Below are 72,089 nucleotides of genomic sequence, written 5' to 3' on the forward strand. Positions count from 1 at the left end.
CCTAATAACATTATGAGAAATGAATATAGATAAGAAATGAGTGGTATGGGACATCTTTGAGTCTCTGAAAGACCCGCAGGATCACAGATAACCAAAGCACCTTATTTTTCCATTGACCAAAAGGCCCTATTATCAGTAATCCCCAGGAGCAAGTCTACAACACAGCTCAAAAAAAAAAACAACAACAAACAGCATACACAAGAAAATCCAACGCCTTGAGCAGCCCTCAGAAGGTCCCTCAAACAGAAGAATTCACACCAACAGAAAATAAGGAAATAATCTAGAAGGGATTTTTAAAATACAGCTGATCCTTGAACAACATGGGTTTGAACTGCGTGAGTCCACTTACGCTGGGACTTTTTCAATAGTAAATACTGCAGTACTACACGGTCCACAGTTGCTTGAATCCAGAGATTACACATGGATTAAGCCCCATAGTTGTTCAAGGGTCAACTATAAGTATACAGAGAATACTCAGAGATAATTAGGAAGCAATGCCTTTGAAATAAAAATAGATTACTTTCCTATTATGAAGATGCTGAAATGGAATTGCTGAAAACTAGTCTTTGGAAATCTTGGGAAGTAAAAACTTACAGTCACAAAAATTGCATGCAGAGCTAGTGTATTTAAACTAGAATTTAAGTCACCTAGGACAGAGCAGAAGATATAGGAGTTGAAACTCCTCCAGATGGGGTCAGAACTCAAATTCCCAGACTCCCTTGAAGCTTGGATTCAGTTATATGTATTTGATGCCACTAATCAGACATACCTATCTGAGACTTTGATTTGAAAGTGAGCCAAGAAAGGAATTAATCTGTTTATGCAACTTCCACTTTTTCCGGCATGAGTAGTAAGAAGGTAATTGGTATTTTTGTGGTGGAAGTCAAAGGAGGAGTGGTTTTCAAGCAGCTGCAAGTTGGTCTTCCTGGTGCAGAAGGGTTCTTGGAGGCGCAGGAAGGGCTGTTCTTACCTCCATGTACACTGGGGAAGCAGAGAAATGGCAGTTTGCTCATCAGGCAAATTCTCTGACGTAGTTTTGGAAAATTTTTTTCTGCTTAGAATCATGATTAAAAATGGTGAATCAGGGCTTCCCTGGTGGCGCAGTGGTTGAGAATCTGCCTGCTAATGCAGGGGACACGGGTTCGAGCCCTGGTCTGGAAAGATCCCACATGTCGCAGAGCAACTAGGCCCATGAGCCACAACTACTGAGCCTGCGTGTCTGGAGCCTGTGCTCCGCAACAAGAGAGGCCGTGATAGTGAGAGGCCCGCGCACTGTGATGAAGAGTGGCCCCCACTTGCCACAACTAGAGAAAGCCCTCACACAGAAACAAAGACCCAACACAGCAAAAAGATAAATTAATTAATAAACTCCTACCCCCAACATCTTCTTTAAAAACAAAAAAAAATATTGAGCCAAAATTTTGGCAAACTTCATTAATATCTAAATAAATGTTGTCGGCATATAATAATAATAATAATTTTCATGTTTAAAATGGAATTAAATTAAATATCCTAGAAATCTATGCTTTTAATTAGCTTAGCAGAATATTATTAAGTTGTTTGAGTCTCAAGGTCAAGCCAACAATATTTAACCCGGAACAAAAGCTCTCAAAGACTTTTGACCTAATTTACTCTGCAGGAAGTCCCTCACTTAGGGACAAACTATGTCCTAAAAAGCATTTTAGATCAGACATATAGAATAGATATAGATATAGACATATAGGATATATATGACCTAAAAACTATTTTAAGATAGCAGTTACTTTCTTATTTTTAACACACAGAAGAATAATACAACCAAGAGTAAGAGAAAAAAGCTACTTGAGAAAAAACTCAGGATATGTGTAATGGTAAGTTACATGATCAAGAAATATGTTGAGATGATGGTCTGAATCATTGGGCCAAAACAAAATGTGTTCCTTAAATAAGGATACTCAGACCTTTAGAAGAGATAAAATGTAGTTTTATCTTTTCTGATGATTATAAAAACATCATTATAAACTTGAAATAGTTGATTGAAAATGTATTTTTTAAAAGTAAAAATTACCCTAACTTCCAATACACAGAAATAATCCCTGTTAACAGAAATAGCCTCTGATTTATAAGTGCCAATCATCCTTCTATATATACATAAAGATATATGTTAAAGAATTAAATCACAGTATTCATGCCACATTTAATTGTTATTAAATCTTTCCAATTACTGATGGTGAACAAAGGCATTCTGACCTCTTCCTAAAAATCAAGTGAAATTTAATAAAAAATGAAAAATAAAAAAATAAGGAAACAAGGAGAGATGCAAACAATAAAATTGCATAATTGTATACATAAAATAAGATGGAAAAAAGAAAACCATTTGGATCAGTTAACATAATTGAACTGAATAGTTTGACTTTTCCTTTCAAAATACAAAGACTTTCAATTTGCTTCAAATGAAGAAAATCCAGCTATTTACGACTGATAAGAAGCATTCCTAAAGCAAAGTGTCAAGAAAGATTAAAACTATAGGTATGGTCAAGAATATTTCAAACAAATGTTAACAAGAAATAGAAATAGCTAGTTTACTATTTCATTAAGCAGAGTTAAATCAAAAAAGCATTTAAGGGTGGCGCAGTGGTTGAGAGTCCGCCTGCCGATGCAGGGGACACGGGTTCGTGCCCCGGTCTGGGAAGATCCCACATGCCGCAGAGCGGCTGGGCCCGTGAGCCATGGCCACTGAGCCTGCGCGTCCAGAGCCTGTGCTCTCCAACGGGAGAGGCCACAACAGGGAGAGGCCCGCGTACCGCAAAAAAAAAAAGAAAAAAAATTTAAAAAGCATTTAATTGGAAAAAAGAATGATATTTTAATGATAAATGATATATACAATAAGGCATAACAACCATAAGCCTTTGTGCCCCAAGAAAAGGAATAAGAAATGCTTCTAGAATTACAAAGAGAAGCTGACAAAATAATTACTGAGTATATTTTAATACACCTCTTTTAGACTTTAAGAAACATCAACAACAAAAAATAAACTATAACATATGAAATCCAAATATACAATAACAGAGCTTAAAGTAATAGATATAATAAACTCTACAACTAAAACACAGGATGCACATATGTCCCTAGAACAATGAGCTGGTAAATTCAGGAAAAGCACAGAGGAGAAAACAAAACCAACAAACAGGAATACACAATTGGAATTAATATAGGAGACAATACTGAATAATATGCAATGATAGACCTATCAATACATATCAATAAAATGAAAAAAAATGAAAAAGAGTGTTTGTAGTTTAAAAGGATTAGAGAGGAACTTAAGGTTTCCAGTTCCTCATAAGGATGCCACCCCCATCTTAACAACAAGTGAAAAAGCTGAACAGACTGAAAAACCAACAACTCCTCCTGGATGTATGAGAAAGGAGGACACAGGGAAAACTGCTGCTCCCACACTGGAGAGACAGAGAGCCAGACAGAGGCGGTCACACTTTACCAGAGAGCAGAGGCCCACGAGGAGAAATGCCTCAGGAACTGGTAGCAGGAAACCTGAATTGTAATTGGTGAGCTGCTGGAGACTCAGTGGCGACATCTCAGAGAGTTAAGAACTCCAGGGGGACCCAGTCATAAGGGGGCCTGCACAATAGTGTGAGATTTGCCTCTCACAGTAAAATCAGAGAAAAATCCCCTTGGGCTTCCAGGAGAGGGAGAGGGAAAGGAACCATCTTGAAATACTCCAGAGCATTCTTTTCTTAACAAAGCCTGTCTTTAGGGAAAACTAATTAACCAGAGCCTATCCTGCTGGGGTATTATCAGAGCCTGACTGACCCAGGAAAGGAAAATACTCAACTGCAGTGCACTCCAGACAATCTGTCCCACCTGAGGGGACAGGAAAAAACCAGAAACATCTGTAAAGTTCACAGTCCAGAGGCAAAGGCTCAATAAAAAACTGAGACATAATCACAGGCCTATAGAGTGCTTCCCTTTTCCCCACACCTCACCACCACATTACTAAAGGCCTATTTACAGTAGGTCCTTTTACTTGGTACATCACATCCTGCTAAGTGTTCTAATGGATAAAACATACAGCATGCAAAAACAGAGACACAATGTAAACAGCGAGAAGGAAATCCTAAGAACCAAGAAGAAATGCTAAAGATAAAAATAATAAAAAACAAAGAAATAAACAAAAACCACTGTGTAATAGTACTGAAGAATGCCTTTGATGAGTTTATTAGTAGACTGGGCATGTCTGAGGGAAGAATCTCTGAGCTAGAGGATGTATCAATAGACTCCTCAAAAACTGAAAAACAAACAAAAAAACAAAGACTAAAAAAACAGAACAGAATATCCAAGTACTATGGGGCAACTACAAAAGGTGTAACATATGTGTAAAGGGAACACCAAAAGGAGAAGAGAGAAAAGACAGAAGAATTATTTGATGTAATAATGACTGAGAACTTCTTCATATTAATGTCAGACACCAAACCACAGATCCAGGAAGCTCAGAGAACACCAAGCTGGATAAACGTAAAACAAAAATACAAACTATGTTGTGTTAGTTTCTGCTGTATAACAAAGTGAATCAGCTATATGTATACATATATCCCCTCCCTCTTGCATCTCCCTCCCACCCTCCCTGTCCCACCCCTCTAGGTGGTCACAAAGAACCAAGCTGATCTCCCTGTGCTATGCAGCTGCTTCCCACATTGTAAAGCAACTATACTCCAATAAAGAGGTTAAAAAATAATAAAATAAAATAAATGCACTCCAAGAAATACCAATAAAAATAAAAACACAAACAAAACTACACCTAGGTATATCAGTTTCAAGTTACATAAAAATCATAGATAAAGAACAAATCCTGAAAGAAGACACAGGGGAAAAAGGTAATTTTCTGCCAATAATTGGGATCAAATTCTTTCATAGTTATACCCTGGTTGATTATTAGTGCAATGGTTCAATGATCTTAAAATGGTCAGAAACCTCCTATTCTTCAAAGTCATAATTTTCTTAAGTACTAGTTCCTCTATATCTACCATTCTTAAGGTTTTGGTGACAGAAAATAAAATTTCTTAAAACTAGTTGTTAGTTGTCATCATGAGAAGGGCTACTTTAATATCAAACCTTTTTTTCTAGCTGTAGGAGAAATCACGTGATGTAGAGCCTGCTAGTTTAAGGCACGAGCCATAAATTTGCAAGATTTTATTAGGAGCAGGAGCCATACATAAGCCTTCAGTGGGCCATTCCACCACTCTATTAAGCCAACTGCTTTTTGATGATGTGACACATGGTTAGACCAGTAAGTTCCATGGGCAGAAGCCTACTGTTGCAATATGTACGTGGAGTAATATGTGTGCCTTCATCAGAGGCATTTTTGTTCAGGATGAAATGACATTCTGCCAGTCCACAAATCAAGGTTCTGGGAGAAGTTTGTCAGCATAAAAGGTCAATGCAAACCTAAAAAATGCATCTAATTCCATAAGGGAAAAGTGCTTATTCTTTTAATGGAAAGAGTCTAACACAAGCAATGGCCAGCCAGCTATCATATCCCAGAACTGCTCCATATGGGGGTGCAGCATTGGCCTCTGTAACTGTCAGTTTGGGTACTCAACAAATGGCAGTAGTCAGATCAAGATTTGGTGAGGAAAATATCATATGGTTGAGCCCATACATAGCCTCCATTCTGCCATCATGGTCATTTTGTTCATGGACCCATTGTGCAAGTACTGGGGGATTTGGAGAGAAAAGTGACTAATAACAAGAGGTCAAGTCATTTTGTGATCCTGATTATTAAGAACCTCCTACACTGTGGATAATTCTGGTGAGCATTTAAATAGGCTACAGAGATATTTACTCAATTTTCCCATTATAAGAGTTGTAACCATATATATATATTTCCCCCACATATCCTGGTTGCTAATTTCCCAATATTCTTTGTTCCAGGACAATTAGTCAATTAGCTAACTAAGCAGTTAGCCAAAAAATTAGCCAGTACTCCTAAGTCAACATAGATACATGCTTCAAGTTATCTTTCCTTGCATAAAAAGTGGACAATCAGATGTACCCCTAAAGACTCTATTTTCCTGGAGGATTTTACTTTACCACACTCTTTCGGGGCCACTCCCCTAAGGAATTACAAATGCAGAAGCTATCACTTCTACCTGACAGTGATTTACCATGCAGATCCATCCATAAAACAGGCCCATTATTCTTTCTTCTCTGTTAACTGGTAACAGAGAACTTCCTGTGAAGCTATAGGTGTGTGTGAAAAAGAGACAGTGAAGGGACAGATACAGCAGGAGTCTGAACCAACATTTATGCACTTTACTATTATATTCTACACCTGCTGAGGAAAACTCTTACATGAACTACTTCCATTGTATAATGGAATGCCGTTATGCATGTTGTTTTATGTTGCAGTAAGTCAGATAATACCCAGTTCATGATGGGAAGTCCAGGCCACCTGGTTACTTGCTGTCCATGATCAGGTGTTCTGTCTATACCCAAGCCCAGCAGCAACCTGGAAGCTACTTTGCAAGTGGAGAATGGCTGTTGGCCAAAGAAAGCATAGCTTTACTTTAAAACCCTAAAGGCATGCTATGTTACTTTCTTACAGGACTTTCCAATGACTTTATACAGCATCTTTTTTGCCTCAGATATCTCCAATAAAATCACATCCGTTAGGTTATAAGGAGTAAGTTGTAGGGTAGCTCGCACTACAGCCTAGAACTGCTGCAGAGCCCTGTTGATAACCAGGCTGTACTCAAGACTAGCAGCATTACTAGATGCGTAGTAAGTTGGTTGATTAACATGTCCAAATATATGTTGCCTCCCAAATCCAAAGAGATCTGTGAAGTGGCATGCCTTACTATTCATACTAGGTGCTACAAGGTACAGAACAATTCGGCCACTTTAGACACTGTCCATATAAAGGATATATTGATATGGTCCAAAACACTGCATCCCAAAAACTTCCCCAATGTGGCAGACTTCTGATATTTTCCAAGGATTACTGCTCTGGCATGATCACACCTCCGGCATAGATAAGTCTTATCAGGGTATCTTAGGTATTTGCTACTTTCTTCTTGCTGGATCCAATTGTCATACTGTCTTCTGTTGGTTACCCGATGATCAAGGACCCTCTGAACTGTATTACAAAATCAAGAGAGAACATAAAATTTGACAACATCCTGGGGCAAGTCAGTTTACATTGTCTCTGCCATGTAAATGCAAACTGCTTCTGATTTTGTTAAGTGATGGGGCTTGACAAGAGATCATTTGCCAGGTCAGTAACTGCATATCAGTTTCCACTGACTGTGTTACTTTGTTCCAATAAAGGCACCATATTTGGAATTTCAGCTGTGGCTCCCGTGGTTACCTGATTATATGTGTGATGATCTAGTCTGGTTTTTCATGGACTATCTGAATTTTGAGTTAAATTTTCAGCTAATAGGCAAATACTTGAGTTAAATGTAGATAGGATCTGGTAGGAATCACTACTTGTATATCTCTCAAGTCTTGGACAATGGGACCAGTCTCTGTTATTTCCACAGGGAAGCAGTACTGATTTCAATATACAATTTTGGCAAGGGTTGCTGGAGACAGCTGAGGGGCTTCTATTTGGTCCTTCCTGCTCTAATAGCCCTTACCCTATGGGTCAAGGAACGACTGTCATGATTCTGACAGATATTAAATATATGTATACATTCTGGGACTGGGACAATAACACTAGGACAGGTCTGTAGTCTGTCTAGACCTACTGTGAGATGGAATAGGGCCAAAACTCCATCCATCACTTGATCTGTACAAGTCCCTACTGTGTCCAGTAGTTCATAGGTACGTTTTGGGTCTCTGAGAATCAACAAAATTTAAAGCCAGTATCTAATAAGCCCTAGATATTTGAGAGTTTTTCTTTCACCTAGCACTCACTCACTTAGGTTCATAGCTGAGGTCTCTCTGGGGAAAACCTGGAGAAAGATTCACAGTATACATCTGTAGCCACTTTGCTGAGTCCTTTCCTCAAGAATATCTGGCCTGGGGCTTCCCTGGTGGCGCAGTGGTTGAGAGTCCGCCTGCCGATGCAGGGGACGCGGGTTCGTGCCCCAGTCTGGGAAGATCCCACATGCCACGGAGCGGCTGGGCCCGTGAGCCATGGCGGCTGAGCCTGCGCGTCCGGAGCCTGTGCTCCGCAACGGGAGAGGCCACAACAGTGAGAGGCCCACGTACCGCAAATAAATAAATAAATAAATAAATAATAAAAGAATATCTGGCCTACCTTTCAGTCAAAGCTGCATGGATCTGTGAAATGGCATAGTTCTGGAAAAAAGTTAGGAGACTACAGAATATAAGCCTCCTACAGTGAGATAGGTTTCTGTCCAGTAGCCCTAGAAGTTCTTCTGCATAAGTATCTTCTAAGGTTACCAATATTTTATTTCTATAGAATACATAGTATACATTCTTCCTTGTGCACTGTGATCAGTTAGCCTAGGCCACAGGTTTCTGTGACTCAAAACACTGTATCTCTATGGCTTATTGACGTAATGGGGCCCACATACTATGATGATTATACTGACATATAAAATCTAACACTCTCAGAATCATTTATTCCCACTGAAATCAAGAAACTTAATTCCAGTAGTGCAAATCTAACTTTCATAGAAGCTAATCACCACAACTCTCCTCAAGGTTGCTGGTGTCCTCCTAACCTATGTGTTTTTTAATACTTTGACAAAAGTAGGGTCCTCCAGGCTCTCGCAGGGTTACGGTTGAGGAAGGTGGATGCTGAACAAGCTGCACATCTAGATCCACAGCAACCTTTACGTGTTTCTGAGGTTTGGACTGTTTCCTCTACAGAAGCTATGCCAAGAATGTTCTTGAACTGTTTGATTCCACTTATGTGGCTGGGCAGAAGGAGAAAAGGGGAATTATTTAACAGGTACAGAGTTTCAGTTTTGCAAGATGAGAGTTCTGGGGAGCTGATTCACAGCAATGCACATATACTTAACACTACGGAACAGTGCACTTAAACATGGTTAAGATGGTAAATTTTATATTATGTGCTTTTCATCCTAAGAAAGAAAGAAATTTAGTTTTGGATAATGTAACCTGATTATCATTCCCAGGTCATTTGAAAATGCAATAGAAACCAAATCCAGTGTGAGTACCTTCCTAGCAATTAAGTTGGCCTGATCAAGCCTTAAATTTCTACCTCCTCGGTTTAATACTGCCATACATGTTGCCCAGACTCTCTCTGATAAAGATCAATGATGTCTTTTAATTTTTTTCTTCTAAATTTTGGCTTTTCCTAAAGAAGATCTCCTACTCTCCCAGTGTAGGCTACCTTGGAATCTAACTCTTACACTCGTCCTAGAGGCAATGGGTAGATGAAAGTGAGCCAGGGAGAGAACTGCCCTCACCTTGACAGAAAACTGTCCCAGAGAGAGTGATTGGAAAGTTTTATGCTGAGGAAGCTTGGTTCCCTTAGATGGCAGAGATGCCCTGCCTCTGTCAACGAGGAATTTGAAGGTTCCAGAAGAATCTGAAGGTTCCAAGTTCTCAACATTACCCATGTCTGCTGAAAAGTTCCCATATCTGAGGCATGTTCCTTCCCCACTAGTGCCTTTACTTCACCTTTTAAAAACTTAGCATTCAACTGTTACTACCATTCTGTAATTCTTATTGTCAGATAGACCATGGGCATGATCCTGAGGCATCAGGATCTTCCCTGCACCTACAGCAGATGCCAGATAACTTCAGATCTGTAAGGAGACCTGATAATCTCCATATTTCTTCTCAAATGTATATTCATAGCTTTCAATGTCTACAGTCACCCTACTTACATCTCTAGAGACATAAGAAAAATCCAGTTGACTCCTCAATTTTTATCATTACTAGTGTTGCCATAGAAGCTGAGTGTTACAGCCACTTGATCTCCTAATTCCTGCTACTTAATATGTGGTATCATTCAGTTGTGTTAGCATCACCTGGGAGCTTGTTAGAACTGCAGCCTTTAAGACACCATCCCAGGCCTATTGTATCAGCAACAGATTTTAACAACAAATTGCAGTGGTTTGTATGTACATTAAAATTTCAGAAGCACTGTCCTAATTCCTTGCCTTCCTCAGGCACTACCACTGGTGACGGTTTGAGTAATTGTGACACCACTGCATGTCGTAGATTTATCTGTGACTCATTTTCCCCTCGCAAGAAAGTTCTCTCTGCATTTTTCAATTTTATAGGCAACCCAATCTCAGATACAATTTTGACAGTTTATTTTCTGGGGCCACTTCTGGTAGCAACTACTTTATTAATCAGGGTCCTGGCAGAAAACAGATAACAAAAAATTATAATTTAAGGATGGTTATAAAAGGACTATTCACAAAATGTAGGTCATGACAGAATAATATATTATGAAGTCGTCAAAGCACACACACATGCACATACCAGAGAGTTCCTTCCTGTAGGAGTTTAGCCCTGTTTAACATTACTCTTAACGTGTGATTTTCATATATCTATTTATTTCATTTATCTATGCTCCTGCCTTGTTTCTATAATTGAGGTAAGGAAACAGAAAATGCATAAAATCAAGACAAATTAAATTCAAAGGAGAAAAACAAAGACTTGTAACATGAAGTCGGAAATGAGAAAAATGAGACCATTAGAAAAAATGTATGCCATATACTTGGGACCAAATTATGACTATAAACTTCTAGCAATGAACAGAGAAATGTGCACAAGGCTATGTCTTCAGGAATAACAGCTTCTCCTACATAAACACCAGAAATAAATATCTCTTATTCAAAGAGAGAACACTATGTAACCTAGTGGTCATGACTCTTTGTAACGACTTTATAAAAACTGCAAGTATCTGAAGTTTGTAGATTGAAAGGTTAAATCAACATTGAAACTTTAAAGGCCCTGTTTAGCATGTAATATTTTTTCCCAGTGTCAAATAGTTATCAAGTCAAAAAACTAACAACAAAAAAAGGTAAATACAGATCCATAATCCCTTATCTTAAATTCTTCGAGGAACATGTGTTTTGCATGTATTTTCAACGTTTTCCAATTTTAGAAGTCCATTACAGGGCACAGAGCATACATGAGAAGGCATTCCCAGTGGGCATCTAAAGCAGCAGCCCATCATCAAACACAGTAACACATCAGTGAAATATATGAATAGTCACATGAAGTGAGAGAAGTAAGGACTATAAATATCCTCACTTCAGGCCAAGGTAACTTTTATCACTAAACATCAAAGAACTTAGTGTTTTGTTCGGTTTTGAAATTTTGGATTTTAGAATTGTAGTTAAGACAGTATGGCGGGGGTGCAGGGAAGATGGCGGAAGAGTAAGACGCGGAGATCACTTTCCTCCCCACAGATACACCAGAAATACATCTACACGTGGAACAACTCCTACAGAACACCTACTGAACGCTGGCAGAAGACCTCAGACCTCCCAAAAGGCAAGAAACTCCCCCCACGTACCTGGGTAGGGCAAAAGAAAAAAGAACAGAGACAAAAGGATAGGGACGGCACCTGCACCAGTGGGAGGGAGCTGTGAAGGAGGAAACGTTTCCACACACTAGGAAACCCCTTCACGGGCGGAGACTGCGGGTGGCAGAGAGGGGAGCTTCGAGGCCGCGAAGGAGTGCACAGCAACGGGTGCGGAGGGCAAAGCAGGGAGATTCCCGCACAGAGGATGAGGGCCGACCAGCACTCACCAGGCCGAGAGGCTTGTCTGCTCACCCGCCGGGGCGGGCGAGGCTGTGAGCTGAGGCTCGGGCTTCGGTCGGAGCGCCGGAAGAGGACTGGGGTTGGCGGCGTGAACACAGCCTGCAGGGGGTTAGTGCGCCATGGCTAGCCGGGAGGGAGTCCGGGGAAACGTCTGGACCTGCCGAAGAGGCAAGAGGCTTTTTCTTCCCTCTTTGTTTCCTGGTGTGCGAGAGGGTATTAACAGCGCTGCTTAAAGGAGCTCCAGAGACGGGTGCGAGCCACGGCTAAAAGCGCGGACCCCAGAGACGGGCGGGAGACACTAAGGCTGCTGCTGCCGCCACCAAGAAGCCTGTGTGCGAGCACAGGTCACTATCCACACCCCCGTTCCCGGAGCCTGTGCAGCCCGCACTGCCAGGGTCCCGGGATCCAGGGACAACTCCCCCAGGAGAACGCACGGTGTGCCTCAGGCTGGTACAACGTCACACTGGCCTCTGCCACCGCAGGCCCGCCCCGCACGCCGTGCCCCTCCCTCCCCCCCGGCCTGAGTGCGCCAGAGCCCCCGAATCAGCGGCTCCTTTAACGCCGTCCTGTCTGAGCAAAAAACAGACGCCCTCCAGCGACCTACACGCAGAGGCGGGGCCAAATCCAAAGCTGAGCCCCTGGGAGCTGTGAGAACAAAGAAGAGAAAGGGAAATCTCCCAGCAGCCTCAGAAGCAGCGGATTAAGCTCCACAATCAACTTGATGGACCCTGCATCTGTGGAACATATGAATAGACAACGAATCATCCCAAATTGAGGAGGTGGGCTTTGAGAGCAAGATCTATGATTTTTTCCCCTTTTCCTCTTTTAGTAAATGTGTATGCTTCTCTGTGAGAGCTTGTCTGTATAGCTTTGCTTCCACCATTTCTCCTAGGGTTCTATCCGTCCATTGTTTTTTTTTTTAATTTTTTTCTTAATAATTAATTTTAATAACTTTATTATAATTTTCTTTCTTTCTTTTTCTTTCTTTCTCTCCTTCCTTCCTTCCCTCCTTTAGACAATGAATCATCCCAAATTGAGGAGGTGGACTTTGAGAGAAAGATTTATGATTTTTTCCCCTTTACCTCTTTTTGTGAGGGTGTATGTGTATGCTTCTATGTAAGATTTTGTCTGTATAGCTTTGCTTCCACCATTTGTCCTAAGGTTCTATCCATCCCTTTTTTTTTTAAATAATTATTTTTTAATTCAATAACTTTATTATACTTTATTTTACTTTACTGTATCTTCTTTCTTTCTGTCTTTTTTCCTTCCTTCCCTCCTTCCTTCCTCCCTCCCTCCCTTTCTTTCCTTCTTGCCTTCTTTCCTTCCTTTCTTCTTTCTTTCTTTCTTCCTACTTCTACTAATTCTCTCTACTTTTTCTCCCTTTTACTCTGAGCCCTGTGGATGAAAGGCTCTTGATGCTCCAGCCAAGAGTCAGGGCTCTGCCTCTGAGGTGGGAGAGCCAACTTCAGGACACTGGTCAACAAGAGACCTCCCAGCTCCACATAATATCAAATGGCAAAAATCTCCCAGAGACCTCCATCTTAACACCAGCACCCAGCTTCACTCAACGACCAGCAAGCTACAGTGCTGGACAACCTATGCAAAACAACTAGCAAAACAGGAACACAACCCCACCTATTAGCAGAGAGGCTGCCTAAAATCATAATAAGTCCATAGACACCCCAAAACACACCACCAGACGTGGACCTGCCCACTAGAGAGACAAGATCCAGCCTCATCCACCACAAAACAGGCACTAGTCCCCCCCAGCAGGAAGCCTACACAACCCACTGAACCAACCTTAGCCACTGGAGACAGACATCAAAAACAACGGGAACTACGAACCTGCAGCCTGCAAAAAGAAGACCCCAAACACAGTAAGATAAGCAAAATGAGAAGACAGAAAAACACACAGCAGATGAAGGAGCAAGATAAAAATGCACCAGACCTAACAAATGAAGAGGAAATCGGCAGTCTACCTAAAAAAAAAAATTCAGAATAATGATAGTAAAGATGATCCTAAATCTTGGAAATAGAATGGACAAAATGCAAGAAACATTTAACAAGGACCTAGAAGAAATAAAGATGAAACAAGCAACAATGAACAACACAATAAATGAAATTAAAAATACTCTAGATGGGATCAATAGCAGAATAACTGAGGCAGAAGAACAGATAAGTGACCTGGAAGATAAAGTAGTGGAAATAACTACTGCAGAGCAGAATAAAGAAAAAAGAATGAAAAGAACTGAGGACAGTCTCAGAGACCTCTGGGACAACATTAAACGCACCAACATTCGAATTATAGGGGTTCCAGAAGAAGAAGAGAAAAAGAAAGGGACTGAGAAAATATTTGAAGAGATTATAGTTGAAAACTTCCCTAATATGGGAAAGGAAATAGTTAATCAAGTTCAGGAAGCACAGAGAGTCCCATACAGGATAAATCCAAGGAGAAATATGCCAAGACACATATTAATCAAACTGTCAAAAATTAAATACAAAGAAAGCATATTAAAAGCAGCAAGGGAAAAACAACAAATAACACACAAGGGAATCCCCATAAGGTTAACAGCTGATCTCTCAGCAGAAACTCTACAAGCCAGAAGGGAGTGGCAGGACATACTGAAAGTGATGAAGGAGAAAAACCTGCAACCAAGATTACTCTACCCAGCAAGGATCTCATTCAGATTTGATGGAGAAATTAAAACCTTTACAGACAAGCAAAAGCTGAGAGAGTTCAGCACCACCAAACCAGCTTTACAACAAATTCTAAAGGAACTTCTCTAGACAAGAAACACAAGAGAAGGAAAACACCTATAATAACGAACCCAAAACAATTTAGAAAATGGGAATAGGAACATACATATTGATAATTACCTTAAATGTAAATGGACTAAATGCTCCCACCAAAAGACACAGATTGGCTGAATGGATACAAAAACAAGACCCATATATATGCTGTCTACAAGAGACCCAATTCAGACCTAGAGACACATATAGACTGAAAGTAAGGGGATGGAAAAAGATATTCCATGCAAATGGAAACCAAAAGAAAGCTGGAGTAGCAATCCTCATATCAGACAAAGTAGACTTTAAAATAAAGACTATTAGAAGAGACAAAGAAGGACACTACATAATGATCAAGGGATCGATCCAAGAAGAAGATATAACAATTATAAATATTTATGCACCCAACATAAGAGCACCTCAATACAGCCATAAACGGGGAAATCGACAGTAACACATTTATAGTAGGGGACTTTAACACCCCACTTTCACCCATGGACAGATCATCCAAAATGAACATAAATAAGGAAACACAAGCTTTAAATGATACATTAAACAAGATGGACTTAATTGATATTTATAGAACACTCCATCCAAAAACAACAGGATACACATTTTTCTCAAGTGCTCATGGATCATTCTCCAGGATAGATCATATCTTGGGTCACAAATCAAGCTTTGGTAAATTTAAGAAAATTGAAATGGTATCAAGTATCTTTTCCGACCACAACGCCATGAGACTAGATATCATTTACAGGAAAAGATCTGTAAAAAATACAAACACATGGAGGCTAAACAATAAAGTAGTTAATAACGAAGTGATCACTGAAGAAATCAAAGAGGAAATTAAAAAATACCTAGAAACAAATGACAGTGGAGACACAACGACCCAAAACCTATGGGATGCAGCAAAAGCAGTTCTAAGAAGGAAGTTTATAGCAATACAAGCCCACCTTAAGAAGCAGGAAACATCTCGAATAAACAACCTAACTTTGCACCTCAAGCAATTAGAGAAAGAAGAACAAAAAAACCCCAAAGTTAGCAAAAGGAAAGAAATCATAAAAATCAGATCAGAAATAAATGAAAAAGAAATGAAGGAAACAACAGCAAAGATCAATAAAACTAAAAGCTGGTTCTTTGAGAAGATAAACAAAATAGATAAACCATTAGCCAAACTCATCAAGAAAAAAAGGGAGAAGACTCAAATCAACAGAATTAGAAATGAAAAAGGAGAAGTAACAACTGACACTGCAGAAATAAAAAAGATCATGAGAGATTACTACAAGCAACTCTATGCCAATAAAATGGACAATCTGGAAGAAATGGACAAATTCTTAGAAATGCACAACCTGCCAAGACTGAATCAGGAAGAAATAGAAAATATGAACAGACCAATCACAAGCACTGAATTTGAAACTGTGATTAAAAATCTTCAAGCAAACAAAAGCCCAGGACCAGATGGCTTCACAGGTGAATTCTATCAAACGTTTAGAGAAGAGCTAACACCTATCCTTCTCAAACTCTTCCAAAATATAGCAGAGGGAGGAACACTCCCAAATTCCTTCTACGAGGCCACCATCACCTTGATACCAAAACCAGACAAGGATGTCACAAAGAAAGAAGACTACAGGCCAATATCACTGATGAACATAGATGCCAAAATCCTCAACAAAATACTAGCAAACAGAATCCAACAGCACATTAAAAGGATCATACACCATGATCAAGTGGGGCTTATTCCCGGAATGCAAGGATTCTTCAATATACGCAAATCTATCAATGTGATACACCATATTAACAAATTGAAGGAGAAAAAACATATGATCATCTCAACAGATGCAGAGAAAGCTTCTGACAAAATTCAACACCCATTTATGATAAAAACCCTGCAGAAAGTAGGCATAGAGGGAACTTTCCTCAACATAATAAAGGCCATATATGACAAGCCCACAGCCAACATCATCCTCAATGGTGAAAAACTGAAAGCATTTCCACGAAGATCAGGAACAACACAAGGTTACCCACTCTCACCACTCTTATTCAACATAGTTTTGGAAGTCTTAGCCACAGCAATCAGAGAAGAAAGGGAAATAAAAGGAATCCAAATCGGGAGAGAAGAAGTAAAGCTGTCACTGCAGATGACATGATACTATACATAGAGAATCCTAAAGATGCTACCAGAAAACTACTACAGCTAATCAATGAATTTGGTAAAGTAGCAGGATAAAAAATTAATGCACAGAAATCTCTGGCATTCCTATACACTAATGATGAAAAATCTGAAAGTGAAATCAAGAAAACACTCCCATTTACCACTGCAACAAAAAGAATAAAATATCTAGGAATAAACCTACCTAAGGAGACAAAAGACCTGTATGCAGAAAATTATAAGACACTGATGAAGGAAATTAAAGATGATATAAATAGATGGAGAGATATACCATGTTCTTGGATTGAAAGAATCAACATTGTGAAAATGACTCTACTACCCAAAGCAATCTATAGATTCAATGCAATCCCTGTCAAACTACCACTGGAATTTTTCACAGAAATAGAACAAAAAATTTCACAATTTGTATGGAAACACAAAAGACCCCGAATAGCCAAAGCAATCTTGAGAACGAAAAATGGAGCTGGAGGAATCAGGCTCCCTGACTTCAGGCTATACTACAAAGCTACACTAATCAAGACAGTATGGTACTGGCACAAAAACAGAAAGATAGATCAATGAAACAGGATAGAAAGCCCAGAGATAAACCCACGCACATATGGACACCTTATCTTTGATAAAGGAGGCAGGAATGTACAGTGGAGAAAGGACAGCCTCTTCAATAAGTGGTGCTGGGAAAACTGGACAGGTACATGTAAAAGTATGAGATTAGATCACTCCCTAACACCATACACAAAAATAAGCTCAAAATGGATTAAAGACCTAAATGTAAGGCCAGAAACTATCAAATTCTTAGAGGAAAACATAGGCAGAACACTCTATGACATAAATCACAGCAAGATCCTTTTTGACCTACCTCCTAGAGAAATGGAAATAAAAAGAAAAAATAAACAAATGGGACCTAATGAAACGTAAAAGCTTTTGCACAGCAAAGGAAACCATAAACAAGACCAAAAGACAACCCTCAGAATGGGAGAAAATATCTGCAAATGAAGCAACTGACAAAGGATGATTAATTTATAAATCCAAAATTTATAAGCAGCTCATGCAGCTCAATAACAAAAAAACAAACAACCCAATCCAAAAATGGGCAGAAGACCTAAACAGACATTTCTCCAAAGAAGATATACAGACTGCCAACAAACACATGAAAGAATGCTCAACATCATTAATCATTAGAGAAATGCAAATCAAAACTACAATGAGATATCACCTCACACCAGTCAGAATGGCCATCCTCAAAAAATCTAGAAACAATAAATGCTGGAGAGGGTGTGGAGAAAAGGGAACACTCTTGCACTGCTGGTGGGAATGTGAATTGGTTTAGCCACTATGGAGAACAGTATGGAGGTTCCTTAAAAAACTACAAATAGAAATACCATATGACCCAGCAATCCCACTACTGGACATATACCCTGAGAAAACCAAAATTCAAAAAGAGTCATGTACCAAAATGTTCATTGCAGCTGTATTTACAATAGCCCAGAGATGGAAACAACCTAAGTGTCCATCATCGGATGAATGGATAAAGAAGATGTGGCACATATATACAATGGGATATTACTCAGCCATAAAAAGAAACGAAATTGAGCTATTTGTAATGAGGTGGATAGACCTAGAGTCTGTCATACAGAGTGAAGTAAGTCAGAAGGAGAAAGACAAATACCATATGCTAACACATATATATGGAATTTAAGGAAAAAAAATGTCATGAAGAACCTAGGGGTAAGGCAGGAATAAAGACACAGACCTACTGGAGAATGGACTTGAGGATATGGGGAGGGGGAAGGGTGAGCTGTGACAGTGCGAGAGAGAGGCATGGACATATATACACTACCAAACGTAAGGTAGATAGCTAGTGGGAAGCAGCCGCATAGCACAGGGATATCGGCTTGGTGCTTTGTGACCCCCTGGAGGGGTGGGATAGGGAGGGTGGGAAGGAGGGAGACGCAAGAGGGAAGAGATATGAGAACTAATGTATATGTATAACTGATTCACTTTGTTATAAAGCAGAAACTAACACACCATTGTAAAGCAATTATATCCCAATAAAGATGTTAAAAAAAAAGACAGTATGGCTCTACATCACTCTATTTATTAACCAAAAATAGATCATATTTACTAATATATTATTTGAGGAGAGCAGTATGAAAAATAACTCCTGGTGCGTAGAATATTTCCTTACATTGTGGAAATAAGGCAGTCATCTTTATAGTAACCAACAGAAAAACCCTCCCTAGGTGACCTGTCAAAACTCAAAATCTGGAAGAGCTGACTACAGGAAATGTTTATTGCCAGTATCCTATCCCTGTGGATTGTGTGAAGGTATAGGAAGAGATGAATTCTCTTTGATTTTATTTTTTAATTTCTTTTGGCTGTAACAGTTTATTGGTACTAGCTATCTACTTTACATTTGGTAGTATATATAAGTCCAATATATAAGTCCATGCCACTCTCTCACTTCGTCCCAGCTTACCCTTCCCCCTCCTTCTGTCTTCAAGCCCATTCTCTATGTCTGCATCTTTATTCCTGTCCTGCCCCTAGGTTCTTCATAACCTTTTTTTTTTTTTTTAGATTCCATATATATGTGTTAGCATATGGTATTTGTTTTTCTCTTTCTGACATACTTCACTCTGTATGACAGACTCTAGGTCCATCCATCTCACTACAAATAACTCAATTTCGTTTCTTTTTATGGCTGAGTAATATTCCATTGTATATATGGGCCACATCTTCTTTATCCATTCATCTGTCAATGGACACTTACGTTGCTTCCATGTCCTGGCTATTGTAAATAGAGCTGCAATGAACATTGTGGTACATGACTCTTTTTGAATTATGGTTTTCTCAGGGTATATGCCCAGTAGTGGGATTGCTGGGTCGTATGGTAGTTCTATTTGTAGTTTTTTAAGGAACTTCTATACTGTTCTCCGTAGTGGCTGTATCAATTTACATTCCCACCAACAGTGCAAGAAGGTTCCCTTTTCTCCACACCCTCTCCAGCATTTATTGTTTGTAGACTTTTTGATGATGGCCATTCTGACTGGTGCGAGATGATATCTCATTTTAGTTTTTATTTGCATTTCTCTAATGATTAATGATTTTGAGCATTCTTTCATGTGTTTGTTGGTAATCTGTATATCTTCTTTGGAGAAATGTCTGTTTAGGTCTTCTGCCCATTTTTGGATTGGGTTGTTTGTTTTTTTGATATTGAGCTGCATGAGCTGCTTGTAAATTTTGGAGATTAATCCTTTGTCAGTTGCTTCATTTGCAAATATTTTCTGCCATTCTGAGAGTTAGATCTCCAGACACAGAGAAGATAATCTGGACCTGATGCAGTGACTACTGTATATCATCTAGAGACCTTGAACTCTGAGCTACATGCATTGACAAGGTGAAGTATTTAGACTGAATACCATGGAGAACGGTTGGGTATTTTCTATATGCAGAAGGAATAGCAAAAAACCATGTTTTATCAGACAAGAGAAGTAAATGTCTACCTCATACTTATTGGAATGAATGCCTCCTTCATTTCTCTGTTTCAGCAATGTTGGTAGCCCCAAGTTCCAAAAGGCTGAGCCTTAATATGAAGGAAGGCCATTATTTCATTTCACAACAAACTTTTAATAAAATAAAAATAAAATATTACCTTATATGCCTAGTGGGATTTGAGAATTGCTATGGAAAAGTGACTGCTGTGTATCTCCTAGTCTCTCCATATCTGAATGGAAACTTCACGGTGGTTAAGCCACTGAGATTTTGGGGTCAGTCCATTTGTGCTAATTATTATACAAGCAAGATAAGGAAACAAGAAAAAATCTGGGCTGGTAAAGACAATATTCCCTTTAGGAAGACAGTAATATAATAATAGTAGGGGATATTAACACCCTACTTACATCAATGGACAGATCACTCAGATAGAAAGTCAATAAGGAACCAGTGGCTTTAAACAACATATTAGACCAGACTGACTTAATAGATAATGTAGAAGATTTCATCTAAAAGCAGCAGAATACACAATCTTTTCAATTGCACATGGAACATTCTCCAGGATAGATCACATGCTAGGTCACAAAACAAGTCTCAGTAAATGTAAGCAGAATGATATAATATCAAGCATCTCTGGCCAACCAAAACAGGATGAGACTGACTAGAAATCAACTACAGGAAAAAAATTTCACAAAACACAAACACATGGGAGCTAAAAAATATGCTACTAAACAGTCAATGGGTCACTGAAGAAATCAAAGAGAAAATAAAAAAATACCTGGAGATGAACAAAAATGGCAACACAATGATCCAAACTATATGGGATACAACAAAAGCAGTTCTAAGAGGGATGTTTAAAGTGATACAAGCCTACCTCAGGAAACAAGAAAAAACTCAATCAGGCTAACCTTACATCTAAAAGAACTAGCAAAAGAAAAACAAACAAACCCAAAGTTAGTAGAAGGAAAAAAATATAAATATTAGAGCAGAAATAAATGAAATAGAGTCTAAAAAACAATAGAAAAGATCAATTAAACTAAGATGCAAAAATCCTCCACAAAACATTAGCAAACCGAATTCCACAATGCATTAATAGGATCATACACTATGATCAAGTGACATTTATCCCAGGGATGCAAGGATGATTCACAAATCATATAAAAATATAAAATATATATCATATAAAAATCATATGACCATCTCCTTAGATGCAGAAAAAGCTGTTGACAAAATTCAATATCCATTTATGATAAAAATTCTCAACAAAGTGGGTATAGAGGGAACATACCTCAACATAATAAAGGCCATATATATAAAAAGGCCAAAACTAACATACTCAATGGTGAAAACCTGAAAACATTTTCTCGAAGAACAGAAACAAGACAAGGATGCTAAGCTTATATCACTTAACATTATTGTTTTACTACTTTTTGAACTAAATATAAATGGAATCATCCAATATATATTATTTTTTGTGTGGTTACTTTTGAGAAATTTATCATTGTTCTATATATCTGCAGTTTCATTCACTTTCATTGCTATTATCCACTGTAGAAATATTTCTTCTCTACACTTTATTTTACTATTTGTTTTACCATTTTATTATTATTTTACTCTTGAAGAATACTGAGTATGTTACCAGTTTGAGACTATTATGATGCTACTATGAACATTATGCATCTATCTCCTTTTATACATGTGTATTCATTTCCCTTGTGTATATATACCTAAGAGTTCAATTGCTAATATGGTATGCATAATTTCAACTTTGATAGATAATGCCAAGCTGTTTTCCAACAGGAAAATCCAATGTATGCATACACTAGTAGTATTACCAATACAGGGTATTATTTGACTTTTTAATTTTATCACTTACAAAACCCATAGAAATGGAATATATTTTCTGTAGCAACTTATGTTGAGAAACTTTGCAAAATCCACTTATTAATTCTAATAATTTATCTGTATTATTTTTGAATTGTTATGTACACAATCATATCATGACTTTAGGGCTACCATTTGGAAAAACAAAGAAGTGTCACTCCCAGGAATGGTCAAGGCAGAAGTCCAAATTTTTATCCTGATCATCAACCAGGAAGCAGACAAGAGAAAATGATCCCTTTCTGGGAACAGCCTCACTCAGTGACCAAACTCTTTTACTAAGGGATGTAGACTAAGAGGTGAGGAGGGTACAGTTAGAAAACTTTTTGAGTCAAATTTTGAAAAGATCTTTCCAAGACAGCAATACCAGATGCTGTGGATGGTAGGAAGTATGGAAGACCTATCAGATATCTTGACTATTAGCCCATTGTTGAGTGGCTTTTGCAATAAAAAGCATACCGCTGTCAAGATACAAATGGCACAGATTTGTTTCATGGGCCACAATAGTTTGAATGGTAATCTGAAAAAGCGTCAATAGCAGTGAAGCACCGCCAATAGCCCAAGAGTGGTCAAAGGTGTGATACAGCCAATCCGTCAGTAATGCTCATGGACAAGACCCCATTCAGTGTAACCTTCCTCCCCAAAAAACAAGTGGGTCAACTTTGGGCAGATTCTTTCAAGGAGATAAAATAACTGTCAACCTAGAATTCTATAACCAGCAAAGATACATGTTAAGAATGATGATGATGATGATACAAAAATTCTCCCTGAAGGAAATTCTTCAGGATGTACTTCAAACAAAAGGAAAGTATGCCTGAGAGGAAAGTCTGGAATTTAAAAAGAAAAAAAGAAGAGAATCACAAATATTATTGCATATTTAAAGGAAGACATAACTACATAATTTATAGACATTAAAAAGATAATAAAAGAATATTATGAGCACCTTTATAGTAATAGATATAATTTAAATGGATAAATCCCTAGAAAATTTAAACAAAATGAGTAAAGGGCAGAGAAATATCTTTCATAGTTTTATGATATTGATATTGATAACAGAAATTGAGTCAGGGTTTCCCTGGTATCTCAGTGGTTAAGAATCCACCTGCCAATGCAGGGGAAATGGATTCGAGCCCTGGTCCAGGGAGATCCCACATGCCACGGAGCAAATAAGCCCATGCGCCACAACTACTGAGCCCACGTGCCACAACTACTTAAGCCCATGCACCTAGAGCCCATGCTCTGCAACAAGAGAAGCCACTGCAATGAGAAGCCCTCACACCGCAACAAAGAGTAGCCCCCACTCACTGCAACTAGAGAAAGCCCACGCGCAGCAATAAAGACCCGACACAGCCAAAAATAAATAAATAAAATAAATTTATAAAAAAAAAAAAGAAAGAAATTGAATCAATCATTGAAAATCATCCCACAAAGAGACCTCCAAACCCAGCTGTAGATCTTCATCAGTAAATTCTACAGACATTCAGGGAAGAAATAATTCCTGCTTTAATTATAAGGGATTCTACAAAATAGCCACTACCTTAAAAAATTATTAATGAAAATCTTGAAAAAATTTTCTCGAAATACAAAGAAAATCTTGAAATACAAAGAAAAGCTTCTCAAGTAACAAGACTAAAGGGACACAACAACTAAATACAATTCGTGATACTGGATTGAATCCTGAATCAGAGAGAAAAAATGTATATTATAAAGGACATTATTGGGATAATTGACTAAATTTGATTATGGACTAAATATTAGACAATTTTAACAATGTTAATTTTCCTAATTTTGCTAATTGTACTCTAGTGATGTAACAAAATGCTCTTCTTCTTACATAATATGTGGTGAAAGTTTTAGGAATAAAACTTCATTATATATGCAACATATTCTCAGATAGCTCAGAAAAAAATAGACAATGATTAAGCTACTGTGGCAATATGTTAACAATTAGTGAAACTGAAACTGGGTGAAGCATATACAAGATTTTGTTCTATTATTGTGATTTTTCTGGAAGTCTGAATTTATTTCAAAATAAAATGTTTTTTTAAAAAGAATCCCAATTTTGTCATCTAAAAGACAAAAAAAGAGTTAATGCTCCCCTAGTGTTAGCATTACTTCATATCTTGATGTGCATAATTTCAATCTCAAAATGGCAGGAGGAAAAAAAAAGAAAAATGACAGGCCAACTCATGAATGTGAATGAAAAATTTCTAAACAAAATATGTAGCAAATTGAATCCAGAAACATAGAAAAGGATAATGCATCATGAATAAATTTCACATATCCCATGAATCAGGGGTTAATAGTTGAAAATCAATTAATGTAATCCACCATACAAACACAGAAACAGGAAAATCAAATGATCTTATCACCAAATGACAAAACATACAATTCAATATTGTTTCATGAAATAAATTCTAGCAAGCTAAGAATAAATGACAATTTTCTTAAATCTATGGCAATCAATGTAGTTAATAAGAAAACATTAGAAGCTTTCTCTTTGAGATTAGGAACAAAATAAGCATGCCTCTGTCACCACTTCTGTATAACAGGCAAGTAATGCTGACCTACATATGACCACCACAGACATGCAAACAAGAGAAATAAAGTTTAAGGATTAGAAAGAAAAACAAAAACTGTTATTATTTGCAGATAACATGATTGTATATATTTTTAAATCTCCAAAATAATCTGTATTATTATTATTAGGATTACTAACAGTTTACGAACTTGTAAGATAAAAAAATTAATATATATCAATTTGCATTTCGATACCAGCAACAAGCAATTAGAAAATGAGATTAAAATACAACATTTCCCATCACATTAAAACATATGTAGTATATAGAAAGTACAACATCAAGAGTGAACCCTAGGGCTTCCCTGGTGACGCAGTAGTTGAGAGTCCACCTGCCGATGCAGGGGACACGGGTTCGTGCTCCGGTCCGGGAAGATCCCATATGCCACGGAGCAGCTTGGGCCCATGAGCCATGGCCGCTGAGCCTGCGCATACGGAGCCTGTGCTCCGCAATGGGAGAGGCCACAAAAGTGAGAGGCCCGCGTATCACACACACAAAAAAGAGTGAACCCTAATGTAAACTCTGGACTTTTTGTAATAATGATGTGTCAGTGTAGGTTCATCACTTGTAACTCCCCACTCTATTGGGGGATGTTGATAATGGGGAAAGCTATATATGTGTTGGGGCAGGAGGTAGATGGGAAATCCCTGTACCTTCTGCTCAGTTTTGCTTGTGAACCTAAAACTGCTCTAAAAAATTAAAGTCTATTAATTCTTTAAGTGCAGTATTTAAAAATAAATCTAGTAAGAGAAATACAAAATCTGTATGGAGAAACTTTATTGAGGAATATTAGAAGAGCCTAAATAAGTGGAGACATACCATACACATGCGCTGGTAGACTTAATAAAAGTTGTTAGGTCAATTCAAATCAATCTGTAGATTCAGTGCAACCCAAATCCAAATACCAAGCCCCAAACCCAACCCTTCACTCCCATTCTAGAACTTAACAAGCATATTCTAAAATTTATATGAAATGATAAGGGACAAGAATAACCAAGGCACCCATGAGAAGAAACATCTGGGAGAAGTTGCTGTACTAGACATCAAGACATAAATTCATAGAAATTAAGACAGTTTCAGATTGGAGCAAGGACCAACAAATAGACCAAAAGACCATTAAAGAGAGCCAAGGATAGGTACACAATTGAACACTTACTAGACAATTCAGCAGGGAAATAATGGTAAACAGAATTGTGACAAGTTGGTACCTGAAAGCACAATTGGATTCCTACCTTCACCACATACAATTATCAATCCCAAGTAGATGAAAGACAAATACAAAAGAAAAAATGAACAAAATATTAAGAATAAAATATATCTTCATGGCTTCAAAGTAGGGAAGGATTTGTTAAACAAGTATAAAAGCAATAATCATAAAAGAGAAAGATTGAAAATTAAAATTAAGAAATTTGTTCCTCAAAAGAGACCTAAAAAGAGTAAAACTATAAGACAGAAACTGGGAGAACATATGTACAACACATACAACCCACAATTATTTGTATCTGAAAGCTCAATAAGGAAAAGACAAGAATGTAATAGGAAAATGGGAAAAGAATATGAACGAGCAACTCACAAAAAGGAAAATCTAAATTGCTAAAAACATGCAAATATGCTCAGTTTCACTGATAATAGAAAAATGCAAATTAACACAACATAGTAACATTTCAAATTTCAAAATAACACATACAATGTTATAATATTTATCTGAATTTTGAGAATATGTATGCACATGTGTGTATTTTATACATTTATTATTATTATACCTATCACAGATTTCAGGGCAGGAAAAATTATCCAGTCATGCAATGGATGTGCTACAATAAACTCACCAATTATTTGTACAGTTATTGCTTGGACACCTCTAGATAAAAGGAACTGAAGGAAATACATTCAATTTTTGAATAACTTAGAAAGTTGCTGTTTTTCTTATTTTCTTGTGATTGATTTGTTTCATTTTTGAATTAACATTTGTCTCCCCATTGTTTTCTCCACTTGAATTTTGTTCTAGAATAAGTCAAATTGTTTTTTCACCTGATACAAGAGACTTTATAACTTAAAATAATCCAGTAATAACAAAGGTAATAACTAGGTAGTAGGCTTCTACTAGATGTGCACAAGCAAAGGAGGAATTCTTATTTTTTACAATATTATGAAAGGTTATATGCATTAAGTGACTTCCCAAGACACTCCTATGAGTTCGGTTCACATAAGTCAAGCAATATTCAAAGTCCCTTACACTGTTTCCTTGGGAAAACATATCCCGTGAACGGCCCTTCCTGTCTGTCTCCTGCAACTACTCTGGCAGCTGCAACTGGCTGTTGCCAAAATGGCAGCAGTCGCTTGTTGGGCATGAACAGGATGAGCTCTGGTGCCCAAAGACCATGACATTTCTTCTAACCAAGGACTTGCCAACTGTGTATATGTATGTAAGAGCAGGTACTCTTAAGCCTTAGACCTGTGCTGTCCAATATGGAGCCACTAGCCACATATGGCTCTTAAGCATTTGAACTGAGGCCAGTAAAAAGTGAAATGTGCTGTATGTATAAAATACATACTAAATTTCAGACTCAACACACAAAAAGAGTGTAAAATAGCTCATTAATAATTTTTATAATGATTACATCTGAAAAATGACAATATTTTGGATAACTAGGTTACATAAAATATAAAAATTCATTGTATCTGTTTCTTTTTACTTTTTAATGGAGCTAACGGAAAATTTGAAATCACATATGTAACTCACACTGTATTTCTATTGGACAGCCCTGCCTTCGAGACTAAGGTAGGGTTCAAACCTGGTAATTTGTAAGATAAATATTGCTCACAGAAGTGCTTTGTTTGCCCCTTACAATATCATTAAAATTTAAACTTCGTTGCTAACTTTGAAAAATTACCCATATGCTCATAAAATTGAGATTTTTTTAAAAAAATTAATTTTACTTTTCTTGAAAATCCAGGAGATGATTTTATTTATTACATGGCAACAATTTTCTGGAGCTGGAGAGCTGCTGACTTCTTTTTAGAAAAGGCTTGCCACTTCACCGCAGTTGCCAACATTCCCTTTTGTTAGTCTTTACTCCCTTCACCATCATCTGTAGTTATATTACCCACCTGGATGCTTTTGAGTTTGCAAGCCCTGTCTTTTTTTTTTTTTTTTTTTTGGTACGTGGGCCTCTCACTGCTGTGGCCTCTCCTGTTGCGGAGCACAGGCTCCGGACGCGCAGGCTCAGCGGTCATGGCTCACGGGCCCTGCCGCTCTGCGGCATGTGGGATCTTCCCGGACCGGGGCATGAACCCGTGTCCCCTGCTTTGGCAGGCGGACTCTCAACCACTGCACCACCAGGGAAGCCCCCGCCCTGTCTTTTAACATCAATATTTTAGTACTTACCAGTGGGGAGAGGACTGTTGCCATGTTTGGAGCGCAGAAGAGGTGGATGTTAGTGGTGCATTATTCCCCTGGCCCATTTTCTGCTTCAAGTGTTGAAAAGTAGAAATCTGTATTTGCATGTGGAGAAATCACCTGTGGGAATAATTGTTTCAATTAAATCAGTTGAATGAATGAAGTAGATGAGGGTTGTTATCCACATGTGAAAACAGAGGATTTTGTTCAAAAGGTGTATGGGGATCCCACATCCTGAGATCGATAGGGAGTAGTGATTCATGTGTATACTAGAAAAGAATTCAGTGTTAAGTGCTCTGTTGGTTCTTCTTGAAGAGGAACCAAATAGCAGTCACCCAAACCTTAGAAACAAAACTCAAAGGAAGCTACAAATCAGAACAAACAAGGAAACCCTAGGGAGGTGGTGCCTGAAATCAGAGAAGCCCTCATTCCTGTATGATAATTAGTTTATAATATGGCCACCAGGGGAGACCTAAGACTTCCAGACATATTGGTATTTATAATTACCTTGTAGTCAAGATGGTCTGATAATAGTTCATTACATACTCTGTTCTTCCCAACATTTCAGTTTCTCCCTAATTACCAGCTGGCCTTTCAGAGAGCTGGTTTTCAAAAAAGGCACAATTGTACGTTGTATTCTAGCTCAACACTTCCTGACAGAATTATTGAGGAAGCATTATGCCAATCTATTGTTTACCAAAGCCATAAAACCATCTGGTCCTAGGGGTTCATTTTTTGTAGTTGACTTCTAGAAGGCAGCATGGGTTTAACTTCCTCTGTCCTTCCTATTCTAGCTGCCAAGCCACTGTTGACAAAACACAGGTGTTTGAAGTTTCTCATTTTTGACTGGGCTTTCCACCCTGATCCTTGCTGTATTTATTTTTGTTCTATTTTCTGTACGGTCACCTTATCTTCAGCATTTACACATTGCACTCAGTTTCCATACATCACATAGGTTTCTTTTGAAAACCTTCTGCCTATTTCCAAACTTAGTCAAACATTTATAAGTATATCTCAGAGACACAAAGCACATTTGTAGGAAGTCACAAAAATGACCTTGGTAATAAAACCCGAGGGCAGAGACATAACATTCAGGTGATAGCATCTACATGTCACAGAACATGAACCATCATCTGAGGAATTTCAGGTTTTCAAAATCAGTCTCTGATCCTACTCATAAATCCATGTATTTTGAATAACAGATAGGAAATCTAACACCGTTGCCATTAAGCAGGCTTAGTAAGTGTATTTAACTCTCAAGTTTGCTATATAAAATTATAGTCTTTCATTCCCATTTTCTATGAGACTTTAGGGTATTTCTTTTAGAATGTCACTGTTGTTTAACACACCACTGTTCCTTCAAATCATGGCAATTCTTGCACCTGCCTAAGGAATGGAGCTGTATTTCTGCCCACAGAGTTCCTCCAACGTAAAACTACGGAGGCTGAAGAAGATCATCACATACAAACTGAATGATACCTCTTCTTAAGCCCTTAAATACCCTAATTGAGGGCAGCTGTCATGTGGTGCAGCTGGGACTGTCCCCTAACCTTCTTGCTGTGTTAACATGAGCAGGAAGCAAAAAAAGTTGTCTTTCTTCCAGTGATTTAGACAAGTAAGGAGACACACGCTACGATATTTATTTTCTATGACAATTAAAATGTTTCCGACACTTAAGAGCTTTTAAGACCATTGTAAAGAATGTTAGATCCACTACCTTGTCCAAGTACTAGTAGAACAGGTTGAACCTTCTATGTGCTCAAATAGCTGCAAATTGAAGTCAACCAGAGAAGAAATTCTGATGGTTTCTGAGATAACAAGAGACAGATAATGTTTAACATAGAAAGATAAATAACTGTTGTTTATCACTTCTTCTTGGTATCACCCTGCTAGAACATTTTGGCTTGGTTATTTGAAATTTCTAATGCCTAATATTTCCATAATTTCTATGCCTTGTTCTCTCTACTAAGATTATTGTGAGAATTGCTTGTGAAAGAAGCGGGTATGATAGCAATACAAAGAAGACGTGAACTTTTGGTTAATGTCAGAATCCTGGGAGTCGCCGTAAGCTAAAAAAAGAACTAGTGGGAGGAGGATGTGCCTGTTGCTCAAAGACCTATAGTTCTGCTCTGGCAGCCACATCCTGCCTGTGGCGAGGTCAACCCAAGTACCACATCTTACTGTTTTCTTGACGGATAAAACACCACCTGCTATTGAAGAAGGGGTCTCTCTTTGCAATAAACCAATGTCATCATGAAAGATGAATAAACATTTAGGGTTACAGGAAACTTGGGGCCTTGAACATTACATATACATGTGAAAATGTTTGTGGCCAAGATCTTTTATTGATAGGAAAAAATAATATGTCATCATAGAAGAGAATCTGGAAAAGTACATAACGATGCAAAGAAAAAGTAATAGAAGAGAATTTGGAAAAGTACATAGAGATTAAAAGAAAAAGTAATTCAAAGTCACCTCCTCTGATATACTGAGAATAGCATTTTATTCTGCTGGTATGCATGTTTATGTGAATATACACATACATGAATGATTTTGATTTTACAAATATGATATACACTTATATGTATTTACAAAATGGAAGTCATATTATACATCATTCCCATGATCATATTAAATGTGAACAAATTTTATTCTCCTTTAGTTAATATTACGTTTTACAAATTTTTCCATGTTGTGTTCTTCGAAAACATTTTGAATGTCCATTAATATTCCGTTGCATTAGTGATTCTCAAGTTTTTGTATGCGTCAAAATTATCTTGCAGGCTTTGTGAATGCTTGGTGCACAGTTAAGAGTTTCTGAGTCAATAGGTGTCGAATGGAGCCAAGAATGTACATTTCTAACAATTTGCCTGGTGATGCTGATCCTGCTGGTTTGGGGATTATTACACAGTCATTCTTTACAATTGGATGTTTGGATTGTTCATCATGAGTAGCATTAGAATAATAATATGCATACGTGACAATTTCCACAGGATAGGTTTCTATAATGAAAATAACTGGAAAAGTTAGGAACTTTTTGGACACCTTCAATATGTACGGCCAAACTTATCCAGAAAAACTTCACCAATTTATACTGTGTGTGAATGTTCTTATTCTACAAAATCCTTGTTACTCAGTATGTTTAGTCAAAATAACATCTTATTTCAGTTTACGTTTCTTTGCTTACCAGTGAAGTGAAATATTTCATCTCATTTTCAGTATCTATTTGAAAGAACTATGAGCAAAAGCCTCTGGCGGTTTTCTTCAAGCTGTTGGGATCTTAAGATATTTCTTACGTATTTCTAGCGATCCTTTATACTTTCAGGCTGTGAATCCCTAGTTTGTCCTATTTGAAACACATGTTTTCCCACTTTATTGTTTGCTTCTTTGTTAATTGGCTATTTTTGACAGTGGTTTGTTCTTTCCATTTTTATGTACCTAAGTCACTTTTGTGGTTTATTTTGTAACTGAGAAAACAGGAGTCCTAAAATAAACATTTTCCCCAATTTTTCTGTTTCTTGTGGTTTTATGCTTAACATTTGCTTCCCTAACCATTCTGGAATTTCTTACCTTTCTCTTCCTTCCCTCCTTCCTTCCTTTCTTCTCTCCTTCCTTCCTTCTTCTCTACCTCTCCCTCTTTCTCTCCCTCCCTGTCTCCCGTCCTCCTTTTCTTATTCCTTCTTCCTTCCCCCTCCTTTCCTCCCTCTCTCCCTCCCTGCCTTTCCTTCCTTCCTTTCTTTTTTTCTCTTTCTCTCTCTTCCTTCTCTTCCCTTCCCCTCCCTTCCTTTCTTGCTTTCTGCTTCCCACAATGCGAAGTGAAGCCCAAGTAGTTAATTAATTGCCCAGCACCATTTATTAAATAACCTTTCCTTTTCCTATTACAATGTGATGTACAATCACATTTAAAAGTTAATTTGCAAGCTGGGAAATTAGTTCTTGGTTGGTATTTGTAGGAAATGTGACCTGATATAAGATATTCTTCTTAGTAAGCACAACAGGAAACACATGTATGACATCTAATGAGAAAAACAGAAATCAAGCCATGTGTCCTTACCATGGCTTGGTAGCTCTAATTTCAATATGTGTCTTGGCTTCAGTTTAGATTCCCAATCAGCCGTTTAGAGGGTTTCCTTGTTTTGCTCATTGCCTTAAAGGTAATGTTTTCAAAGGGACAAAGAAACATTCCATTACCTTCAGGAAATATTGAGAGTTAAGTGTGTTTTCCAGAGTTTGAGGTAAATGGGAACTCTTATTTAAAAATCCTACTGCATCATTGCACAAAACATATTTTTATTGTCTGGGCTTACTTTTTCATTCCTTGTCATTTGGTCTGCCAAACAGACTTTTCTCCATCTATTACTTTTCCCACTCACCCCACACTTCCTCCAGAATATATGAGAAATGCATTATGAGGTGTAACAGAGGTTAAAATAACCTCTTGACATTTGCTTTGACAGAGTTGTTTTGTTTACAAATGTAAAAGTCCCTCTTATGAGTAGCTGTCAACAATTCTTTAATATTACTGTAGCTCCCTCCATCAAAAGTGTCTGGATGCAGTGCTAGCAAAAAAAAAAAAAAAAAAAAATCGCCACAAAATCCAATCTCCAAAGCAGTGACAATTATTCAGCACTTTTCCAGTTAGCTTGTAAAACAAATGTAATTATCTTTAGGACACTGAGTCTTAGTTGTTACAAGGATAAAACTGAGGGTAACATCAGAACTTCAAACTGTTTACCAAAATAATGACCAATTTCCATGTCCTGATGAATGAATGGCAAAGTAATAAATTATTTTTCCAACTCGATTTTTCTAGGAACTCACACCTTATGAATTTTGAAATGGAACATTGTCATTAACAAAGACAAATAATGCACGTATAATTCAAAGTCAATTATATTTTTAAAATTCATTTAGCAGTTGTATCTATGAGTGTTTATTAATTTTTATTTTTAAATAATTCTGGCACTATAGAGATTTGTGAAGGCTCAGTTTCGGTTTTGTGGAAATTATATCCAGACACTTCATGCCATTCCTCTTGTCAAGTTTTTTTGCTTTTTCCCACTTTCATGCTGATAATAACATCATGCCTGACATATTTTATTCCCCACTCACCTAGCCAGTGTTACTGATATGAATCAAAGATGGTAAATATCCTAATCATGGGTTGCAACTTCCCAGTTCTGGTCTGATGATAGATATCACTAGGCAATTGCAACATCTTTCTCTTTATATTTGCTATATGTCTCTTTCACAACTCTTCTAAAGGCTGGGAGGTAACTAAGCAGTTCGAAGGTCATCTCTGACACTAGCTGTGGAAAGTGACCTTGTGCATCGGTTCCCTTCAACTCCAAGTGGACAGAAGGAAGTAGCAATGTCCACAAGAGTGGAAAGCAAAGTAAGAATTGAGGATCCTAAGAGCCTTTCTGCCACAGGTTACCTGCTGATGGTCACTGAAATAATAGGAATTGCAGCAACCCTAGTTTCTGGTGTTACAGCAAGGACTGTGTGTACAGTTCTCCTAGACTAAATGACTCCCAAGTATGGAGTTCTCCCTTAAAAATGGCTACATTGTCATGGATAATTAAACCCTAAAATGAAGCCTTTCTCTATTTAAAGGTGCAGCTTTATCCACTTCTTTCTATGAATATATCTAAGAAAGGACAGCCACTGTATCTATTAGGTATATTTTTATCAGACCCACCTTCCAAACTGGTTTCTCCAAATATAGTGTACACAACTGATATTAACACTAAAAAATAAAGTATGAAAAATAAGCCCACACAATTCAGAACTATAAAATGCATTTGCCTTCTCCCGAAAGTTATGAAATAATAAGGAATATTTGATCAATTGCTAAAATGCATAGAGCCACATTTTTTTCTGCCACAAGAAATAAGATTGCAACAGAAAGAACACGGGTACATGGCAGCTGCTGTTACACAGAGTTCCAGATATTCCTGGCACAGGCATTCCCACAGGACTGGGACAGTGGAGGAATCCAGTATCTTGGAGATTTGCAAGAGTATTTTGGCTTATCTCCTTTATTTGGCTCGCTGTACTTTGGTCATCATTAGTATTTTTCCAAGAGCTACATTTAGGTTTCTGACATAGCTAAGGGGGTTACATAGAGCTGAATAAAATATTTAGTGCGTTCTCAGACAATTTTTAATCAAAATGTAACTGATATTCTCTACTTTCCTTTTTTTCCCTCCTCACCCACCTACCAACTGTCACAATCTAGATCACAGTTGGCCGATATTTGGCAGGAAGATTCTACTCCCTCCATCTGGCCTCATCACTGACGGATCACAGAATACCTCCCCATCAGCCTCAGAAGCCTTTCAGTACAGGACTCTCAGCAGCCTTTTCCAATCTACCATAAGAGATGACACCAACTTAACTCCCTGAACTAGTCTGAGGTCATGGGGTATAGAAGACATGTTCCAGACTTGGATGTATAACAGAATCACTTTGTCAGAAAAGCAGAACACCTGAATCTAACCTAAACTTATCAAACTAGGATCTTCAGGAGTGAGGGTCCCAGAATTTATATTTTAAACAATTTCACCGGGATGATTATCGTGCAGCCAGCCCTGCACCTGTTCATAGATTGGCATCTGGGAGACATGGATAGAGAAGAAAAAAAATTAGTCAATTTATTTAAGGTCTGTTGAACCCCCATTTGCTAATTTATCAGAACAGTATCGCCATACTTTCTTCAGTGGGTTCTTGGAAAGACAAAATGAAATCATGTGCTTGGATGCACTAAGTGCTCAACTCAGGACTGGTGCTCTACACATGGTTCCCTTTGTTAGACTGCTCGTTAGCAATCTGACTTCAAGGGAGATCATCACAATGTGATTAACTCATTAAGGCTTGCATCTATTGTCAAGGAAGCAAAAAAGCACATATCCCCTTCTCTCAAAGACCTCTTATCTGAACGGCTCCTGATACTTCTGAAATTACCACTTTTCTTGTACGTATTTGATATGGTATGTTTTTTTTTCAATAGTGTACACATGTACATATTAAAGTCTTAAAGTCGTCTTACCTTCTGTCACCTTGACACAGAAATGAAGAAGTGATACATATGTCCAATAATGGTTGATGAAGACCATGAAATCTGGATTGCTTCTATGACAAGCTGGTAAGTGAAAATTATTCACAGCTCTGAGATAATATTTTAGTAGTTTCCTTCCAGCCAACATCTTCACCGCAAGGCACAACTCACCTGGAAAGAAATAAAGGCACGATTGAATGGGAGATGCACATGTGTGTTCACTGAGAAGCATTTGTGGTATCCCTAAAATCATGACAAATTTAATATTTTGCAGTCATCACTTGCCTATGGAGCTAACTTTTTTTCTCAAAGATCTTGAAGACTTTGAAGAAGCTGTATACACTGAAACGGAAAAGAGATGGTGTCAGGGAAATATGATGAAAAAAGATGTGCATAGGGGGCTTCCCTGGTGGCGCGGTGGTTGAGAATCTGCCTGCTAATGCAGGGGACACGGGTTTGAGCCCTGGTCTGGGAGGATCCCACATGCCACGGAGCAACTAGTCCCGTGAGCCACAACTACTAAGCCTGCGCATCTGGAGCCTGTGCTCCGCAACAGGAGAGGCCGCAACAGTGAGAGGCCCGCGCACCACCAAGAAGAGTGGCCCCGCTTGCCACAACTAGAGAAAGCCCTCGCACAGAAACGAAGACCCAACACAGCAAAAATAAATAAAATAAATTAATAAATTAAAAATAGTAATTAGTTAAAACAAAAAAAAAAGATGTGCATAAGACAGTAAAATTGGCCATGTCAGGGTTATGTGCTCTGTGTTCATCCCTGTAGTCTGGGGACTGGAGGCTATAGGTGGATGAGGAGAGGATGTGATTGTAAGCATTATCAAGATGACATGAACTGATGGAGGGTGGTTTCTCCAAGAAATGGCAGTTGGGCAGCCCAAAACAATACATGATAGATACTCTTAAAATGTCACACTTCACTGTTAGGTACAGATTTTTTCTGATCACATGATCACATGATCACATTTGCCTGGCTAAAATGAGTATTAATTACAATGAGATACAAGCTTAGGCTTCTATCGTTTACTCCTTATGTCACATGCTTCATGAAGCATGCTCAATCTAGAAGTCCAGTAAAAACCAGTAAGGAAAGAATCTCTCAAAATTATCTAAATGGAAGCTGGCCAGCAAAATTAGTGGGCAATAATTCAATCATTGAAAGACTCCTTCTGCTTATCCTAAAACAATGAAATTCAGTTCAATAAAAAATCTTACAAGTGCTCCTTAAATTATATACCCCATGCTCAGTATCATTCATGACTAAGGAAATGCGAATCAAAACCACAGTCATACCACCTCACACCTACTAGGATGGCTAAAACTTAAAAACATAGACAACAAAAAGTGTTGGTAACTTCTGGTTTCCAGTCCAGCAAGTAAGGAGCTTAAATGTCACCTCTCTGTCCTAATGACAAGTTAAAAAATGAATAAACTGAAAAATCAAAAATTCTTCTTAGATTCATCAGAAAAGTGAGGTTACAGGGCAAAACCACTGGACCCCAAATTGAAGAGACAGAATCACCATTTAATAGATATAAGAATCGCCATTTAATAGTTTGGAAACCCAACAGGGGAAACCTCCATGGGAACCTGTGTCAGATAAGAAATCCTGAACTGTAATTGATGAATTGCTAGAGGCTCAGTGTGGACAAGTCTAAGATTTAAGAAATGGAGAGGTCCCATAGTGAACCAAGAGTGAACACTAATGTAAACTATAGACTTGGGATGATAATGATATGTCAATGTAGATGCATCAACTGTAACAGATGTATGACTCTGGCGGGTAGTATTGATAATAAGGGAAGCCATGCATGTGTGGCGACAGGAGGCATACAACTTCCTCTCAACGTTGCTGTGAATCTAAAACTGCTCTAAAAAAATTGTTTCAAAACAAAATTGTTTTCATCTCCAGGAGGACACAGTCATAGTAGGCTGTGGAACACTTTTGGATGTTCTATCTCCACAAAGCCTACCAGGTCCTCACAGTGAAACTTCCCTCTTGATTCCTCGAGGGGGAGGGGGAAAGTATCATTTTGACAGATGCCATAGCATTCTGTTCTTCTTAACAAGGTCTGCCCTCAGATAAAATTATTTTGCCACAGCCTAATCTGCTGGTTTATATCAGATCCTAACCTACCTGCGGGAAGGGAAGTACCCAAATCCAGCTGGCTCTTTGTGGGGGGAAGGAAATCTCAACTACAGTTCCCTCGATCTTTCCACAAAGGGACCTAAATACCCAGCTCTAGGCCTCTCTAGCCATTCAGTCACCATATGTGGGTAGGTGGGGGCAGAAACTGAGAAGCAGTTGTGAAGGTCACAGTCTAGGGGCACAGGTTCACCAAAAGGCTGAGATCTAATCACAGGACAACAGAAACTTCTCCTTCTCCAACACCTTACTACCACATTACTAAATATCACAGTTCCTTTTACCGAGTATGTCATGTCCAGCTATCAGGAAACCTTTACAAGGCATAATAAAAAACACAGTTTGCAAAGACAAAACAAACATCAGAATCAGAGACATATATGGCAAGAATGTTGGAATTATCAAACCAGGAATTTAAAATCATTCTGATTAGTATGTTAACAACTCTAACAAAAAAAGTAGATAACAAGCAAGGACAAAGGGATAATATAATCAAGAGAGAAATTTTAAGAAAGAATCAAAAATAAATGCTAAAGATTAAAAAAAAAACAACACTGTAGCAGTAATGAAGAGTGCCTTTGAAGGACTCATTGGTAGATTGGACATGGCTGAAGAAAGAATCTCTAAGCTTGAGAATATGTGAATAGAAACTTCCAAGACTGAAAAGCAAAGAGAAAAAACAACTTTAAAAATGGAACAGAATATCAAAGGACTGGGGGACAACTACAAAAAAATGTAAAATATGTGTAATGGGAATACCAGAAAGTGAGGGAAGGAAGGGACGGAGAGAAGAAGGAAGAAAGAAAGGAAGAAAAGCAATATTTGAAGCAATAATGACTGAGATTTTTTCCAAATTGATTCAAACACTGAACCACAGATTCAGGAATCTCAAAAAACACCAAAAAAGACAACTGCCAAAAGACAAAACAAAACAAAATAAAACTCTATCTGAGTATATCATATTCGAATTTTGGAAAATCAAAGATAAAAGAGTAATCTTGAAAGAACTAGAGGAGAAAAAAAACCCTTAATATAGAAGATCAAAGATAAGAATTATATCTGACTTCTCAGAAACCATGCAAGTAAAAAGAAAATGTATTAAATATTTAAAGTAATGAGAGAAAAAAACCACTAACCTAGAATTCTATGCCTTGTGAAATTATCCTGCAAAAGTGAAGGAGAAATTAAGACTTTCTCCACAAACAGAACTGTGAGAATTTGATGCCAGTACACCTGTCTTGCAACAAATTTTAAAAAGATGTTCTTCAGAGAGAAGGACAATAATATAGGCCAGAAACTCAGATCTACACAAAGAAAGAATCATAGATCTGCATTCGTCAGAGAATCAATAAGTAAAGGTAAATTTTTAATTTTTCTTATTCTTAATTATTCACAAAATGTTTGCTTAAAATAATTGCAAAACATATATACAATGGAATATTACTCAGCCATAAAAAGAAACGAAATTGAGTTATTTGTAGTGAGGTGGATGGACCTAGAGTCTGTCATACAGAGTGCAGTAAGTCAGAAAGAGAAAAACAAACACCGTATGCTAACACATATATATGGAATCTAAAAAAAAAAAAAAAGGTTCTGAAGAACCGAGGGGCAGGACAGAAATAAAGACGCAGACGTAGAGAATGGACTTGAGGACACAGGGAGGGGGAAGGGTAAGCTGGGATGAAGTGAGAGAGTGGCATGGACATATGTACACTACCAGATGTAAAATAGATAGCTAGTGGGAAGCAGCCACATAGTACAGGGAGATCAGCTTGGTGCTTTGTGACCACCTAGAGGGGTGGGATAGGGAGGGTGGGAGGGAGACACAAGAGGGAAGGGATATGGAGATATATGTATACGTATAGCTTATTCACTTTTTTATACAGCAGAAACTAACACACCATTGTAAAGCAATTATACTCCAATAAAGATGTTTTTTAAAAAGTTAAAAATAAATAAATAACTGCAACAATGTATTTGCTTATGTGTGTGTGTATATATATGATTAAGTGAAATGAATGACAGCAGTTATACAAGGGCTAGAAGGGAGGACTTAGGAATATGTTGTTATTATAAGGTACTTGCACTACCTGTGAAGATGTACAGTGTTATTTGAAAGCAGACTTGAATTAGTTTCAAAGGTCTTCTGCAAACCCTAGAGCAACCAATAAAATGTTAAAAAAAAAAAAAGCATAATTGATACACTAAAAAAGGAGAGAAAATTGAATTATAAAATCTTCAATTAAAACCAAAAAATACACAACAATTATGGAAGACAAAAATAGGAAAAGAACAAGGGCAACAAATAGAAAACTGTAACAAATATAGGAGATATTAATCCAGATATATCAATAATCACTTTAGGACTTCCCTGGTGGTGCAGTGGTTAAGAATCTTCCTGCCAATGCCAGGGACACGGATTCGAGCCCCGGTTTGGGAAGATCCCACATGCTGTGAAACAACTAAGCCTGTGCACCACAACTACTAAGCCTGTGCTCTAGAGCCCGCAAGCCACAACTACTGAGCCTGCGTGCCACAACTACTGAGCCCACACGTCGTAGAGCCCATGCTCTGCAACGAGAAGCCACCACAATGAGAAGTCTGCACACCACAACAAAGAGTAGCCCCCGCTTGCCACAACTAGAGAAAGCCCACGTGCAGCAAATCCCAAAATATGTGGAGATTAAGCAACACGTCTAAAGACCCAATTCAACCAAAAATAAATAAATTTATTTATTTTTTAAAAATCACTTTAAAGGTAAATGTTCTAAATAAACCAATTAAAAGACAGAGATCCTTGGATGGATCAAAAAACAAGACCCAAATATAGGTTGCCTACAAGAATCCACTTTAAATATAAAGACACCTATGCCCACAAATTTCATAAATTAGAAGAAATGGACCAATCCTTGAAAGACACAATCTGCCAAAACTCACACAATAAGAAATAGACAATTTGAACAGGCCTAAATGAATTAAAGAAATTAAATCAATAATTACTTACCTTCTAAAACATAAAGCATCAGACCCAGATAGATTCGCTGGTGAATTCTACCAAACATTAAAAGGAAGAAATTATTCCAATTCTATACCAATACCTTCTCTAGTATTAGAAGTATTAGAAAATGCTTCCTAATTCATTCTTCCAACAAGAAATCAACTTTAAATGTAAAGACATGTATAGATTAAAAGTAAAGAGATGGATAAAGATATGCCCTGCTACTACTAATCAAAAGAAAGTGAAAGTAGCTATACTAATTTCAGACAAAGCAGACTTCAGAGCAAGGAAACTGTTCAGGAATAGAGAGGGGTATTATATAATTATAAAGGGGTCAATACTCCAAGAAGACAGCAATACTTGGTGTGTATACACCTAAAAACAGAATGTCAAGATACTTGAAGCAAAAACTGATAAAACTGCAAGGAGAAATAACTGAATCCACTATTATAGTTGGAGATGTCAACTCTATTAGAAATGGATAGAGCCAGCAGGCAGAAAATCACTAGTACATGGCTGAACTCAATAGCGCTATCAATTAACTAGATATAATTGACATCTAGAGACTACTTCATCCAACAACAGCAAAATACACATTCATCTCAAGCTCACATGGAAACTTCACCAAGACAGAACACATTCCAGGTCATAAAACACACCTTAGCAAATTTAAATGAATAGAAATCATAAAATGTCTGCTCTCAGACTACAAGGGAATTAAGCTAGAAATCAGTAACAGAAAGCTTGAAAATCCCAAAATATGTGGAGATTAAGCAACACACGTCTAAATAACACATGGGTTAAAGAATACATTTCAAAAGATTTTGAACTAAAAATATTTTGGACTAAGTGAAAATGAGAACAAAACTTATCAAAATTTGTGGGATACAGTTTAAAGCGGTGCTTAGAGGAAAATTTATAGCATTGAATGTATATATTGGAAAAAAAGGAGAACCCAAAAATCAGTAACCTATACTTCTACTTTAGGACACTAGAAAAAGAAGAGCAAATTAAATCCAAAGTAAGCAGAAGAAAAGATGTAATAAAAATGAAAGCAGAAATCAATGAACTCAAAAACAGGAAATCAGTAGAGATCATCAACAAAACAAAAAATGCATTTTTTGAAAAGATCAATAAAATTGATAAGACTCTAGCCAAGCTAATTAAGAAAAAGAGAAGGAAGACACAAATTACTAGTGTCAGAAATGTAGCTGGACAACTTAGATCTTCAGCTGAGAAATCTTCTGGCATCTTTAGTATCAGATATAAAAGTGGGGAAATCACTACGAGCTTAGTGGACATTAAAGGGATAATAAAAGACTACTATGAACCACTCTATGACCCCAAATTTGATAACCTAGCAGAAATGGATCAATCGTTGAAAGATACAGTTTGCCAAAACTCATACAAGAAGAAACAATCTGAGTGTCCTATATCTATTAAAGAAATGGAATCAACAATTAATAACCTTCCAAAACAAAAAGTTCCAGGCCCAGTTCAGTTCAATGGTGAATTCTACCAAACATTTAAAGATGAAATTACGTCAACTTTTTACAATCTCTTTCAGAGGCTATAAGCAGAGAAAATACTTCCTAATTCATGCCATGAGGCCAGGATTGCTTCGATCCCCCCAAAAAGACAAAGATATTACAAGACAAAGAATACAATCAATATCTCACATGAACACATATGCAAAAATTCTCATCAAAATATCAGCAAATTGAACCTAACAATATATATAAAAAACTATACACCATAACCGAGTGGGATTTATTCCAGGTATGCAAGCTGGTTCAACATTCAATAATCAATTAATGTAATCCATCCGTCTATAGGCTAATGAAGGAAAACCATATGATCATATCAACAGATGAAGAAAAGCATTTGACAAAATCTAACATCCATTCGTGATCAAAACTCTCAGCAAACTACAACTAGAGGGGAACTTCCTCAACTTCATAAACAGCATCTATAAATACCTACATTTAATACCAAAGAAGATAAATTAGCATGAGTGTGGGCAGTCAACAATGTTTGTTTTTATAACTCATTTTGGAAAAGTATTTGAAGTTGGGGGTTTCGGAATGGAAAAGTGAGTAGAAGTTGTCACAAAGGAACTAGTAAACAACTAAATGAGCTATCTTATAGCCTAAAGGTATAACATCGAATTGGGGATCAGTGGAGAGGAGCATTACTGAAACACTTGAAGTACTCTGACTGCCTTCTCACTCCTACTAGAGGAAGGAATTTTTTTTTTTTTTTTAGGAAGTAGGCTTTATTTGCAATAATATCATAATTGTTATAATTAAACAATAACCTGAGTTTATGGTTCAGAAGCAGAAGCCAGCAAAAATTTAATATTTTTTTTAACATCTTTATTGGGGTATAATTGCTTTACAATGGTGTGTTAGTTTCTGCTTTATAACAAAGTGAATCAGTTTTTTTAAAAATAGAAAAGGGGTTAAAAAAGGCCTCAAACCACCATAGTGAGTACCATGAAGGCACACTTATCTGATAAGATTAGGAGCAGCAGTAGCTGCTCAGGTAATTTAAAAAAAAAAAAAAAAGAGGTTAAAACAAATAGTCATATAAAATATATATATGTACTAGTAAGAACTGTGACGGCTCTCAGATTTTCCAATCTCCTTACACGTTTGCCTGCCATAGTTTCATCTATCACAAAACACCTAAAAGTTATGGGCAAAATATAGTGAAAAACTTGTAAGTGCATTCCTGAGGCTGCTGGAAAGTGAGGGACATCTTAGAAGACAAATGAAGGAAAAAAATGAATCCATCCTTGAGGCTAGTGACAGTCTAAAGACATTTTACAACCCCTAGTGGCATCTGTCTTGTACAGTTGGTAGGTGAGAAGTATTATGCAAATATGAGACTCAGGAACCAATCAAAAGCCCCATTTTCTGAACTGGAGTATGACATAAGCAGGTTATCATGGTGATGAGTAACAGACGTCGTTGTTGAGTAGAGTCTGGGGAACTAGGACTGAGCCTCAGCCTGTGAGTATGTATTAGGGTTGAAGACTTGGGACCAACCTGAACCTGGTGATTTAATAACCATACATTAATTCTCCTATTTTCAGTGATTTCTTAAAGGCATGGGTCATTTGATCCTGCCTTAAGTATATAAAATTGCATGTGTTCTTGCTATTCTAGAATGGTGTTATTACTCTAATTAGCACCTTATTTATTTGAAAATTGAAAGTCATCTATATCAGGTCTGAACAGAAGAGTTTATAATTCAAAGATCAGTTCTAGGGACAAGCTGTACTCCTTTTTCCCCCTATATTCTGAGAAGTTCAAACCATATTTGTTAATTACCAAAGGAAGAGATGGTAAAGGGCTTCACTTTGTACCTTCTCTCAGAATGGGAGGAAGTTTGTATATTTATCTCCAAAAGTAAACTGAAATTTTTTTTTTAAAGTGAGTTGCAAAAAGGTCAACACTCTAGGAAGGGTTTTATGTGTGTGTCTTTAGTTTTTCTTTGGTTTTTCTTTTTGTTTTTTGCTTTTGTTTTTTTTGGTTTGTTTTGTTTTTGTCATCAGACTACATTATTAGGCACTTGGAGAATCTCCTGAATACTTTCACTCTCGTCAGCCTCCCCTCGGAAAGAAAAACAGACCACAGTTTCTTGGGTTTGAGCCTTGTGGGCTCTCTTCTGCTTACACTGTACCATGACTGGCAGGAGGCAGAATCCAGCCTGCTTCACACAGCCAGGTTGCTATGAGTGTCTCAAAATTTCTCTGCCAAATTTGTGGGAACTTTGCACATCAGCTGGGTAACTGTGGATCTATCAGAGCAGAGTCTTTCATCACTGCCTTCATATAACTTTTGAAGTACAAAATAATTCATTTAGGAAGATCCATTGCATTTACTGTTGTTGGCTATGTTAGACACTGATAATAAGATGCCTTGGGGACATTAATTAAATATTGCTAATTTATTGGCACAGACTATTTCACTGTGATGTGAGGAAAATCAATGAAAATGTTTAGGCCTCAGTAAGGAGAGTACTTTACATTGTGGCTAAAAGGCTGTAATAATTTGTGGCTAGGCAGGTTACAATGTACTAAAAAGGAATATTTATATAATGCAGGATATAACTTTTGAGAGGGCCATTTATTTGTTTTATTGATATATGAACCACACAAGTTAAATATTACTGGCTGTTTGAACCACTGGGTAAGACAACAGTTCTGCTTGGGTAGGAGATTTATGTACATTGTTCTCTCACACTGCTTTCATTGAGGACTGTGAGGAAATTCTTCCTAATAATGCATCAAACAGGTACATTTCTTAAAGACATTAAGTAGTAAATATCATTTTTAAAGACCTATTTGGGGGAGAACTTAGTAAAGCCTGAAAAATTCCAACTAATTTGTTTTTTCAAGGAATTATTTCATTTTATTGAGATTTTGAATGTGCAGTGTGTTGAAAACACCTGAAATTTTATGCAAATCAAAATTACTGCCAAGAATCATCAATAATATATTTTATGTGTGTGTAACACAGAGACAGAAAGAAGGGAGAGAAAGAGAGGCTAGAGCCACATGTATATGCATTGAGGTATTTTAAATTACCTTGTCATTTTCAGACTATAAGTGTTTTCTGAACAGAACAAATAAGCTAAGATCAATAAACAAAACCAAAAAAGTCCTGTTTTATTTTGTGGTAATAAATCTGTGTTCTCAGAAATAAAATCAATCAAATACTAAACAAATAATCATGGAAAAACTCTTTCTCTGTCTCTTACCCCAAAACCCTAGTCTCTTATTCTCAGTGATGATTGCAGAAATGATTTTACCAATTCTTTTCTGCAGTAGACCTATATATTGATGACTTTTCTTGAAAGAATGAAAAGAAGAAAAAAGAAAACCCAGATATGCTCCCCAAAGAAACTCTCCATTTTCTTCAGTACCTCACCATGTCAAAAGATGAATTGGACAGGAACTCTGACCTCTGAGTGACCTCAGAAAAGCAAAAGAAAGTGAACTAATGTTAACTTGCTATTTCTCTTATACCTCATTAAAACATTACTCCCTTTATATTTTTGAAGGTAACTCTAATAACGATAGCTTTTCATTCATTATATATCTTTTGGGACTAGTCATAAGATAAAGAGATTTTCCATTTCCTTTTATAAAAATACTTGACATAGGGATTTCTTATTTTGCTTAATGCTCCCCTTTTCTCAAAGAGCCCTTTCTCAACCACCTTAATTTTTTCCCCCACCACCTAAGTTTTTTTTATCCTGAATGTGGCTGATGTAATAACAACAATGAAAATTTTAAAGTGAAGACAAGGATACACAGAATGAAGAAGAAAGAGTTTATTGAGTTTTATTATGTACCAGGCACTCTTGAGTGCCTTGAACATCTTCACTTATTTAAGCTTCACAAAACTTTTGTAAGATAGATTTTATTTTTAATCACATTTTAGATGTAAGAACATTCAGTTCATACATCATTAGAGGACATTCAGTTACTTGCCCAAGGTCACACAGCAGTTCCCAAACTGTAGGCTTTCTAAGCTGGGTTCCACCGACATGACCTGCCCCTGCTTCCTGTCCTTTATAAGTACAGTTTTCCCCACTGTGTCTATTTAATAAGGCTTCTGGAAAGTTCAAATGTATATCTCTTTCTTCCAAAAATTACTATAGAGAATTGAGATATAGCACATCATGCAGTGTCAAACTATACAACGTAACCTGGCATAAGTTTAAAACTTTACGCTCTCTTTTCCTTATTCACTGACCTTTCATGCCAGATCACCTTTCTAAAATCCTGGATTCAGGATAAGGCCTTGCTTTGTGATGCTATCAAGATTCCTAACAAAGTCAAGTCTAGTCAATCTCGCTCAGCGCTGGGCCAGACTCATCAAGGTCACTCCATTTAGCCTGTTTTTCTTGACACCTCCTTACAAGGTCTCTCCCTAGATTTTACCAGTGGCCTTGCAATCACATGTAGTCTGCAGAACTGCAGCAGTAGCAGCAACATTACCTGGGAACTTCTTAGAAATGTAGATTCTTTAGTCTCACCAGAGACCTGCAATTAATTCCTAAACACATCATGTTTGAGAAGCACTGCTCCTGGACATTACCTGCCCTTTGATAAATGGACCCAAGTCTCTAATGTAGAGGTTTTTTAAACCCTAGTGGGCATTAGAATCACTTGAAGATTAAAACACAGATTTCTGGATTCCCATTTGCAGACTATCTGCTTCAGTAGGCCTGGGGGAGGGGGACCAAAAATTTATTTTTCAACTAGTTCCCAGATGCTGCTGCCACTGCTGCTGACCTGTGGACCACACTTTGAAAACCTCTGCTTTAACTCTTCCTGGATTTTCTCCTCTTCTGTATTCAAAACTTCTCTAGAAAGTTGGGAGTTCTCCCTACATTGTGTTAGGGAGAACATTCCCCATTGGTGATTTAGACATGAAATTGTTCTATGAAGCTATTGTCTGAGAAGAAATTGTAGACTGATGAGAGCCAGCATCTGTTGGGTGGGGAAGTGGGGATGGGTGTCTGCGATCCCTATCCTGACTCTGATGTCTAAACCATTGTTTCTTCTATCATGGTAGTTTCATAGGATAATTCTACTTCCATATTTAACTGAATATTCACAATTACAAACAAGATGGGACAAAACGTATTTTAGAGTCTGTTATAGGAGTTTCTAAACTAATGATAATGTAATCAAGAGAAATTTAGTTAAGAAATCCAACAGCTGGAGGATCATGGTGTAAAAGGAGAATTTGGGATTCAAAAAGAAAGAACAATGAGAGAATAATAAACTGATTGTCTGGGTCTTTAGTGGGGAAGTGTTTAGGGAGCTTCTCACTCCCAAATTGTTTTAGAAATTGATATTTTGGAATTTCTAAATTGTATAAAAGTAAAACTATAGGTTATTCTATACCAAATCACTAAGAAAACATAAAAATAAATATATGTCAGTTTGTCACTGACATATAAGATTGAAAAAATTTAAGGTGTGCAATTGTGGAATATTTCCCAGAATGTTCAAGCTTTTACACAAGACAGCTGGTGATTTTTCCAACATGATAATCATTTATAACAGGGTTTCAGAGGGAGTACTGAGAACTACCAATTACTAACTCTTTCTTCCATTTCACAGAGGTTTTAGAATTTAAAATAAAGGTTTGGAACATTGAAAATATAAGGATATATGTATATACAAAAGCTAACATGGTTTCTTTAAGAGAACTGGTGCTTATTTGGGATAACTTGAGTAAAAAGAGATCCAGAAGCTTTAAAATCTATTTAGATTTTCAGATATTTTCTATATCAAACACTATTGAAATGCATTGAGTCATCAAGCGATGAGAACCAGATTTTTACAGTGGACTTGAACAGGAATTACAGGATAATGATAACTAACTCATCACTGTAGTCTTCTTTGATACTTTTAAAGATAATTAGGAGGAAGCAGTCCACAGTCAAATCTCCAAGTTTATAAATGGTGTAAACTTTTTTATTGCAGTGAAATTCTAAGGTAAAGGAGATAAACTACAGAGCTCTCTTTTCGTATGAGAGGGCATAATAAAGTCAAATAAGTTTCTATATAACAAAATCCAGAAAGAACGTGACTTATAGAAGGAGAATCCAGACTTTACTCATGGAATGGCAAGTTCAAAGCCAGCAACAATGCAGATAAAGAACTAGGCAATTATTATATACCCTTTTCTGGAGACTGGTTCACTGTGACATCTCAGGGGAAAATATTCAAAAGCTGGTATTCTTAAAAGAAAATAAAAGAGTGAAATAATTGTCTGGATATTGCACAAAGTCATAAACAAAGACAATAGAAATGAAGCCCAACAACAGGAATCCGAGACCATTAAGGGGGTGGCAGAACTGTTTAATTAGGTTGGTATTCAAACATAAAATTTTTCAACCTGCAGAAATGACAGACTGACATGAGATGGAAATCTTTGAAATGTGAAATAAGAAAACATATAAAATGAAAAAAAGAGTTATTTTACACAACGGGGAAGTAAATTACTATTGTATACTGAGAACAATCTAAGAAAATGGAAAACATTCTGAAAGGTTTTTGATACCACATTGGGTAATGGTCACAATGACTTTCTTTCTAAGGAAAAATGGGGACAGAGAGATTTTTACTGGCAGTTCCTTAATCTCTGGAGTGAGGACAGCCGTGGATGACCACCACAGTCTCCTGGGGCCTCATTTATGAACAAAATATTAGGCTGTATATACCATGCTATTTTCTTATCTTATTGGTCTTACTGTTCTGTAAAAGTAACTCTCTTTATGATAAATTAAAGAAAAAAATATCTCCTTATAGGTGCCTCAGTCCTCCCCTGTCCTTTGGGCATTTGTGCTGTCTCCTATCTTGTTTCTCTACCACCCTGCTCCTTGCTTCCCTTCTCTGTTGTCTTCCCACTATGCTTTATTTTCTGTTCCACAACAATGTGTTCTGGGCCTCTTTCTGTCACTCCATCATTTCTCCTATCCATAGTTTCTTCCATCGCCAGTGTTCTAGCCATACTGCATCTTCTCTTTTCTCTAGTTTTCTTTAACCCTAGCTATTTGATGTTTTGGCAATTCTCAGGGGGAGAAAAGTTGGGGAAAGCAGACAAGAGGAAGCTTTAAGGTGAGGACAGAGCTTTAGAAATGTATGCAATACCTGTTGTGTCTATAACCATAGGACAGTAAGGACACACAGTACAATGATATTCTATCTCTATTTCCCTCACTCCACACTATTCCAAGTATGTAGCCAAGTGCTTGGTCATGCCTCTTTGAATTTAGCAGGCTAGATAGATGTTGAATCAAAGAAGAATATGTATAATGATCTGAAAAAGTTACTAAAACACTCCTCCCTCTTCTAACTACATGTCTCTGAGACTGGACTTTCTTCATATATTTCAACCAAATATCGCAACACACTGAACGTAGAAACATATGAGAACCCAGCTCTTTCATATTAAGCCAGACCTTAAGAGGGTATGCAAAAATATAAAACAATGCCTCTGTTCTCATTATTTTTTGTTTTGGAAAATACAGTTTTTATGAAAATATCTCATTTATGTTAAAATATAATGGATTTATTGTGACTGTTTTATTGATAAATTCATAAACAAAAAACTTTTAAGTTCTTAGTTTTGATTTATAACATAGTAAATAATGATAGCTATAACCCACAAAAATAAAAGGTCTGAAGTCCTCAATAATTTTGAACAGTATAATTTCTTCATAAATTATATTATTTATATTATTTTAAAATAAAAACAATAGTTTGTTTAGTATAGTTTAGTTTAATATATTAAGCCATTTTCTTAACTGGGCAATACTTTATATTTCTCAGGTGTGATCATTAGCTACTGAAAAACCTAAACTATGGTTTTGCACTGAAGAGTTTTCAGGTCAACTTTTCAAAAATTTTGTGCATTTACCCTCCTGAGGTAAGTCTGTCAAAGTCCAGGATAAACTTCTTTAAGATAAACGTTTGAGTTCAGAAGTAACTAAAGGAAACCTCTACTATCTCCTAAAGTAGGAGAAACTGAAACCCAACGGAATAATCAGGCACTGGCAATCTGAGTTTTGCTAGGCTGAGTAATCAAGAGGCTTGGCCTTTAAGGGCCACATGAAGCCCTGGACACCTGTGAGTTGATAAGGTGGAATGAAGATGACTCACGCAATCACAACCCTCGAAGGACATCATCTACTGCGAACGTGTGACCTTCATTAAAATCCCTCCACTTGAAAATGGATATGACAAAGGAACTTTGTATCATCCTTGGCTCTGGGTAAAAAAACCAAATGAAAACAAAACACCTCCCCTGAAACACTGTTTGCATAGGCCTGCTTTAATAAGTTTAAGGATTTAAATTTACACGGTTTTCATGGTCTGGAAAATTAATATAAAAAGTATTTCCGCAATTCGCAGACGCAAACTATTATATATAGAATGGATAAACAAGGTCCTATTGTATAGCACAGGGAATTATATCCAATATACTGTAATAAACCATAATAGAAAAGAATATATATATGCATAACTTAATCACTTCAGTGTACACCAGAAACTAACACAACATTGTAAATCAACTATCCTTCAATAAAATAATTTTTTTAAAAAAAAGTATTTCCTAAAGTGGTAATGGCTAAGCCTGGCAGATGTATACCCAAAACTACTCTCTAAAGAGAAAATAGCAGGCAATCCTTTGAGGATTCTAACAGGTAAAGTCACTTGAACAGGATTTCCTGGCTCAAAATTACAAAATATGAAAAAAAAAACCCATAATGAGCTAAGGTCAACAAAAACCAAACAAATGACAGATATATACTCCTAAAACTTTCAGGTGAAAAACTTATCAGGTATGTCATATAGTCATGTTTAAAATTAGAGAAAAGAGAGAAGAAACTAAACACATGGGAAACACACAAGATATTATCCAAAAAGACCAAGCAGTTTGGAAAAATAAACAAATAGAAATGTGAGAAATGAAAAATGTAACGGGTGATAAAAAACGTAGAGGCAACGATGAGGTTAAAAAACAGATTGGATAAATGCTGGAGAGGGTGTGGAGAAAAGGGAACCCTCTTGTACTGTTGGTGGAAATGTAAATTGATACAGCCACTACAGAGAACAGTATGGAGATTCCTTAAAAAACTAAAAATAGAACTACCATATGACCCAGCAATCCCACTACTGGGCATATACCCTGAGAAAGCCATAATTCAAAAAGAATCATGTACCACAATGTTCACTGCAGCTCTATTTACAATAGCCAGGACATGGAAGCAACCTAAGTGTCCATCAACAGATAAATGGATAAAGAATATGTAGCACATATATAACAATGGCATACTACTCAGCCATAAAAAGAAACGAAATTGAGTTATTTGAAGTGAGGTGGATGGACCTAGAGTCTGTCATACAGAGTGAAGTAAGTCAGAAAGAGAAAAACAAATACTGTATGCTAACACATATATATGGAATCTAAAAAAAAATGGTTCTGATGAACCTAGGGGCAGGACATGAATAAAGGCACAGATGTAGAGAATGGACTTGAAGACAAGGGGAGGGGGAAGGGTAAGCTGGGACGAGGTGAGAAAGTAGCATTGACATATATACACTACCAAATGTAAAATAAATAGCTAGTGGGAAGCAGCTGCATAGCACAGGGAGAACAGCTGGGTGCTTTCTGACTACCTATAGGGGTGGGAGAGGGAGGGTGGGAGGGAGGCGCAAGAGGGAGGGGATATGGGAATATATGTGTACATATAGCTGATTCACTTTGTTATACAGCAGAAACTAACAACATTGTAAAGCAATTATACTCCAATAAAGATGTTAAAAAAAAAATGGATTGGAAAGAACCTAACGAAGTTGAATATATACTGGAGAAATTACTCAGAATATAACCCTTGAGGAAAAAGAAACAGGAAATGGGAAAGAGGAAAAGGTGACATGAAACATAAAATGAAAGGAACAGCATATATCTACTTAGGCATTATAGAGAGAGAAAAAAGGAATGGGGAAAGCCATTGTTCACAGCAAGATAAAGCAAAAAAAAAAACAAACCAAAACCAGAAAAGGCACAATTTAAAAATATTACACATTTTAAAAAGAAAGAACTATACATACAGGAGATTTAGTAATATATTTTTATGCCAGTATACTGCAAATTTACACAAAATGGACAAATTTCTAGAAAAAAAAAGTATCTTACCAAAGTTGTCTAAAGAAAACAGATCTATAGGAGAATAGGCCTATTAAAATTAAAGTAATTGAAAGAGTAGTTAAAAATCTACAAATGAAACACTAGTCACATGATTTTACAGTGGAGTTCTTTCAAAAATTACATAACAGGAAATCTTTATTCTATGTACTCTGTCCCATATAATAAAAGGAATGGAAAAAATTCCCAATTAATTTTATGAGACTGTAATAATTTTGATACCAAAACAAGAAAAAAATAATAAAAAATAAAATTATATCTTAGCTCATTATTTTTCTTTTTTCATGTTAACTTTTTTTTTTAACATCCTTATTGGAGTATAATTGCTTTACAATAGTGTGTTAGTTTCTGCTTTATAACGAAGTGAATCAGTTATACATATACATATGTTCCCATATCTCTTCCCTCTTGCGTCTCCCTCCTTTCCACCCTCCCTATCCCACCGATCTAGGTGGTTACAAAGCACCGACCTGATCTCCCTGTGCTATGCGGCTGCTTCCCACTAGCTATCTATTTTACGTTTGGTACTGTATATATGTCCATGTCACTCTCTAACTTTCTCCCAGCTTACCCTTCCCCCTCCCTGTATCCTCAAGTCCATTCTCTAGTAGGTCTGTGTCATTATTCCCGGCTTGCCCTAGGTTCTTCATGACCTTTTTGTTTCCTTAGATTCCATATATATGCGTTAGCATACAGTATTTGTTTTTCTCTTTCTGACTTACTTCACTCTGTATCACAGACTTCTTCTTCCATCCCCTCACTTTCAGTCTGTATGTGTCCCTAGATCTGAAGTGGATCTCTTGTAGACAGCATATATACGGGTCTTGTTTTTGTATCCATTCAGCCATTCTGTGTCTTTTGGTGGGAGCATTTAATCCATTTAAACTGAAGGTAATTATCGATATGTATGTTCCTATTCCCATTTTCTTAATTGTTTTGGGTTTCTTATTGTAGGTCTTTTCCTTCTCTTGTGTTTCCTGCCTAGAGAAGTTCCTTTAGTATTTGTTGTAATGCTGGTTTGGTGGTGCTGAATTCTCTTAGCTTTTTCTTGTCTGTAATGGTTTTAATTTCTCCATCAAATCTGAATGAGATCCTTGCTGGGTAGAGTAATCTTGTTTGTAGGTTCTTGTCCTTCATCACTTTAAATATGTCCTGCCACTCCCTTCTGGCTTGCAGAGTTTCTGCTGAAAGATCAGCTGTTAACCTTATGGGGATTCCCTTGTGTGTTATTTGTTGTTTTTCTCTTGCTGCTTTTAATATTTTTTCATTGTATTTAATATTTGATAGTTTGATTAATATGTGTCTTGGTGTGTTTCTTCTTGGATTTATCCTGTATGGGACTCTCTGTGCTTCTTGGACTTGATTAACTATTTCCTTTCCCATATTAGGGAAGTTTTCAGCTATAATCTCTTCAAATATTTTCTCAGTCCCTTTCTTTTTCTCTTCGTCTTCTGGGACCCCTATAATTCAAATGTTGGTGCAGTTAATGTTGTCCCAGAGGTCTCTGAGAATGTCCTCAATTCTTTTCATTCTTTTTTCTTTATTCTGCTCTGCAGTAGTTATTTCCACTCTTTTATCTTCCAGGTCACTTATCTGTTCTTCTGCCTCAGTTATTCTTCTATTGATCCCTTCTAGAGAATTTTTAATTTCATTTATTGTGTTGTTCATCACTGTTTGTTTGCTCTTTAGTTCTTCTACATCCTTGTTAAACGTTTCTTTTATTTTCTCTATTCTATTTCCAAGATTTTGGATCATCTTTACTATCATTATTCTGAATTCTTTTTCAGGTAGACTGCCTATTTCCTCTTCAGTTGTTAGGTCTGGTGGGGTTTTACCTTGATCCTTCATCTGCTGTGTGTTTTTCTGTCTTTTCATTTTGCTTACCTTACTGTGTTTGGGGGTCTCCTTTTCGAAGCCTGCAGGTTTGTAGTTCCCGTTGTTTTTAGTGTCTGTCCCCAGTGGCTAAGGTTGGTTCAGTGGGTTGTGTAGGCTTCCTGGTGGAGGGGACTAGTGCCTGTGTTCTGGTGTATGAGGTTGGATCTTTTCTTTCTGGTGGGCAGGTCCATGTCTGGTTGTGTGTTTTGGGGTGTCTGTGGCCTTATTATGATTTTAGACAGCCTCTCTGCTAATGGATGGGGTTGTATTCCTGTCTTGCTAGTTGTTTGGCATAGGGTGTCCAGCACTGTAGCTTGCTGGTCACTGAGTGAAGCTGGGTCTTGGCGTTGAGATGGAGATCTCTGGGAGATTTTCACTGTTTGATATTACATGGAGCTGGGAGGTACTTGTGGACCAGTGTCCTGAACTTGGCTCTCCCACCTCAGAGGCACAGCCCTGACACCTGGCTGGAGCACCAAGAGCCTTTCATCCACACAGCTCAGAATAAAAGGGAGAAAAAAATCGAAAGAAAAGAAAGAAAGAGGGAGAGAGAAACAGAGAAATAGAGAAAGAAAAGTAAAATAAAGTTATTAAAAAATAATTATTAAGAAAAAAAATTTTTAAGTTAAAAAAAAAAATGGATGGACCGAACCCTAGGACAAATGGTATAAGCAAAGCTATACAGACAAAATCACACACAGAAGCATACACATACACACTCACAAAAAGAGAAAAAGGGAAAATACATATATATATTTGCTCCCAAAGTCCACCTCAATTTGGGATGATTTGTTGTCTGTTCAGGTATTCCACAGATGCAGGGTACATCAAGTTGATTGTGGAGATTTAATCCGCTGCCCCTGAGGCTGCTGGGAGAGATTTCCCTTTCTCTTCTTTGTTCGCACAGCTCCCGGGGTTCAGCTTTGGATTTGGCCAGGCCTCTGCGTGTAGGTCGCCTGAGGGCGTCTGTTCTTCGCTTGGACAGGACGGGGTTAAAGGAGCAGCTGCTTTGGGAGCTCTGGCTCACTCAGGCCGGGGGGAGGGAGGGGTACGAAGTGCGGGGCGAGCGTGCGGCAGCAGAGGCCGGCGTGACGTTGCACCAGCCTGAGGCGCGCCGTGCGTTCTTCCGGGGAAGTTGTCCCTGGATCACGGGACCCTGGCAGTGGTGGGCCGCACTGGCTCCCATAAGGGGCGGTGTGGACAGTGACCTGTGCTTGCAAACAGGCTTCTTGGTGGCGGCAGCAGCAGCCTTAGCGTCTCATGCCCGTCTCTGGGGTCCGTGCTTTTAGCCGCGGCTCGTGCCCATCTCTGGAGCTGCTTTAAGCGGCGCTCTAATCCCCTCTCCTCGCGCACCAGGAAACAAAGAGGCAAGAAAAAATCTCTTGCCTCTTCGGCAGGTCCAGACTTTTTCCCAGACTCTCTCCCGGCTAGCCGTGGTGCACTAACCCCCTGCAGGCTGTGTTCACGCCGCCAACCCCAGTCCTCTCCCTGCGCTCCGACCGAAGCCCGAGCCTCAGCTCCCAGCCCCGCCCGCCCCGGTGGGTGAGCAGACAAGCCTCTCGGCCTGGTGAGTGCTGGTCGGCACTCATCCTCTGTGCGGGAATCTCCCCGCTTTGCCCTCCGCACCCCTGTTGCTGTGCTCTCCTCCGCGGCTCGGAAGCTTCCGCCCTCCGCCACCTGCAGTCTCCGCCCGCCAAGGGGCTTCCTAGTGTGTGGAAAACTTTCCTCCTTCCCCACTCCCTCCCACTGGCGCAGGTACCGTCCCTATTGTTTTGTCGCTGTTTTTTCTTTTGCCCTACCCAGGTACGTGGGGAGTTTCTTACCTTTTGGGAGGTCTAAGGTCTTCTGCCAGCGTTCAGTGGGTGTTCTGTAGGAGTTGTTCCACATGTAGATGTATTTCTGATGTATTTGTGGAGAGGAAGGTGATCTCCGCGTCTTATTCGTCCGCCATCTTGAAGCCTCTTAGCTCACTATAATATAAAAATTCTTTAAAAAATAGCCAGTTGAGGGCTTCCCTGGTGCCACAGTGGTTGAGAGTCCGCCTGCCGATGCAGGGGACACAGGTTCATGCCTTGGTTCGGGAGGATCCCATATCCCGCGGAGCGGCTGGGCCCGTGAGCCAGGGCCACTGAGCCTGGGCCACTGAGCCTGCGCGTCCGGAGCCTGTGCTCCGCAATGCGAGAGGCCGCAACAGTGAGAGGCCCGCGTACCGCCAAAAAAAAAAAAAAAAAAATAGCCAGTTGAATCGAGAATTAACACATTACTACACACACACACACACACACGTTTGTATATATATCATCACAAATCTGGATTTATCCCTGGAATACAAGGTTTCTTTAACATTAGATAACCCATACATCCACCCACATAATAAGACTCTATGACAATAATTTCAAGAAGAAAAATCATATAAATATCACAGTAGATGAAGATCAAATATTTAATAAAATTCAGTACGCTCTTTGTGATAATAAACAAACTGTTAGCAAACTAGGAATTGAAGGAAATTTGCATAACTATAAATAGTATCTACCACATTTTGCAGCATACATAATATTTAATGGTGAAAACTTGGAATATTTTTTAACTTTAAACAATTGTTATTTCACAAAGGTTGTTACATAATTGGATATTGGTCTACTCTGAACCCAATTATTCTTACTCTCCATAGAAAGGCTGCTTCTTAGCTTCTCATCTGTTGATGGCAATCACTAAAATCCTGATTTTATCAGAATAGTAGTAAAAATGCCTCAGTGATTTAAGTTGAAAGCAGTACATTGGTACATGGCTCTTATACTCATTTACCAGGAATGTAACAGTGTCTTTATTCAAAAATACAAAATAAATTATCAGTAGGCATGGGCAATGACAGCAGTAAATCGTTCTATGTTGTCAGCTGAAACCAGTAACTGATGGTTATAGTGATTTTCTTAAACATCAGCCAGCCTTTTCTTCAGTCATCTCCTTCAACAGACCTCTCTTAAAGTTACTGGTGAGGAATGCTGCCTCGGGCTTCCTCTCACAGCTCATTAATGATGGTAAAGCCCTATTCTAGGAATTAGAACATGCCACCTCCCACAGCACTTCCCATTCCACGCATTCTGCCCGTTCCAGGATCCTTCTCTTCTTTAGGAATTTCTGTGACTACAACTTCTGCTGTAGTTAACAGAGAGGCCACTCCAGCAGCATCCAGTAATGCAGTTCTTACAACCTTAGTTGGATCAATGATTCCTTTTTCCACCATATTCACAAAATCTCCAAGCATAGCATCATAACCAACTTCTGAAGAACTCTGCAAAATGTTCTCAACTATCAGTGATCCTTCAATACCTGCATTCTTAGCAGTAGTCATTGCAGGAATTTTGAGTGTTTTTAAAATAATTTCTATAGCAGTTTTTTGATCTTCATTAGCTGGAGTTATTGAATCCAAGACTGGAAGGCACCGAAGCAGGACACAGCCCCCTCCCAAAACAATGCCTTCTTCAACAGCAGCTCGGGTAGCATTAAGGGCATCTGTAATTCTGTCTTTCTTTTCATTCACTTCAACGTCACTTGTCCCATCAAACTTTAGCACAGCAACAACATCTGAGAGTTTTGCCGGACGTTCATTCACTTTTTCCTTTCCATTTTCACTAGTTGTGATATCCAACTGCTCGAGGATTTCTTGAATATGCTTTTCAATTTGAGCCTTGTCACCTTATCCTTTCAAGAGCATGGCGTCACCTTTGGTCACAATGACCTCTCCAACTTTTCCTAAGTCATGAGGCTGAACATCTTCAAGATTTAGAGTTAGTCCTTCTTCTCCCAATACTGCACCGCCAGTAGCAATAGCCATGTCTTTAAGCTGGTTCTTTCTATTGTCACCAAAACATGGAGCTTTGACTGCTACAGCCTGAAGACCAACTTTCAGCCTATTCAAAACAAGTGTACTTGGAGCTTCTCCATCCACATCTTCAGCAATTATGACCCAGGGCTTACGGTGAGCGTTGGCAATTTCAAGAGCAGGAACAATGGACTGGACACTAGAAATTTTCTTTTCACTCGAAAGAACATAGGCAACTTGGAATTCACATTTTGATGTATTAATAAAGTATGAAGAGATATACCCTCTATCAAACTTCATGCCTTCAATAATTTCTAGTTCATCATTCAGTGTTTTCCCATGCTTTCCTGTGATAACGCCCTTTCTTCCAACCTTTTTCATCGCATCAGAAATGATGTTGCCAATTTCTTTGTCTCCATTTGCAGAAATCGTAGCAATCTGGGCGATCTCTTTCGGGGTTGTCACAGGTTTAGACTGCTTCTTAAGTTCAGCAAGTACAGCATCAACAGCTAACATCACACCTCTCCTGATTTCCACTGGATTAGCACCTTTGCTAACCTTCTCGAAGCCTTCCTTGGAGATAGAGCGTGCCAGTACAGTAGCAGTAGTGGTGCCATCCCCAGCCTCTCCGTTTGTGTTACTGGCAACATCTTGAACAAGTTTAGCGCCAACATTTTTATATTTATTTTTTAAGTCAATGGACTTTGCAGCAGTCCATCTTTTGTCACTTTGGGACTTCCCCAACTCAGTAATCACTGTCCTTCCCTTGGACCCCACAGTAACAGTTACAGCATCGGCTAAAAGGTCTACACCTTGAAGCCTTAAGGTCGGGCATCTGCACCAGATGTTACATCTTTGGCATAAGCCCGAGTGAGATGAGGAACCAGGGCCCTGGACACTGGCCTAATCTGGCGAAGGACTGCGGGCAATCAAAGCCTTTCTGTGAGGCAGTGGCACGGCGTGCAGGCAACAAGACAGGTCGTCGGCAGTGGGTGAGGGCGGAATTTTTTTTTAAGATCAGGAATAAGACAAGAACATCTGCTTTCAGTGATTATTTTTACGTTTTTTTCCAGAGGTTCTCGCCAATATAATATAAAAATGAAACAAAAAGCTAAGGCATACAGAAAGATTAAAAAGGAGAGACTATAATTGTTCTTCTCAGACATTATGCATTGTATATTTTAAATATTAAATGTATGTTAAAAAGTCTGTAAGCTAGCAAGAAAGTTTAACAAAGCTATTTGATAAAAATCAAGATAAAAATGTAATTGCAAGTTTCTAATAGTGATGGGGTTGCTTGCATTGAACCAAGTCTCCTACTTGGAGCAATTATAAATTCTGAAGAAAAAAAAATTTTAACTATCTTTTGAACAGAGATGAAAAACAAAAATTTGGAGCAATCTCAAATTTTGAAAGAAGGGATCTTGCCTGGGGCAAATTAACATTTATATGGCTTTCTGCCTAAGGAACTCCCTGATGCTCTCTTGGAGCATATAGAACTAAATCAGAAAGCAGCAGCCTCACTGATCTACTGTCCTTAAAGGATCTGTCGTTCCTCAGATTTCAGGCCACCTGGCTATCCTAAAATCTCAGCTCTAGGATGGGTTTAAGAAAAATTATGATTCTGTAGTTTATCTAGAATTTTCTTGTTGTTAGGGCAAAGGCACCACTCTTTCCCATTTTCTACAAACTCACATAGAAGCAGAATTCCCCTACCCCACCCACTCTTTCACAAAGCCCTGCCCACGTTCCAGAAGGGCCAGCTCCCACTTGATGCCAGGTTTCAGGTGCTGGCAGAAAGACTGCCCACAGATAGATACTTTTTAAATTTAATATCGTATTTTTCACATTGCCCACCATTACTCACAGTTGCGACCTCAGGATGAAGCTCCCTCAGCGTTGCCCTCCGAGCCACCGAGGGAAAACGGCGGGGCTGGCATCTGTCCTGCCACGTTGCGGCGTGGAAGCCGCTAGAAGAGCCTTAGGGAGTTGCTGGGTGCACTTCCCCCCCTTCCGCTTCTTAATCATCCAGCCCCAATCAACATTTGAGGAGCCTTTCTATTTTTTTTAATATTTATTTTATTTTATTTATTTGGCTGTGCCGGGTCTTAGTTGCAGCAAGCAGGATCTTCATTGCCGCATGCAGGCTCTTAGTTGTGGTATGTGGGATCTAGTTCCCTGACCAGGGATCGAACCTGGGCCCCCTGCATTGGGAGCGTGGAGTCTTAGCCACTGGACCACCAGGGAAGTTCTGAGGAGCCTTTTTTAAACACTCAGGCCTGTTGGTTTCAGAATGTATTTAAGTGGTGCTGCCACATTATGTTGCATGGCACAGGGGACTGTGAGGTCTTGTTATTTCCCCTCCTCCCACCCCTGCTCTCCATGGTGCATCTGTCTTGAGCAGAAGTCTGTATTTTCTTTTTAGAGTTATTATTTAGGTAGGGTTCATTCTTGTTCATTGCTATGAAGTATTTTGTTGTATGAATATATCGAATTTTACCCATTCTGGTTAAAGATGTGAGATAGATACACACACACACACACACACATACACACACACACACACACACACTAGAGTATTACTCAGCCATAAAAAAGAATGAAATAATGCCATTTGCAGCAACATGGATGGACCTAGAAGTTACCATACTAAGTGAAGTAAGCCAGACAGCAAAATATAAATACCATACGATATTACTTATATGTGGAATCTAAAATATGAGACAAATGAACCTATCTACGAAACAGACTCACAGACAGAGAACAGACTCACGGTTGCCAAGGGGGAGGGGGGTGGGGAGGGATTGGGAGTTTGAGATTAGCAGATGCAAACTATTATATACAGAATAAACAGCAAAGTCTTACTGTATAGCACAGGGAACTATATTCAATATCCTATAATAAATCATAATGGAAAAGCATATGAGAAAGAATATATCTATGCATAACTGAATCACTGCAGTGCAGCAGAAATTAAGACAACATTGTAAATCAACTATACTTCAATAAAATGAATTTTAAAACATATCGCCCATTCTGTGTTTAATAGACATTTGGGTTGTTTCTATTGGCTAATACAAAATAAAATAGTCAAGAATATTTTTGAAAAGGTCTTTTAATGCATTCTATTGACGGGAAATTGCTGGTCTTCAGGAATATGTATATTCAAGATTAAGACATAATGCTAAATTCTTTTCCAAAGTCCTTATACCAATCCTTTTCCAACCTTGTATGATAAATCCAGTTATTCCACATCTCTCCATAACAAAGCTTTATGATACTTTATAAATTTAAACCATTCTGGTGAGTATAGAAGAGCCTCACAATTTGAATTTCCCTGATGATTAATGCGGTGAACAGTTTCATATGTGCAATGGCCACTTGGTTAGTCTAAACTTTTAAAGTGCCAGTAAACATCTCTCATCCATGTTTCTATTCATTTGTCTTTCTTTTTCTTACCAGTCATATTTGTTAGCAAATACCTTCTTCCACTCTTTGTGTCACTCTCTTAAAGGTATCTATTGATGAACAGCATTTTAATGTAATGCTACTTATCAACATTTTTTGTGTCTTGTTTTTAAAATGTTTTTCTACACTCAAAATCCTCAAGAGATTTTCCTCTTCAAGAATGTCTTGGCTGTTTTTGGTCCTTTGCATTTCTTTGTAACTCTTGGGCTCAACTTGTTAAATTATATTTAAAAATATCTAATATATTTATTAGCTGATTTGAATAATTTTTTCCCTTCGATTTTCAGGAAATTTACCTATGATGCTTCCACATGTGATATTCTTTGTACCTATCCTGCTCTGGATCTGTTGTGATTCTTAAATATGTGGCTATAGATGTTTCATCACTTTTGCAAAAATTTCAGCATTTATCTCTTCAAATATTGATTCTTTCCCAATTTGCTCTCTGCTCCTAATAGAGATCAATTGCATATATGTTATAACTTTTCACTATGTCTTCATGTGTCTCTTATCTATGTTTTACCATATTGTTTCTCTTGGTGCTTCAGTTTCCCAATCCTCCTTCATCCATGTTAATCAGCTTTAAACTCACCTACCGAGTCCTCAGATTTAATTATTTTATATTTTAGTTCTAAATTTTTCTTAGATTTCTTTTTGTGAATTTTAACTTTCTGGTAAAATTCTTTTCTTCCATTTTCCTAAATATCTTAATCACAGTTATTTTAAAGCCCCTGTAAGTAAACTCCAATACTATATGTATTTCCTGTGTGTTTATTTCTACTGTTTTTTTTAATCTATTGGTTTCTGCTCATTAGAATGTATTTCTTGGTATAAATTTTATTTTTATACAGTTGAATATACAGTAGTTTTATTGAGTGCAGGATATTTTATATGAAAATTTCTAGAAATAATTTAAGGACCAGAATGATGATATCTTTCTCTATAAAGGATTTAATTTTGCTTCTGTTCCTCTATTAAGGCATGTGGGGGCAGATTATACAGTCTGTACAAACCTGGGCTTCAGTTTTGTCAATTCTGTTCTATTATTGTGAGCAATCACTCATAAAGCGCACCCATTCAGTCATCCAATTAAAAGCTAAAGTCTGTACCAGGGCCCCTTCTCCTTGGAAACCTTCATACTCTAATTTTTTTCTCCTTCCCTCTCTCTCCAGCCTGGCACTATGAGACTGCCTAAAGCTTTGCTTAGTTTCTTGGCCTCTTGGTCACCTTTCACCTGGTTTACCCTCTACTCTGCTTCTATTATACTCATCTTAGAATGTGGAAAGATGCTTAATATTTGGCAAAAAAGCTATGCCAGATGTTGGGCTAATTTCAGTCCCTCTCTTCTCTCTCAGATCTTAGCCTGTTAGGTTCTCATGACTTTCTGATTGCTTCCAGTTTCTATAGTTTTGTTTTGCCTGAGAAGCTTATTAGAGTAATAAGAACTTACACAACTGTAGGGGAATCTGGAAAACAAAGATCCAAAGGAAGAAATTGAAGAATCAGAGACAATTCACTAACTAGCGCTCCTGAAGCCAGGTGCTCCCATTTGCTGAAGTGAGAACACAAAGGGATGTTAGTGGAGAGGCCTATGGAAGGCCACTGCTTCTGGATCCAGTGTGAAGCTTAGGACCACGACTGATCATCAGGGCTAGCAATCATGAAGAGGAGTTAAATATAGTAGGGAAAAGAAAGGACAAGGTGGAAACCACGGACATCTCTGCATCTATTTCTCACCACGTCAAAAATCATAATAAACTTCAAAGCAAGATGCCAGCTGCTTCACTTCTACCTTCCAAATCTCATACAACTTTCAGTTTGGCCAACTCTAAACTGGAACCATACAGAGAAAGGGATTCTGGGAAACATAGGTCTAACCTAGCCAAGTTGACATGGTACAAAACCATTAGAGATATGACAAAAATTTCACCCACAGGGAAACCACATAGCCAGTAAACATACTGAAAGATGCTAAACTTCACATTTATTCAGAAAAATGCAACTTGAAAACACAAGGAGATACAGTTTCACATGCCTCTCATTGGGTAAAATTAAAAGTGTTAATGAAGATCATATAATCCTGGCAGAGTGGAAATTGGTTCAACCACATTAACAAGCAATTTGGAATATCAAAGAAAACTGAAGATGTGCATACCTTTTAACCCAGTGATTCTACTACTAGATATACACTATTCACACATGTATACAAAGAGAAGCTTACCAAAATGCTCATAGCAGCATTGGTTTTAACAGGAAAAGAAAAAAAAGAAGAAAATTAAATGTCTGTTAGTGGGATTCTAGATAAACATTTATTCATATAACAAAAAAGACTATACAGTAGTTAAAATGAAAAAATTAAAACTAAATGTATGAACATGAGTGAATCTTAGAAACCATATTGAAAAGCAAGCTGCTAAAGAATATATAGTGTAATAGCATTTCTATATTTTTTAATATGCAAAATAACACTAGTACATATATTTATGGAATTCATGTATATGTACTAGAAATATAAAGCATTCCAAAGAGTGAGATCAAATTCAGAGGTGTGAAATAAGGGAGAGTTCACGGGAGGCTTCCATCGTATATGTGATGATTTATTTCTTGTGCTTGGTGTTGGCTGCATGGATGCTTGTTTTATTCTCTCAATGCTTTTTCTCTCCAAATTTATTTATCACTGAAAAAAGAAACTTGATCTTGCCACGTATATTTCATCCCACCTGCCTATGAAAGTAGTCAGTTATTATTACCTACTCACTCCACAGGCCAGAGAATCTTCCAAACCTTAATTATTTTCCCTGTTTAATTAAAGTTTTTTCTCTCTCTTTATATAAAATTAACCATAGTTGTTAGATATTTTTAAGGCATGGTTAAGGCTGAGCTCTGTTCTTTTTTTAATTCGATAATACTATCTCTGTGACTTTTACATTATTAAATAAATTTAGATATGTTTGATATATTTTTCTCTACTCAGTCTTATCTTGGAATTGATTTAAATAAAAAAAAAATAAAGGGGCATTTACTGAAAAGAATTTAGAGGATTTCTACCTTTTGTTAAAAAATTGAGAACACTTGCTCACTGGAATTCTAGGTGGTGATCTGGAAGGCAGAGCAATCTGGTAGGGCTGCTCCATTGGAGAAAGGGGGCTATGACATAGAAGGAGAAACAAACGAGGCATCCAGGCTTTGGAATCTAATAGAATGGAAGGGAAGAAACAAAAGGAGGAAGCAAGATGGGAGAATGTTGTGGATTGTGTGAAATGGTCCTCCCTCACAACCCCTCAAACAGTAGATTCTAATATAATTTTTAAAAGAGTTGTTATGGACTGAATGTTTGTGTCTTCCAAAATTTAAATGTTGAAATCCTAAGCCCCAATGTGATGATATTAGGAAGTGGGGGCTTTGGGAGGTAATTAGGTCATGAGGGTGGAGCCCTCATGAATGAGATTAGTGCCTCTATAAGATGACACAGTAGACCTTGCTCCCTGTCTTTGCTCTCTGTCATGTGAGGATATAATAAGACAACCATTTGCAAACCAGGAAGCAGTCCCTCACCAGACACTGGATCTGCTAGCACCTTGAACTTGGACTTCCCAGCCTCCAGAACTGTGAGAAATAAATTGTTGTTTAAGCCAGCCAGTCTATAGTATTCTGTTGTAGCAGCCTGAACTAAGACAAGAGTGAATTCTCCTCAAGAGTGAACATATTCATTCTTTCAGTCATTCATTTATGTGAAATTAGTGAACATCTACTATGTGCCCAGCATTGTAGGAGGTGCTAGAAATACAGAAATAATTATTTGCCCTTTGAGTATTTAGTGGGAAAGGCATACAATTACAATCATTGTGGAAAAGACTGTATCTTACGTGATATGGTAATATAGGCCATCCACATGCCTCTAGGTGAGGTGCTGAGGAAAGAGGCCCTCATCTGGAGATGGGAAACTTTATTTTCAGGTTGTATATCTTTTATATATTGCCTATTTATCAGTTTCCCTCTTTTATAAATGAGGATAATTTCCGTATCCACCTTACAGAATATTATGAGAGTTTAATTACATAATTCAGGTAAAGTGATTAGTGAGTTGTCAATAAACATTAGATTTTTTAAAAAAATTTAATAAGTGGACTATATATTTTAGTGGTTAGGAGTTTGGTTTTTTTTTTTTTTTTTTCGGTACGCGGACCTCTCACTGCTGTGGCCTCTCCCATTGCCGAGCACAGGCTCCGGACGCACAGACTCAGCGGCCATGGCTCACGGGCCCAGCCGCCCCACGGCATGTGGGATCTTCCCGGACCGGGGCACGAACCCGTGTCCCCTGCATCAGCAGGCGGACTCTCAACAACTGCACCACCAGGGAAGCCCAGGAGTTTGGCTTTTTGAGTTGAACAGATTAGTTTTGAATATCAGCTTTGCCATTTACTATCGTGTGTCCTCAGGATATACCTTAATCTTTAAGCATACCTTCACTTATAAGATGAGAATTATGACTGTTCCTTTTTTGGTTTGCTGAGATGATACAATTTTAAAATGCATGTAAAGTGCTTATTAAAGTGCCAATCTATTTTTCAGTGCTTAATGAATGCTAGCTATTTTAAAATAAAGGATCAAAGATACCACCAAAGCCTTCATAAGCATATAAAATGGTACACATATGTATCATATTACAGAACAGACTTGGCCAGGTATCTTAGAGGTAGAGCCTAAGACAGGGATTCTTTTTTTTTTTTTTTTAACTCAAATTAATTTAAAATTCAACAAATCAACCAAATAAATTAAAAACTCAACACAAACTATTCATTATCATTTAGGTATCTAAATATACTACTTCATCAAATCATTCTGGATTATAAACATGACAGTAATAGTTTATACATATGAGTTTCTTTCACATCAAGCTGTAAAATGTTTAGCTCATTAATCTTATACCACTGTGAGGAAATTTGAAAAAATGATGACAGCCTCATCAGTAAGTATAAACACACTAGAATATTATTTTCTAAACTGGGTCACAGGTCTTTGGTCAAAGAACAGGTTCAAGTTGTTTGTCTTCCTGCAAGGACATGGAAAGCATCTTGAGTGATCCTTATAATGTGGACTTCTTCAGCCTAGGGATGTCGACAGGTAAAGATGATACATTAATACCCATTTTATATTGGATTAGTCCATCTCAGGTCCCATTCTGAGATTCTTTCCTCCCCGTATTGCTTGGAGGTTTTATCCCCGTGGTGGTGTCTACTGCAACAAAGCTGTAGCTCTACCATCTTCATTCATTCACTCAGCCCTTCATTCATTCACATATTCATTGATTTTTTTAATATTTATTATTATTTTTAACATCTTTATTGGAGTATAATTGCTTTACAATGGTGTGTTAGTTTCTGCGTTATAACAGAGTGAATCAGTTATACGTATCTTCCCATATCTCTTCCCTCTTTTGTCTCCCTCCCTCCCACCCTCCCTATCCCACCCCTCTAGGTGGTCACAAAGCACAGAGCTGATCTCCCAAGACAAGGATTCTTGTTCCAGTGATTTATTGAGGAAGTTCTCTCAGGAGAGGAGAGGGAGGGAAACAGGATAAGGGAGTGGAACAAACTAATGAATAATGTAGTCCTAGTTAGACACTAGCTTCAATCTGATCCCTTGGGGGAAATTTCAAAGCACAAATTGCACCACAGAGTTAGTTCCACTTTATGGCAAGTGGGCCAGCCACTGTACTGCTGTGTCAGTCTGTCACTGATTGACTTCTTGAGGGAAGGGAGGGGGGAGTCAGCCTTCTAGGAAAGAAGTTCCCTGTTGGAACTTCTGGAAAAGGGACAATGGTGAATTATTATTAGTCAACAATCCAGCAACAAGGTGATGGATACAAATGGATAAAGGCAAATTTAGTGGGACACCAACAGCATGCACTACACAGCAGAGGGGAAAAGATAGGTTAAAGGTCTAGATGTACTATTGTTAATGAAATAGTTTAAAGTTTAGCTTCCTGGAAGTCAAAGAAAATAGGGTTTTAAAGTTTTTCTGGATTTATAAAAGTAATATGATGTCTCCTGTTTGGCTCTCTGGAGCCATTCTGCATCTTTCTTGCTTTGGGCTGTATCTCCTGGAAACTGGAATGTGTAAACTGCATCAAATCCTCTTTTGATATTTGGCTTTTGATGGGGTCAGGCCCATAGGACTACTGGAAGGAGAAAATGAGCAAGGAGAACTCCATGCCTGTGGGGTTTATGTGAGCTGGCTGTGTGCCTGCTCTGGTCACAGAACCTTCAGGGAGCCCGCTCTCTTTTTGTCTTTTTAGGTAGAAGAGTGGTAATAATGCTTTCTGTTGCTGTCTTTACACTAGAACACACATACTGCCTACATTACTGTAAAGAGTTTCCTGGGAATTCTTTGGCGGTCCAGTGGTTCCTACTCCATGTTTTCATTGCCGAGGGGGGAAAAAAAGAGTTTCCTTCTTAAACTTTCTTCAAAGTACTCAAATTAAGTTTGCTACTTGTTTCCTGACTAATATACGTGGTATATCATTTAATTACATAAATGACTATCTTCCTTACACTAAATTCTAGACACAATTTATTACCTGAATATATTCTGACTTAAAATACATTGAATATAATAGACTGAATATGTGAAGTATTCTTCCAATAGCCATTTTTCTGGAGACCTTTCATAGTGTTGAACTAATACTGAATTGTAATTCATCAAAGTTATTACTATAGAAAATTAAAATAATATATCCCAGGAAATTGGTACATTCACCTAGCCTTATTACATACGCATATATGCAAATGAAATCAGCCTGAAGACTTTGGCTTTCCCAGCAAATCAATCAAATTCCAAGTCAGTTAATTCTTCCTTTAAAGTACACATGGTTACCAAAAATTTTCAAACATCTAGTTTTTTAAAATCTAAGGATATATGTACAATGTCTCTTCCCAAAAAATATTAAGCCATACTGACAGAAATTAAATTTCTAGATAAATGAAGAATTATACCATGTTCATGGATTGGAGGACTAAATATTATAAAGATTTAAACAAAAATTAATTTAAAAATTGAGTGCAATCCTAATTAAAGTTTCCATGGATTTTTGTAGAAATATATACTGAAATGCAAATAACCAAGACAACATTGAAGAGAAACAAATAGGGGCGACCTGTTCTATTCAATGTCAAAATAATTTTGAGGGGCTTCCCTGGTGGCGCAGTGGTTGAGAGTCCGCCTGCTGATGCAGGGGACACGGGTTCGTGCCTCGGTCCGGGAAGATCCCACATGCCGCGGAGCAGCTGGGCCCGTGAGCCATGGCCGCTGAGCCTGCGCGTCCGGAGCCTGTGCTCCGCAACGGGAGAGGCCACAACAGTGAGAGGCCCGCATACCACACACACACAATAATAATAATAATAATAATAATAATATTTTGAATTTCTAATTCGATGTCAAAAGAGCTACAACAAAAAAGTGCGGTATCAGTGCAAGGACGGATGAATAGACTAACGGATCAGAACACAGTGTGCAGAAACAGACCTGAATGAATACGAATACTTGATTTATGTCTAATGTGGCACTGCATAACAGTGGCAAAAGGGCAGTCTTTTCAATAAATAGTGTTCTGTTAGTTGTATATCCATATGGAAAAAACAAAGCTCAACTACCATCTCACACAACAAATAAAAGTCAATTCTAGAGGGGTATAGAACAAAATGTGAAATGTAAAAGAAGAAAGTATCTAGAAGATAACAAAGAAAATATCTTTATAACTGTGGGATAAGCAAAGATTTCTGAAAACATAAAATATGCTGACCATCAGGGAAAAGATTGACAAAATTGAACTAGCCCAAATTAAGAATTTCTCTTTATCAAAAGACACCATCAAGAGAGCAAAAAGTAAGTTACAGAGGGAGAGAAGATACAACTAACAGAAGAGTGATATTCAAACTATAGACAGAGGTTCTAAAAATCAGTAAGAAAAAGACAAGGTGATAGTAACATGGCAAAAGACTTGAAAAGTCACATGAAAAGGTGCTCAATATCATTAGATATCAGGGAAATGGAAGGTAAAAACATAACTTCCGTAGTTGTGTAATGGTATGCCACGAGAACGGTAAAAGCGAAAACAAAAGACAAAAAAATCAAGAGTTGGTAAGAATATGGAGCAACGAGCTACTATAAATTGCTGGGGAGCAGAGTGTAAATTGTTATTGCACTTTGGAAAGCTGTTTATCAGTATTTACTCAAGTTAATCATAAACATACTTCATAATCCCACAATTTAACTGCTATCTTTTATACCCAGAAGAAATGCACACATGTGCACCAAATGAAAATTTCAGTAATATTCACTGCAGCATTATTGCTAATAGTCCCAAACTGGCAATAACCAAAATGTTCATCAACAATAAAATATTTAAATAAGTATACATACATGGTAATACTATTCAGCAATGAAAATTTTAAAAACACTGTTACACACAAAAAAAACAGGTAAGTTGAGTGAAAGAAGGCAGAAACATCGTGCTAATATTGTTCGATTCCATTTGCATAAACTTTAAACTGGCAAAGAACTTATCCATGGTATTGTAAACCCTAAGATTGGTTACCTTTAGGAAGAAGGAAGGGATTAATAATTGGGAAGGGGTCCAAGATGGAGGGTGGTGTTTCTGGGCTGCTGGTAATGTTCTATTTCTTGCATCTGTCATGGTTACACAAGTGTATTTACTTTACAATAATTATTAAACTGTACACTTTTCCACTTATCTGTTAGTATGTTATACATCAATAGATTTTTTAAAATTATACAGACTCAAACAGAGGATTTTTTTAAATTATACAGACTCAAACAACAAGTTGTAGTGGTCAATTTTAAAGCTTTTGTGGTAGCAACTTGGACTAGAAAGGCTCTCTAGAAAATCTAATCATTTTGACAATGTTCCTGCTTAGTGATGTGTATATATTTGTGTGTTATCCAATATATTATTTATGTGTTATACAATATAGTTTCTATATTACTTTAATGTGTCTACTCATAAGTAAAAGAGAAAATGAAAGGAAATGGATATTGTGGAGCATATACACTATGTAAGGCACAATGACAGGTGCTTTATACTTTTAAAAAAAAATCCTCAGAATACCGTGGTAGTTATTATTGTTCACATTTTTCAGGTTAAGAGGTTGAGACTCATAAATGCTAAGTAACCTGCCTAAGGTCATATATCTGAAGGCTATATATCCAGGGACATAGCTAATAAATGTCAGAGTCTGACTTCATATCAGATTGTTTAACTCCATAGATTGTATACACTGGACATGGGAAAGATCTGAAATTCACTGTCTGGCTTTACTGTCAAAAGCCCTGAACTTATGCCATAATGCCATCATTTACTCCTGTAGAACCCTGGAGCAAGATACTTGACCATTCTGAGCCTGGGTTTCCTTATTTCTAAAATAGAAAACTGGAGATGTTGGCGCTCCCCCCAGATCCTCTTGACCATCCAGATCACCCATCCCCTATCTGCTATGAGTATTGATTGACAATGACCCCCTTCTCCAGAGAACTGCCCCCAGAGTATTGGTCATACAGGAACCTCCACCTGTCCCCGGAGATCTTGACCAATGCCTGACGGGTACAATAGGTCAACCTCTTGCAACAACGGGGTCCAACTCTGTGGAGCAGTTCGTGCTCAAAGCTTTTCAGTGGGAATAGACTGAAGCTTAATGACATGAACCTCCGTTGAAACCGCCTTCTTGCTTAGTTTGTATTTCCCATTCTGTCCCACTTCCCTCATGCCCCCTTCTCCTGAGGGCACTTTTTTTTCTTTTTTAACATCTTTATTGGAGTATAACTGCTTTACAATGGTGTGTTAGTTTCTGCTTTATAACAAAGTGAATCAGTTATACATATGTTCCCATATCTCTTCCCTCTGAGGGTACTTTTTCAATAAATCATTTGAAAAGAATCACCATCTCAGTCTTTGCTTTTAGATGACTTAAGATAAAAATATCCACTAAAATAGTATGAGAATAAAGTGAAATAAATATATAGGAACTATTTTAACTGTAGAGTACTATAAAAGTTCTATATGAATATTATGCAGAATTATAAAACAAGTCAAGTTCATTACTTTTATACCTTTTCCCTTGAGTATTGAAAACTATCACCTTTTAGACTTAGTATACTTGCATTCTCTCTTCTCTCTCACATATCAAAACAAAAAATTAGTTTATGCTTTTATTCCTTGGGGCTTTGGCTAATTAATCAAAGTGTTTCAGTCTTAGGGTCATGAGGTATTCAGGAGAATGAAAAGAAAAGATGGGTTTGGTTGGCTTCTCTTGGTCATAGTGCTTTAGTCTGGTGAATATATTTTGCTTATCTAGAGGTATTCACAGTTTTTGCTCAAGTATCTCCTAAAATAATTTTTAAAAATTATATTTTTAGTTGTTAACTACAGTTTTATATTGAAGGCTTAATAGTTAAACATGATTATAAGTTCTAGAAAATTGTATATTGCATTTGTGTGTTAAATATTTTTCATCAAAACATTAGAGCAGCAAACTAAACTTATTTAATTTAGAGGAAAAATATCTGGTTCTTAATTGTGAAACCAATAATCTAAATTAGGCTTTTCTGTGAGGGGAAAAAAAAACCCTGATTGTTTTCAATCACAATAAACATATAAATATGCATTCCCACTATCACTTCGCTTCTGAATTCTAAGATATATAAGTAATACATGATTTGGGGGAGATAAAGTTGCAGGATCCTAGCCATCAGACTCTCCCCTAGATAAGAAAGGGCACTTTTCTCTCCAATGTTTTTGCTGATGCTTTTCTAGCTTTACCATCTTGTGATTCTCCCAGTGTCACTTCTCAAATTTTCTTTGTTTGGCACCCCAGAAATGTCTTGGGATAACACACCATACTGATTTCAGATGAGTGAGGG

The 72,089-nt window shown here is 37.6% G+C and overlaps 1 pseudogene across 1 annotated transcript; it reads right to left on the reverse strand.

The window, feature by feature from the left end:
• Window positions 1-27,823: 27,823 nt before the first annotated feature.
• LOC111178982 (60 kDa heat shock protein, mitochondrial pseudogene) lies at window positions 27,824-58,615 on the reverse strand (annotated as a pseudogene). Its single transcript, XR_002645793.2, has 3 exons — window positions 55,684-58,615; window positions 35,074-35,253; window positions 27,824-28,142 (listed from the first exon to the last, which is right to left on the reverse strand). The product of XR_002645793.2 is annotated as a 60 kDa heat shock protein, mitochondrial pseudogene (transcript).
• Between the last annotated feature and the right edge of the window lie 13,474 nt (window positions 58,616-72,089).

The sequence above is a fragment of the Delphinapterus leucas genome, chromosome 5 (genome assembly GCF_059928025.1).
Source record: "Delphinapterus leucas isolate spDelLeu-1000000601 "Yukka" chromosome 5, BTC_Dleu_Yukka2, whole genome shotgun sequence".
Classification (NCBI taxonomy): domain Eukaryota; kingdom Metazoa; phylum Chordata; class Mammalia; order Artiodactyla; family Monodontidae; genus Delphinapterus; species Delphinapterus leucas.